The 72089-nt window shown below is 32.5% G+C and overlaps 1 long non-coding RNA gene across 1 annotated transcript; it reads right to left on the reverse strand.

The window, feature by feature from the left end:
- Positions 1-10579: 10579 nt before the first annotated feature.
- On the reverse strand, positions 10580-42541 carry LOC138857847 (uncharacterized). The gene is made up of 3 exons (XR_011397052.1): positions 42457-42541; positions 34648-34849; positions 10580-11111 (listed from the first exon to the last, which is right to left on the reverse strand). It is a non-coding gene; the product is annotated as an uncharacterized lncRNA (long non-coding RNA).
- Positions 42542-72089: the final 29548 nt, after the last annotated feature.

Consider the following 72089-nt stretch of genomic DNA (forward strand, 5'->3'; position numbering starts at 1 on the left):
AATTATTTTTCCAATACATTTTTTTCTCTCATTTATTTCATTATTTCAAATGCCGCAATATCTTCACTGATTTTCGACTATTTCTTCAGTTAAGTTTTCACTTGAACACAGTTTATTCACTTTTCCATCAAATATTTCGAAATTCCGACGCGCTTTGACCGCACGAAATGATTTGCCGCTGGCAAGCCAGCAACGTTAACGCTTTGCCAACGACGAGCCACGGTAGCTAGCGCGAACGCCTTCAAATACTTAGGTAAACGTAGCGCGCACTTGTATTACAAATTTCATAATCCATAACCGCAACGTTTGAACGTTCCACAGCGACTGAGCTGACAAATACTAATGAAAATCCATTCAAGCATGGCCGTAGAGTGGTATAAGCAAGAACACCGGCGCTGCGCTCGTCGACGTCGCGATCGCCGCGTCAGCGCATAGTAACGTAGCGCGCGCGCATAGTATACATACACGTTACGTTGGCGTTGACTGCATGCTAGTGATCATGGCAAAGCGATTTTCGGCCAGTTGAAAGTAGACGCCACTGCTTGTGCTTTTTTACCAATCACTATGATTGTCTAATATTATTGCGATTAATAGCGCCGCTATGCAAATTGGATACATGGAGTGTGTGCCAAAATTTGCCTAAACGTGTTCATACCTTTGAGCGCGTTCAATGCAAAAAGCGTAGATGTTTTATTTTTGTGAAAAACTAACGCGCAGGTCTTCGTGAAATATAACACTCATTAAATCGAAACTAATATTTAACATGCGCGTTTCCAATTTGAACATCTTTCTAAGCTCTTAGCTCACAACTGATATCTAAGGCGGCGCGGCTTACGCCAATAACCCACAGCGTATTAATGTACGCTCTCTGCTAGTGAGCGCGTTCGGCGCCTAGAAGGCGCGCGCATAGTAGCCAAATTCCAATAGAGTGTACCGCTCACCGTTAGTTAAGCGCTGCTGCATTATTGACAAACTGCATGAAAAACGCTTGGCAACAGCTTAAACTAAATAATATATTACTTCGAGAACGCAAACAGCGGTACAAAATGCAGCGCGTTACGGTTAGATCCGTTTACTTAAGATACAAATTTCCAATTTTTCGCATCAACTGGAGTCTACTGAGTAGCGAAGAGTTTCAAACTTATATTTTTTAATACTACTTGACTTAGCTGTAACAAAGCGCGTCCGCGCGCTCGGCACATAAAAGTGCGCTCATCGCACAAATATAGCGAACTATCAGTGATTGACTCACAGTAATTGTAAAAATGAATATGTATGCATTTGATGCTGCACAAGAGACTTACGCTCAAGCAAGAACACAAGCGCGCGCACTCTTCTCCCCCCTGCACAAATGTCAGTGGCGCGCGTACAATGCACATTCTAACGGGTAGCAGGATTTGATGCAGCAAGTGCATTTCACTTCCAGTAGCACACAAAACCAGAAACCGTAATTTCCATGCAACAAAAACAATGCATACGCTAGCGCCGCGCGAAATGCTACGTTGTGTGGTAGCGCGCTTCAGCGCGAACTCCACTGCACTCTGTTGGAGCAGTCACGATGCCTGGAAGCTGGCGACCAAACAACGCACATTCGGATCTTTCCATTTACCACAAAACCACACAACACCCAACTAAGATCACACTAACACAATAAGAACAGGTCTAGCTGCTGCTGCTCGGTTGAGCGATATCAGCGCAACACTACGTCAACTATGAGCCGATACGAAACTATGAGTACGGCGTTTGCCACGCGTCGTCTATGCTAAGGCGAAGTCAAAGTGTCGAACGATTGGCTAGCTGATCGAGCGCCTTGCTTAGCTTAGGCGCTTTTTAAGTCGCGTCTGAAATAGGTGGTAACTTGACGAACTACCGTTGCGAGCGCTAAAACTTAGAACCTACTATACTCGTACGAGTACCTAGTCGCGCACGTCAGCGCCAACAAAAATTTCTTAGTTGAAATGGAAAACCAGACCGGAATAACGCCACCACGACCACGTTAGAAGCGCACACAACGCGCGTCGTTCACAACTCGATTGTCGCAAGAAGACTGGCCGAAGTTGTGAGTTTCGAGCGAACATTAGCCTACAAATGACGAGACGGCCCACTTGGCGGCTGAGCAGCCAGCAAATGCTGCAGCGCTATACAGCAACGCGCACACACGATAGTGGTAGTGACGGCTGGTGCTGGTGGTTGAACCAACGATGTTGCTGTGCTGCTCGCAGTGTTGGTGGTGGGGGTAGTGGTGGTGACTCGGTCTCGTGTTAAGTGCGCCGCTCACTTGCAATTCATTCGTCAGCGGCATATATGTGTGCGCGTGTGTGTGTGTATGTGCGCGCCGTGTAGATGTAGCCACATACGTGGCGTTGGCCACATATTCGCATACTCAAAGTATAAAGAACAGAACTCAACTGGCTGAGTGGGTTCGCTAGTTCGCTATCTGGTTGGATTACTATTGCCACGAGTAAACAACTTACACACATGTATATACAATACGACAGTGACGTAGACATCACACACAGTGCGCTTGCTTTGCGCAGAGAGCAGTATGAAAGCGCGGCAGCGCGAGAGCGAGAGCGCCACATATTGTACTTTGCGTGCAGCGGTTGAGAATGGCAGCGCTGCGTGCGGCGCGCTGAGTGGCAAGGAGTGCATGCTTGTATATATATATGTATAATATATAGTGGAATAGCTGTGGTAGTACATGTGTGCGCGTGTGTGCGCTTATCGCTGACGCATGCAGAGTGAAATGGTTAGCATTGCGCCGTAACGCCACATTGTAGTACGCTCATATGTGTTAATATAAATATATGTTCATATCTGCATGTGCGCGCCGCGTATGAGTAACTGCGAGTCGACTGTGTTGCTGTTGTATCTCACTTTTATTTCGTGTTTTTTCAACGTTTATATACATATATATATTTTTTTTTTGATTTTTTCTATTTCTTCTGCCTTGCTTTGCATTATATCTTCGGATTTACTACACACATACATACATACATAGGTTAATGTATATATATATATATATGTGTGTGTGTTTGGTTCGGTTCGCTCGAATCGCCTTCAGCATTTGCTGCTTGGTGTGCGCTTAGCGGCGCTGCACTGCGCCACGTTCATGTGGATGCAACAGGGCAAAAGTCTGCCGAGCAACGGAATCGCAACGCGAAACAATGTCCAGTGGACAAGTGTTTTCCGTTGTTGGCAACTGGCCACTATAGCAGGTGATTGTCGCAGGCAAGTCAATACGGGCAATCACATATCCACCAATACACATACCCATACATGCATGCATATACATATATTTATAGTGAATGCTTGATTATATGTGTGTATGTGTGTGCACTTGCACTTGTGTGTTAGCGCTTGTGCATATGGGATACATACAGTCATGTAAATACTTGATCGATAGTAAGTTTATATATATATATATATATATATGTATATGTATGTATGTTTGTGTATTTATTGTAGGTAGCGCATTTATTGAGCTATCAATAAGCTTGTGGTTATCGCGCGCCTTCTTGCTAAAAATATATTACCTATGTATACACTTGTATGTAAGCATATATACATATATCAAGGTATATGAGAGTATATTCTAATAAACATATATAAATCATCTAAAAATATATGTATATATTTATCTGCCTCTATGTAGAAATATGGCTTTAGATTAAATCTTAATCGATTACAAAACGCGATAATACCTTTCCTTAATTGATGAAAAAGTTATTTTAACTTCAATTATGTATAATAGTTTTTCTTATATAATTCGATAGAATCGTTAATTCAGCAGAAGACTTACCGGAGTGGCAAGAGAGTATGCAAAATTGGCACATTGTTATACAATATTAATCATTTTGAGCTATAATTTATCGTAGGATTTAATAATATATACCATGTGATAAAAATTAACCCGGACTGGTCCATTTAAAATGTGCGCGCAAACCGCTTCCTCTATCCACTTCTGTTAATGACGATAACAATGAAAGCGTTAAAATAACTGCGCTGGAAAAACGTCGTGTTGGCATTCGGGAGCTGGCAGAGGATCTCAATATCTCTAATGAATTGATTCGACATATTTTGGTTAGTGTTTCGGGTATAAAGCGTGCTAGATTCGTAACAAAAGATCTGAATTTTTTGCAAACACGACGTCGAGTGGAGGTCGCAAAAGAGATGCTTGACAACGTAGCTGACGATTATAATTTCATCAAACACATCATTACTGCTGGCGAGGCGTGAGTTTATAAATATATAATGTCGAAACTGTTTCACAATCTCGCGAATGACGCTCCAAAAATGAGCCAAAATTTGCTGAAGGTACTGAGAGCCATCGCAGCCGAGACTTGTGTGGAAAAGTGGCTTAAGCTTTGGCATGCTTGTACTGGTTCAGGAATGCGATAATAAAGATTTGTTTTGAATTAGAGAATTTTTTTTTCTCCAATCATCCGGGTAATATTTGATCAGATGGTATATACAATCTTCCGTAAAAATATTAAAAACTCATAAGATCTGGGAATAAGTAATAAAATACTTTCCAAAATAGTTAAGTATAAAGCTCCGCTTCTAGATGCTAAAACTAGGTGCCTATAGGCTCTCTATAAAAATATGCTATCTTCTCTCTACGGCCCTGTGTCCAGTGAAATAACATATATTCCCATTTCTTACTTTACCTCCACTCATTTGAGTGACCAAATATTTTTATATGTACTTACGGGTCCTGTTTTAAATTATGCGTTTGCGCATTCGCTTATATATGCTTTGGAAAGTTAGTTAGTAGTTTATACTCTCGTTTTTTTTGTTTTGCTTTTTTTGAATTTCAACCAAAATATTTGAAGAAGCATAATTTTGGTGTTGAAAATTAGAGTCTTGTGGAATGTTTTTATGCGAGTTTACGGTATTAGCTCGACTTCTATTGTATAAAGAGCTTAAAGCACAAAAGTTCCACGGTGAATAGACTTAAGGTTTTGATGAAGTATGAGCATGTACTTTTTAGCGCTTAGAACTTCCAGTACAAATTTTATAGCGTTTATGCGATTTATAAAATCAAAATATATAAACAAGGAATAAGTATCGACGCTAATTGGGGTTTCTGTTGGAAATCCAAAAATAACATTCTAATTTGAATTCTTTACAATTAGTTTTTATGTAACAGTGTTTCTCAGATAATTTTGTTCTGGGTTCAGGTTTAGACTTTCATAATTTTTATTGTTCGTTTTTTCGTTAATCTGAAAGTAAAATCATAATACTACTTTTCTTTTGAACTTTTTTTTTACAAAAATAATACACACGCTTTTGGAAAATGGCCTTAGAATAACAGAGATAGCAGCTGTTTACGATCCGCCTCTTCGCTACACGCCTTCCTTCTGCCTTACCTTCTTCTTTTAAAAAAATTTGCAAGTGAAAGCAGCAAAAAAGTTATTAGGTTGAGTACGAGTTCTCGATATCTCCCTAAAGTGGTATAAATGCTAACTTTTCTAGCTATATTGTATTATACCAGTTTATACTACTTATGCCCGTCGTTTGTTTGATTCTCCCTTAAATGGTATAAACGCTTACTTTTGTACCTATATGTCATTATACCAGTTTTTACCACTTATGCCAGTTGTTTGTTTGATTCGCCGCTTAAGATTACAGCAAATTGAAGATATCTTTGAACATTTTGTACTTAGTATTATATTTACCGACCAACTTTTTCGATATCGAAAGCATTAACCGTTATTTTAGGAATCTGTTTCTACTAAAATATATTCTGCTGATAAGTTGTCAGCACTTAAACAGCCGTTTTAAGATATGTCATTGAATAAACGCTTGCTTTTCTAGCTATATTTTATTATACCAGTTTATACCACTTATGCCAGTTGTTTGTTCGATTCCCCGCATACAAAATTATGGCAGATTAAAGCCAGCTATGAACATTTATTACCTAGCACAATATCCACCGACCAACTTTTTCGATATCGGAAGCAATAAAAGTTAACTTGGGACACTGCTTTTATTAAAAGATATTCTCCTGATAAGTTGTCAGCGCTTAAACAACTTTTTGGGGGACGATAGTAAACTGCGCTCGAGTAAACAGTGTAATCAATGAATCTACATATTACACATACACATACAAGCACGTATATACAATATGTATGTAAAAAAGTATGAATGTCTGGCAAACCGCATCGAATTGAATCGGCTGCGCGGCATGAAGCGAACTGCGCTTATCTACCAGCCGATATGACATTTATTAAAAATAAGACAAAAAACGCGCCGTGGCCGAACATTTCGCTGATAGCGACATCAGCAGCAACAATTGCAACAATAGCAACAATGGCAATAAAAGTAGCGAAACACAAGAACAAAGAAGGGAAAATGGAAAGCAATTGAAAAGCCAGTGGGAAAGATGTTTATGGCGGCAACGCCAAACGCAGAGCTTTTCCAGGCGGCAAGGCGCATTGCGCGCGGCTTAAGCGCAAAACAATAAAACAATAACAACAATGTAGCTGCACATAACAATATGGGCATTTCATTTCAACTCTTTTTGGTTATTTTATTTTTGGTTTTTGCTGGCATCAACTTGATTCTACTCTACGCGGAGTCTCGCGCCAAGTGTCATACACACACACATACATATAGAAGTTTGTGTGTTTGTGGAAAGTAAACATGCTGGCGAGCGTGTGTGTGTGTGTGGAGATATGCCGCATACGCGTAATAAACGAAAGCGTACAAAGTGAGCAAGTGAACAACAACAAAAAGCAACAACAAAACAAAATACATGTATGTGTGTGTGTGTGTGTGTGTGTAAACGCGAAACGCCACATTTCGAGTTCGATGATCTGTTTACGATTTTATTCGCTTTTCGTTATTATTTTCTTTTTTGAATTTTTTTTTTTTTTGTAATTCACTCTCAACCATTTCTTCCCTTTTCCTTTGTTGTTGTGCTTATCGCGCAGGCTTGTGTGTTTATACGTCAATATTTAAGTGCATGTGTGTGCGTGTGTTTGTGTTTGTGTGCTCGTAGGCTGTTGTCTCTTGATATGCTCGTTTCTTGCGCTTTTAATATTGCTGACTTTTTTGTTATTTTTGTAGTTTTTTTTTTTTGTTTTTGTTGATGTTGTTCGCTGACTGCTGGAGGAGTTGGCGAGATGGCGATCCAGCGCAGGCAGGCAGCTGGCAGCAGACGCGCTAGACAAACAAACCAACAAACACATAACCGAGCGTGGCAAAGGCTGGGCGGGAGGGAGGCAGGCAGTCAACAAGCCCAATGGCTGGTAGGCGAAGCAGCAGCAGCAATCAAATAGGCATGCTGGCGGCCAGACGCCAAACCAGCGATGCCACATCACTAGCGGCGCGCTTGAGATGGAGCTGGGCAGGGCGGTGGTAACGCGTCGCGCCAGCATATCAGCAACGCTGCACTAGGCGAAACGCCCGCAGCGTCGCGTTCGGCGCGATTTTTGTTATTACTACAAATATACATATGTAGGTATATATGTATGTATATACGAGTGTATATATATGTATATCCACATATATGTACATATGTATGTTTGTATGTGTATATTTGCTTGTAGCCTAGCGTTCTCTGCATCTTTTGCCGTTTTCAGCGTTTCATTTATGTACCAAAAACAACAGTGCACATATCAGCATGGTAGCATGCCACAAATACATGCATACATACAAAAACAACAATCTACAGCCTTGATTGCAAGTTGTGCCTCATTGCTTGCATTTTTTCCGTTCTGAAACTGCATTTCACCGCACTGCTGCTTGTTGTATGCCACATATTTGTTGTTGTTGTTATTTTAAATGTTGTTTTTTTTTTTCAACCATTCGTGCCGCGTATCTACAGTAGCCGCAGCAGCAAAAGCAGCAAGCAGCAACCAAAGCACTTAGTGGCAGTAATAATAACAACAGCAGCAACAGCAAGAAACAAAAACAAACTTACTTTCTCATTTCGTTTATTTGCGCTGCTGTTGTTGTTGTTTTGTTGTTTTTTAACTTTTGATGATTTTTCTCGTATTTGAACATCATGCGATATGGTTTTTCTGCCTTTGTTTTTGCTACTATTTGCTTGCTCATGCATATATTTTTTGCTGTTGTTGCTGTTATTGTTGTTTTCGGTTAACAGTAGCGCTGAGAAAAGCAAACAGTAAACAGTAATTTACACTTTGTACGGCACAGTATATTTTAATGATAATGCAAGGCGGCACACATGCGGGAAGTGGAGTGGCTTTGAGTTGATACAAGCGCGCGGGGAGTTGAAATGAGCACAATAACAAGAAAAACGTAAACTTCGGCTGCACCGAAGCTAAAATAATCAGGTGTACTTCTTAAAGCACTTGGTGGATATTGTCGGAGAGCTGAGTATATTTTTGTGATGGAAAAATTTCTGAAACTGCCCACCAGATCTTCGAAAATTCCTTCATATACTTGATACTGCCAAGAGGTTTGGCTAAGTAGTAGCAAATCGAAATTCTGTAGAAAGTTTTAACAGGAATTTTAAATTTGAACCACTAAAAAGCGCCAGCATAACGTGTCTACGAGATATCCCACACTTTTTCGAGCCTGTTAATCGCAACTTTTTTCGAACACGAGTATAGACATCATAAGTCAAGTAATTGCTACGCTAAGTACTGTAGTGAAGAACAATTCGATATAGTGTCTAACCAAGCTAAATGAATTTGAAAGCGGTTGCTTAGAAGTGTTGAGTTTGAGGTTTACATTAAAATTTTAGCCAGTTTTTGAAATTCATTTATTTGCTTTCTAACGATTATAATGCCAAATAACTCCAATACCTTGATAGATTGGCCTATATTAGAAAGCAATAATAAATCTAAGACAAATTAATTTGATACTTCTGAAAATATCCCACCTTTTCTATATTTTATCTAATTTCCCAAAATTACACCCTTATGTAAGTTTATGCTTATATTTGGACCCAATTTTGATTTACATATACAAACTAATCACCCATGCAGCAGATTAGCGCTCAGCATTAGTCAAATTAATTTAAATGTAATTGCTTGTTTACTAGCATTAACGAGTACCATTACCTCAGTATTTAGTAGCTTGAACTGCATTTAGTCGAAACAAGGTATGTCGGCAATAAATTTTGTACCTGAATATTGGGTCCATTTAACATAGCCTAGCTTAAATTTCAAGTAGAAATACTTGTTGGTAGCTAGTACACAGCCAAAGATCTTCACAATGGACAAGGTGAAATACATAGATATGTATGTATGCAATCGTAACATATACATATGTATGCATTTACATCGATACATATGGATTTTTGTGCTATATAAGTATCTATATAAGAGTCACTTGTATGTATGTCTATATCTTTTTATGTAAGTATGTATGTATGTAGGTCTATGACTATTTGGTCGTGCTTGATCAAGCAGAACTGTTGCTATGAAAGTTTAGAAAGAATGCCATGTATGTATGTATATATATACATATGTATATTTCATTGTATTTTACTTGTACGTATGTATGTATATAAACGATTTGCCTGAATTTCAAACAATTGCGGTCATTAACATTGAGATCAGTACGCAAATTGTTGCTTAACACACTAAAAGCAAAAAAAATAAAAATTGTTATAATTAAAAAAAAAATTTTAAATATAGAAAAAAAATTAAAAATTTTTTTTTATTATTTTATTTTTGATTTAAATAGTGTAAAAAAATATTAACAAATTTAATAACATAAAAATTAAAAAAAAATATACAAAACATAATTTTTTTTTTTATTTACAAATTTTTAAAGTTATTTGGAAAAGTTTTTACCTTTTGCAAGTATTGCAATAAGCTTTGTTAAAGCAAATCAAAATTACTTCTTTTTAAATAAGCTTATTAACGTTTTAAGTTTCTTTATAAATATATTTAATTTTATTATATTGTATTTTTTAAATGAAAATATTTAATATTTTTTAAAGTAAAAAAAAATTAAATTTAAATTTTGAAACTATAAAAAAATATATAAAAAAATTTTAAATAAAGTTGAAAACTTAAAATGAAATATAAAAAAATTTAAATTGTGCAAAAACATTAAAAAAAATGATTTTAAAAAGTTTTAACTTGTAGCATGTATTGCAACTATTTTTAAAGATTTTTTTTTAAATGAGTTTATTAACATTGAGCGTCTCTACATATGTATATATGGTTGACTTTTTTTTAATTAAACATTTTATGTCTTGTAATTGGTATTAAATTTTTTTATTAAAAAATTATTTATAAAAAAAATTAAAATGAACTTTGAAATAGTAAAAAACATAAAAACAATTTAAATAAAATTTAAAAAATTAAAACACAATAAAACAAATAAAAAATATTTAAAAAATTTAAATAGTGTACAAAAACTTACAAACATTATATGAAATTGAAAATTATTTTGAAAAGTGCCTGTTTGTAGCATGTATTGCATTAACTTTTGATTAAAATTTGTTTTTATTAAAAAAATATTTTATAAAAAAAAGTTAAAGCTAAATATAAAAAAAAATAAAAAAATTTAAATAACGTTAGTTTTTTTTTTCAAAATGAAATAAAATAAACCATAAAAAACTTAAATAAATTATTTTCACTAAGCTCATTACAATTAAAAGCGCATATTTAAATTATGTATAGATATATGTTATCTCATTTTTGCCCTTGAAATTAAGTCTTTCAACATCCTAGAGTGATTTTTACAAAAATTTTGTTATAAATATACAAACTAGTTTCATAGTTTTCAGCAAACCCCAGAAATATTCCAATAAGAATCCCTCCTACAGCCGGCTAAAGCATTCGCACTCGCAGCTGAGCGTACATGTAATTGCATATACATAAATACTGAATACATAACACTTATTATGTACATATGTAAATACATATGTATGCGCAAGATATTATATTTGCTTGGCTAAAATTATCCGCTCACCTGCTATCGATATGTTTGCAATATAATCGTTACTTTGTTACTTTGTTGCTTTGCATCCATCAATTTCGCTTGTTGTCATCAGCACTCACACTCGTTGCTGCTCGCATCTCACTCGTAATCAGTTGTTAGTCATGCCAAAACCATCTTAGAACAACATTTAATGAACAGAACTCCAACATCATTAATCAACAACAGTGTTTTAGCGGCTGCAAAAAATAAAAATAAAAAATAGCGGTTAATTAAATTATTTCAATATTTTATTTAAGTATTAGTGAAATAAAGTGAGGTTAGAGGTCTCAAGTTGTTTGAAAGTGAGCGCGTGCTGGAGAATATACATTTTTACAAACATACATATGTATTTATATACAAGAAATAATAAGCACAATAAAACATATTTTTGTTATAACTCAGTTTAAAAAATGTTTTTTTTTAACAAGAATATTCACATGAGTGTTGGAGTGGTTAAAAAGTAATCGATTATTTTTTCTATTTATACTCTGAAAAATTCTTTGCTAAAATAAAATTTAAAAACTTAAAATATAATATAAAAAAAAATAAAATTGTGCAAAAAAATATAAAAAAATTAGAAAAATGATTTTAAAAAGTTTTTACTTGTAGCACGTATTGCAATTATTTTAAAAGATTTTTTTTTTTAAATGAGTTTATTAACATTGAGCGTTTCTACATATATATGGTTGACTTTGTTTTAATTAAACATTTTATGTATTGTATTTGTAATTAAATTTTTTTTATTAAAAAATTATTTATAACAAAAAAAAAAGATAAAATTTGAAATAGTAAAATATATAAAAACAATTTAGATAAAATTTAAAAAATTAAAACAGAAATAATAATATAAATTTTTTTTTTAAAAATTTAAAACGCCTCAAAAATATTATTCTAATATTAATAAAAAGTTCCTTCGCTTTTCAGTTTCAAATTTTTTCTTTATTATTGAAAAGAAAAATTCATATCTCAGCTCATAGCTCGAGCATTAGGTTGGTTAAATAAAATTTTATTATAACTTTTTGCTTTATATTCTGAATGATTGCTTGGTAGACATTTTAAAAAGTATCTATTTTAATATTAATAGGAAGTCACTCCGTTTCGGTTTCGCTTATTGGAAAGAAAAATTCATATCTCAGTATCTACTTGCGGGAAAAAAAATATCTTACCTCGTAAAATTGCATACAATTTAATTCTTTACAAAAATAGTCTCCTATAATTTTTTCGTAAACCTCACCGTTGAAAAATGTTTTTTTTTTGTGAGCGAGTTATGAAATTCATGAACAATACTAAAATATGCCTTAAATTAATTAAACTTTAACCACCCTAAGTAGTAAGTGTGTACATACATTTATAGTATTAGCACACCCTATTCATTAAATATGAAATATAAATGTAAAATTTTTTTTTTTGTTTTTCAAATAAACGATGACAAATCTAACAGTGAATTGACTCAGTGAAAAATGATTTATAGTCAATGCTCTTTTTGTGTCACACAAGTGCAAGCATATATACCGTAAATACAAATATGTTGTATTAGCAAACTCATTGCATACACTGTTCAATATAAATATAATACATATGTAAGTAAGTAAGTAGACAGAAAAATATATAAAAATATCTATCTCCTGCGGTCAACTCACCAGAAATATAAATTTCGCACTTATTACTGCAACTGCTGCTAAAAATAGCACAGCATTATTTGTTATAACCTCACTTTTATGTGTTATTAAATAAAATATAATTACTGTTAAATTTGCTTTAATTTTATTTATAATATTTTTATGTCACTTCTTACTTAATATTCATAAATTATATTTAATTTAGCCGTAACGCTTACTTTTCGAGCTATATTTTGATGCTTTGACACTTGCCTATATATTTGCATAAGTATATACATATGTATGTACATATATGAATGTACACATATCTATGTACATATGTATGTACTACAGACGAGTGGCAACAGCGAGCTACATTGAAGCAAAAAGTTTATATGCTTAGCAGCAGTTTGAAGGTATCGGAAACAAAGCAAATCAACTTACTTGGTACGAAGCTGAGTGGAAGTAGCCCTGCTGGAAATGCTAGCACATTAGAACCAGTTTCATAATAAGCAAAAAAAAAAAAACAGCTTTAACAGCTTTAGAAATTTTTCGTGCTTCACTTGAAGATAATAGCAAACACAATGGTAAAAAAAGTTAGTACTAAATTTTAGTACAGAGTCAAACAGTACTAAATTGGATTACGTAAAAAAATGATTGAGGGAAATAGTAAGTAGCATAAATGGTAAATCAATTTAGTGCTAAATTTGAGCATACAGTCTAGTAGTACTAAATTAAAGCAATGTACTTATTTAATTTTTGCAAGAGCTATAACGCACTTAGAAATTTTTTTAAAATAAAATTTAGTATATAGTATGACTTCAATAATATTAATAAGAAATTGTAGTAGACATGAATTTAGTACTAAATTTTGTTTAGTAATTTACATTTATTTTGTATAAAATTGAATTATTAATTTGCATTGAGCATTTTTGGAACACTTAGTACCTTACTTAGTACTTAGTTGGGGACCATCTTTGACGCGTACTCAAACAATATTGAGTCAACAGAACTGAGAAGTACTAAATCTCATTTCTCTAACATAATATAGCGTATCCCGATCGCACTTATAAAATGCGAGTTACAGATACTAAGGGCATATACGGTACAAATAATGGATTAGTTTTACTAGACCTTAGATATACCTACATTCTTAGTGGTTTAGTACTAATTTTTTCACATTTTTGGAATACAAAACTTAAATATATGTAGCCCTTACATATGTATATATATGCTATATAAATGTATATATAATAAAACAAAAGAAATAGCACTAAATTATATTCAGAATTTGGAAAACTAGTACTAAATGAAAAATTCCATTGGAATAAACTAGCTTAACTAAATTGTTTTCACATAATCTTTACTTATGCAATCGAAATTCTAAACATTATAAATGCTATTATTTTGTACTAAAACTGACTACATTAAGGACAACACTACTCATAAGTTTTGAAAATATTTAAAACTACTACTAATTTTAACGATTTATTTTAAAAATAGACAATTTAAAACTTTTAGTACTTGCTATACATTTGAAATCCTTACTTTCATAACTAGTACTAAATAGGGCGGTTTACATTTAAAAACCACTAACTTGCTTTATAGACAACAACTCACATAAGCTATTTGTTTAATTATTTTAAATAAATTTTTAGTACTAAATTTCAGAAATTTTTCATACAATTTTCATCATTCAGTTTAGTACTAAATATAGCTTTAACGCTTTCAAGTAGAGTATGCTATGTTTTAATATCCTAAGCTATGTTTAGTATTTGTGGTAGAAATATTTGTGAGGAAAATCTGAAATGCTTTATACTTAATTTCTCAATTATAAATACAGACATGCTCTAAAATAATTACTACTAACTTTGTTGTACTAAAAATTTCAATAGCTTCCAGCTAGTTCTAAAAGTTACCATAACTTCGTGATATAAACCGATAATGTATCGCAGCATTTTTTTCCTACAGGCCCTTTCACCATAATGCAACATTCATCAAGCCAGTGACAGCCAACAAATAAGGAAGGATAGTAAAAAATTGCTTCGAGCCAAATTCATAGTTTTTGTCCGATGAATGATGGCGCAAAGGAAACAGGAAGCATATGATGACTCTTAATTCTTATATAGGTAGCTCTCTAATGGCCGGTACGCTGTTGGTTTTCTGCACACGACTGCAGTAGCGATTACAGAACGATTGCAAGGCTTTGTTCGCTTAAGTTCACTGCTTGTTGTTTTTATTGCTTCGTTGCTTCTTCTTCATGTTGTTTTTTTTTTTTTTAATTTTGCTACGATAAGCATGAGCAATCGGTGGGAAGTACATAATAAGAGTAATAAAAGAATAAAAAAGAAGTATTGGCAAAACAAGTGCTTGCGATATGAACAAACGGCAATAAGACGATAATGCAAAAAAGAAGAAGTGATATGTGTATGTTTGTGTATACATACATATATAATACTTATGTATGTATTATAAATATATGCATGGTCATTTGCGAGAAAGAATTGAACCACAGATGATAGCCGAAGTTAAGATATTCTTATAAATGTTTTTATGCACTTGTATATATATGTATATATGTATATTCCAGCATATAGTAATGTGCATATGTATATGTGTATATGCATATCAATCATAATCTGGCAACTACTGACAGCGCTTAAAACCAAATAAGCATTCATAGCGATTTAGTGACTTGTATGAATGATTAGCTGACGTTTGCCGCCAATCGCTCACATACCTCACATGTACTCCCAGGGTGGTCCAAAAAATAAATATAATTTTTTCCTTTTTGTTTGGATATTTAATGCTTTCGAACAAATTATTGTATAGTGAAAATGAAAACTTGTTATTGTAGGGAAATTAACGATTAACAAAAAAGGCTCGCAATGATTTTTTGCTAAGTCGACGCGTTCAAAGTCCAACCTCAATTTTTAAATTTTTTAAAATTTTATACAATATATCGCCTCAAAATCATAAAATGTCGCGTTTTTATACCCTACAAAGGGTATATTAAGTTTGCCACGAAGTTTGTAAAACTCAGATGGAAACATCGAATATATTTCAAGTTATAGAAAAAAATAATCAGCGTGACGAGCTGAGTTGATTTAGTCATATGTGTCTGTCCGTCTGTGAATACGCCAACTAATTCTTCAGTTTTTGAGCTATCGCTCTGAAATTTTGCACACATCCTTTTCTATCCGAGCAGCTGCTCATTTGTGAGAACTGCCGGTATAGGATCACTATAGCATATAGCTGTCATACAAACTAAACGATCAAAATCAAGTTTTTGTATGGAAATTTTTTTTATATGTCAAGATATCTTCACGAAATTTGGCATAGAGTATTGCTCAAGTCAACGCTACAATATCCGAAAAAATGTTTTAGATCGAATCACTATAGCATATAGTTGCTCTACAAACTTATCGATCAAAATCAAAGATCAAAGAGATTAGACATTTTTCTATGTTATAAAATTAATGACTTCACCGCATTAATTATTTCAGATGGTATTTTTGCAGTATGTTAACATTATGTATGAAAAATAAATTAAACTTGTTTTTCGATCCGTCCTAATGTACCGCTCTTCTAAGTGATTAGCTGTGTACTTATTAATATCCCCCCACATATGTATGTATATGAGTATATGATGTGCAATAGCAACAAGTAAAAGCTAAAAATTCTATTATTATTATAAATGGCAATAATATCAGAAAACCCAAATCACCAGCACGGCAACAACAACAACCTGTTTCATCTAGCAGTTCAAGCTGCTTGATGGCTAATATGAACCGGCGCATAAGTTGCTGTCGATTGGCTATTCGCCTTCTTGGTTTCTGCTGGCGTAAATATGCATAAGTATATATATACACACAAACATATATACCTATAGCTGTCATATACATACATACATACATAAATATATATACATATGTAACTAGGTATATATGCAAAGCTTGGCATGAATAACCATTTTAAAGTTTCACTGCCACGTTTCTTGTGCTTAAAACTCTATCGGATTTTGTTTTTGTTCTTATTGTTGTTGCCCTATAAAGTTTATAATAATGTATGCACATTATTGTTATGCTACTTTGAAGGTCAGCACAGTTTTCGCACCAACCAAAACTTCTTCTTCTTTTTAGTTGGCTTGGCGTGTGTCTTTAGCGAACTGTTTGTGTTTTTCAAAAGTTTATTTCAGCGACTATAAAATTAAGTAACGGTACTTTATGTTTATAAAATTGGCGGTGTGACAAGATGGATGAGTGCTGGATTGATATATTAATTTCAATTTTAGTTTATGTAAGATTTTTTTGTTGTTGTTATTTTTGCTGTTGTTATTGTTATGTCACTATACTACTAATTTTTAAAGAATTCTGTTGAGCTGATTGTTTCAGCAAGAAATAAATTTGGGTTCTACTTGGTTATGTGTGTGTTAATGTCCTCTGGGTGCTTATTATATGGCTAACTGATATTTTCAAGGGTTATCCTCAACAAATTAGATCCTTATTGTGAGGTTTATTAGAAACTCAATTTGAAGTTGTTAACTCTCAACTACCAAAACATAACTAGAATTTGTTCTCTATATGGTAGGTATAGGTTAGTGAAGTGTTCGAAAACTTATAACTTGAAGTTGTAGCTTGAGGTTAAGACTGATCTTAAACTCATTAAACCAACAAATAAAAGTTAGTGTTTATTGGAAGCCTGAAAACCTTAAATAATGAAAAATTCAGCTTTACTTGGTTCTAATAAAACTATTATCTGTTTACTGCAGGTCTCTAGTTAGTTATCAAATATCTTTACGGAAGTCATAAGATTTAGTCCAACGTTAGATGATGCTCCCTTCAGTGTATAATGTATAATCGGTTCCGAAAATCCTCAAGAGTAGCAAAATCAGATGTTTCCGTCGTCTATTTCTAAAGAGTGGTCTTCAAACTTGCCTATATATCTATCTTTTAATATCAGTTGTAAGGAATCCTTTATAAAAAAAAGCTTATATGGTCTTATGATGCCCGGAATGTGGATATCAAACATCTTCAGAGGGGATATTCTAAGTATTCGAAACGCTTTCTTCACAAAATGAGGTTAGGATGGAAGCTCAAACAACTTTAAGCTTTTCAGTCCCCTAACGTTCGGTTTGGTTGAAGTCCTCTCTAGAGTAAAATATTCGTATAGAGTTGAAAATTGTTTCAAAATACCCTCAAACGCAGCCAAATCAAATGCTTTCGTCGCCTCTTTCTAACGGGTAGGCTTTAAGCGTATCTTTGCTGGTCTCTGCATAATGTTTTGAATCTTTGTTAAAAAATATACATACACGGTCTTATGATGCCCGGAACATGGATAGTAAACAACCCCTAACTCATTATTTGAGATTTTGGGGTTAAAGCCCCAAAAGCTTAAAACAGAAAAGCTTCCAAAGCCACTTTGCACCAAAGACAGTTTTTCAAGTATGCGAAATTTCTTCATTTCAAGTATTCGAGATACTTTCCGCGCAAAGTGAGGCTAGGGGGAAAAGCTCCAAAAGCTTAAAGCTGAAAAAAAATCTAAAATTTCAAAATTATTCGAAATTATGAGCTTCTGAAGCGTAATTTGTACTACAGAAACAATTCGGCAGTATTTTATGGAAATCTTTTCAATAATTATTGCTATTTGAACTCATTTGGTCCAAAAAAAGTTTACAAGTATGCGGTCTACTCCAATCTTCCGATATATTTCTTTCAATAACATGAAAAAATGGCAAATATTTCAAGCTCAAGACATCAAAGACACACACTCAGAAATATAGGCATACACATACATAGGTATAAACGCTGCTCGCCCGCCCGCCAGCCCAGCATAAATTTTATGGATGCGTAATTTTTTTACACGGCATTTTATTGGCATTTCACTTCTTAACCGTGCGTTGTTTCACCACGTTTTACTGCTGTGTCGCAAATTTGCGCGCCATTTCGCTGCCATTTATGTTAATGTGCCATCTCATTGTGGATAAAAGGCTAAAAATTGCTAAATGACAGGCGGCCGCCACCGCATTCCATGTCGGGTATGTATCTATATATGTTATATATATACATACATGTACGCCTACATATAAGTGTGTTTGTTTGTATGTTGATAGACACAGAGTTCGTAGACATAAAAACAAAAGCGAGAACATGAATAATAATAACAAAAAAAAATTAGAATTTATAATATTAATATCACAACACTTGCTTGAACGCATGTGTAGCTATGAAAATATGCTTTTAGGTGTAGGTTATGTACAGAAATTTGTATAAATTTGTATGTATTTAAATTTTTTGTGCGAAGTTGTCTATGAATTTAATTTTTTCCACGGCATAATTTCATATTGATCACTTTTTAAAAATATATATTATTTTGAAATTTTCACGGCAGAATTAGAGATTAATTACTACTCAAAAATACATATTTATTTAATTAAATTAATTAATTTAAAAAAAAATTTGCCGACTTACGTGCAAAGCTGTGAAAATATCTACTAATTTTCTATAAGCGGCCGACTTAACATTTCAAAACTACATCCAAACTGCTCATAGCGGCATGGGTAGTAATAAAATTTTCAAAAATTTAGGGACTCAGCTGCGAAAATATACAGCAAATTTTTACTAAACGGCACACTTCACGATCAAAAACTATGTCTAAGCCACACATATAGCCATAAGAAGTTAAAATATAACAAAGTATTTATACTAAATCGGACCAGTACCCAACCTAAATGGAGCAGTTATGTGATAAACCCACTTCAATTGACTGCTGGGTTTGCAAAAACTTTTTTTTTATATAACAAGCAAAATAGAATTACAAATTAAACACTTCTCAAAAATCGCTTACACACAAATTTGGGAACGCCATTTTAAAGCTGCCAAAATATGCTCTAATTATTACTAAGTACTTCTTTTATGAATTCAAAATTGAGCAGCTTAGATCATAGAGGCATGAGTAGTGATAAAATAACAAACAAATATGGAAAAAATTCAAACTCGCTACACTAGCCATCCGAAATGGATCAGTCATATGTCAAAAACTCTGCAATTGACTGTTGGGTTTGCAAAAACTTTTTCTATATAAAAAACACCGCACATATGTATGTACAAATGTATATATACAATTAATGTACTTATATGTATGTATTATATCTGTTAACTTCTTGCTCGCAACATCAGTGCCAGCAACAGGCTGCCAATCACTCAACACATTTCCACTGACCATTGCACAATTAAAGTGGCATGTATGTATGTACATATGTACAGCATATACTATATATGTTTAAAAAAAGATAAACGAAACGTAGCTAAATTCCAGCGCATTTAATTAACAAATTTCTGCAATTCAGCGATACCCCTCCGCTGCGCCGTGCGACCGACCACAGCGCGCTTGGCACATTGCTGCTGACATGCCTCCCTCGCAATCGCACTCGCACTCTTCAATTAATCAAAATTAGCTGTGTCAATAAAGTTGTACGCGTACCCCGTTCAACAGGACTACACATACACCAGAACATACATATATGTATACTATATAACAAACATACTGCCCCCTGGGGTCTTGCGCTGCGCAGTTTTAAAAATAGCCGGCGATTGTGAGCTAGTTGTCAATAAACGCTCTCGACTTCTTTTATATTATATTTTATTTTTACAATTTCCAATTCCAGACATAACCGATTTGCATTCAGTTTAGCGCACACTACACCAGAAAAGTATATGTAAGTAAGCGCGCCAAAATGTTCGACCAGTCAATAAACCAAAGAGTTTCTAACTCAGTTTGCCAATTTTGTGCTGCCATTTAGAATTAACACGGAAAAGCTATAAAACTGCCTTGATTTATTGCTCTTCAATGTTAGATTTCGGCGCATAAGTGGTCGCTCAGCCGCCTGTGTGGCCCCGGTTGCCGTTTCAGATGGACTTCGGCGCTGTCCAGCTGGGCACAGCGCCTCATTTGCCTGCCTCCAAGCAACATCGAAACAGTTTGTTTTGGTGGCGTTTCAACGCTGTGAAAATGGGTGCAGCTCCAGCGCAGTAATTTGTCACAAATAATTGCAGTGTTAAAATGTGAAATTGACTCAATTTTATTGTTGCTAGTTTTATGCATTGTCAACGGCGAAAATTACTTGAAATAACCGGAGCTCGCATTTTTGGGCGCCACCAGCGATGACTCACGGAAACGTTAGAATAGCAAAAAAAAAAAATCGAATAAAATTAATTAACTAAATGAAATAAATCGACTGCAACGAAAATGTGTAGCGCAACAAAATTTTGTCACGCTCGTATTATATTGATATCTAACTTAGTGAAAGCTGAACGAGTTTGTATATGTTTATTAGATGGCTCATGCTTATATTTTAAACAAAAAATGTTGCCACCTGTTGGAAATTTGCAAATAAAAAAATCTCGAAACAAGCGAATGCTATAGTGTCAATATCAAACTAATAAGGTTGAAGAAACCGTAAACTTAAAAGTATGTTGCGAGCGTTGCCACCAGTTTGAACTGGCTAATTCAATAAAATTGTTCAAATGAGCGATGCAGCCACGTTAACGTCTTGCCTAGTTAAGTTTGCATGAGTCATCATAGTTTTAAACAAAAGGGATTGCCACCTGATGAAAATTTCAAGTAAAATAAAATTATAAGATAAAGCAATACTAAAATGTGTGTATCAAGCTAAAAAAAGTTTAAGAATACTTATATTTAAAAATATTTGGGAAAGGTTGCCACCGGCAGAAAAATAATTAATTCAATAAAATAGATTAAGTGAGCCATTGCTTACAAAGCAGGCTTCAAAACATGGGGTTTAAGAAGCTTAGCTTAATATTTTTATGGGTTGCCACGTTTTTAAATTTTTTATTTAGTTATAAACCGATTTAGAAGGTGTCGAGAAGACTATCAGTTGCTCAAGTAGGAAGCCCTTAGAGTTTGATATGAGATCTATATACCTATTCAATCTGGAAAGTTAAGTTAAGTTTTTTGTACTATTACCAAAGTCGTTTAGCGAAAATATCGTTAGTATAATGGAAAGCATCAAGTACGATCATTATTTTAGCACTGTTTCGATCTCAGGAGCTTTGAGCTGCTCTCCTACAGTCAAAACCTTGATTCGAACCTGTACTGGCAACAATTGGGCCATCTAAAAAAAGCAATCGCCTCAAAGCGGACAGCTTTGACCAAAAGAATTGTGTCTCATCATTGTCCAGACCACAACATATGACAGCTACGCGCCAGAAGCTCCGGGCGCTTGATTATCTTCTCATAGTTCGGATCTGCCACAAAGTGATTATTATCTGTTTCTGTCTATGCACAATAATTTTTCTGGTAAAAAATTCACATCAAGAGAAGCATGTGAAGATTGACAGTCCCTGATTTTTGCTTAGAGGAACGACGGTTTCTATGAAAGCGAATATTTTTTTTTGTCCAAAAATTTGCTTTTTTTATAATCTACAAATTTTACGCTCAGGCTAAGCAAAAAAATTTTTTTTTTTCGCTCCACCCTAATATGTATTATATTGTATTCTAAGGCTCTACTGTATCTGTGTTACTAAAGGCATAATCGATTGATTGCTACTCAAAAGCTTGAATATTGGTTGTGCAGTACCACCAAAAAGGTATAAACATGGTATGTATGTGAATGCGGTTGTAATTGTAGTGGATAATAACATTTAAGAGCATTTAATTTTCCTCCACACTTTCTGTTAGAAGGCTTTATCGGCGAAATTAATTAGCTTGGTAATTCAGTTAAAAGCAAAGCAATAATCACTGCTCACAACAAGTACCTTTAATTGCACAAAATAACAGAAAAATGTTTCTGCCCAAGCGTTTACAAAAAAAATTGGCTCCCTTAAAGACCCAAATATCGATTTTCTTTAACGATTTACGCACTTCGAAGAGAGAAAAACACCAAAAACAAAAAAAAAAGAAAACAAAAAAAAAAACTACGTGGCAACTAAAAACAAATACCCGCTGAACTATATATGTTAAATAGCAGTTGGAAAACTTTGGGAAATTCAACAAGCTCTCTAATTCGACTAATTTGTGGAAGGTTACTCGCTTCTACGTCGATGTTGTTGGCCGTTGGCTGATGGCTGCTAAGCATAAATCATTTTTATTAGACATTTCCCTTGGAAATGAAGCCAAACATGGCAGTGTCACGTAAATGATGAAGACGCACGCAACACGCAACACGCGCTACGCACTTCAAATTGCCTGCAAAAACAACAACAGCAGCAGTAAATACTGCATAGCAACAACAACAACTCAAAAAGTCAGTGGAGGGTTTAAAGGCAAACAAAGGACGTTGGATAAAACAAGTGAACACGCACAAAAGTAACGAAGTCAGCAGATATTACAACAACAACAACAATAAAAAGTAAATATGGCAAGCATGCTACAAATATAACTGTAGTGTAAGGATAACGCGACAGCAAGCATGTGCGCAGTAAAGCTGCCGTTAGTAGCGGCAGTAACGCTCGCTCCAGTAGCCAACAACACAAATGCGTTGCAACGACATTTTTTTCAGCTCACGGGTGCTGTCACATACGCATACATACGCACATAACAAACAATCATTGAGCCAGTGTTTACTTTAATATATAGTTATGTAGAAAAAATGTGTGCAGGATCAATGTAGCGAAGTCAGCAGGAGCTTGGAAATGTGGCATGCAATCGGGAGTGGTCATAGTCGCATAAATACACACGTACATATAACGCATTGTGTCTACAAAACGCACACACATGCTCACATACGTGTGGATTTAGATATTTTTTTATGCGCATATAAATCCACCCATGTGAGTATACGTATTACAAAAACAAAACAAAAATTGGTATATGGCAAAAAAATAGCAAAACTACCCTTAGCCGATTTTTTTGTTGTTGTTTTTTTTTATTTTGTGTTGTAGGTACACATGTGTTTAGGGTAGAGGTATGCCTTACGTGCATATGGTGGCACAGAGTGAGAGCAGTATATGTGTAACGGTAGAAGATAACATTTTTTCTCATCGCTCATTTCTTTCTATTTCATTCATATGTGACTTTTGTTTTGTTTTTGTGGTTGGCAGGATAAAAGCGGCAGGCAAGGATACATACATATATGTATGTTACACACACATATGTATAGAGTTTATGGCTGCTTCGCTCATGCCGCTGTTGTTGACTCCAGCCGCTGTGTGGTCGGCTGTCGCATACATACAAACGTGTGTGTGCTAGAGTGGGGGCGTCGCCGACACACAAAACCAGCAACGATGAATATGCTACAGCCAATATGTGTACACATGTGTTGTTGCTGTATTTTTTTTCTCCAATTTCTTTTTTTTTTTTGTTTTTTCTGCGCAGAAAAATGTCCGTAGTCATATTGGCAGCGCTATGGTCGCATGTAATGCCTCATTCACTGTACTCATTCACTGTTATGAGATACCTCGAAATTCCTGCATGCCAGGATATTTAAGACTCTCTGCGCACAGACAATATTAACCAAAAAAAAACAAAAAAATTCAATGTATGTGCGTACCTGTGTGTATTCGTTACACATGTCGTGCTCACTAAATGAGTTCATTCAACTGTGTGTCGACAGTTTGTGACAATTCTTTTTGTGCGAGCATGACAAAGTAGCCATTTTAGAAAATACACATGTATTCTTAAAGCTGCATAAACTACTAGTTTCAATATTGTTTTTTAAGATTAACATAATGTTTGCGTTAAATTGTTTTAAATTATTTTAAGACAAATAAAAATGACCTGCACATTTTTAATAATTTTTTAACACAAAATCCACAATTCGTAAACTAAAGCGCCGTAAAATCAACAGAAAACTTGAAATAACAACAAATATTTTACGCTTGGGCGAATCGCTATATGTATACAAAGAAAATGGATTATCTGTTTACTATAAACGATAAATTTTGTTACGATACATTGTCAAATGCAAGAGTGTTCCATACTAGAACTAGATTTAGAGCATTCGGTTTCAATGGCAACTATATGTTATAGTGGTCCTAAGCAAACAATATATCAATAGTTATCGGCGATTTTGAGAAATAAGCTGCTTCTTGAAGAGTAAAGGCTGTTTGTGAAAAAGACTAGTTCGCCTAGATACAGACATACGGATATGATTAAATCGTCTCAGCTCATCTCGCTGATGATTTATATATATTTTTTTCAGGGTGTCCAACGCTTCATTCTGAGTGTTACAAACTTCGTGACAAACTTAATATACCCTGTACAGAGTGTAAATATTACTTTTATCCTACCATAAGTTTCAAATGTCAAGTACTAATGTTAGAAAATTAACTTTTTGTAAGTACAAAGATATTTTTTTTAATAATTCATATGAATATCATAGACTACTTAAGAGACTATGCAAAGATGTTGTGAGATCTTGCTTCTGCGGAACTCCAATAAGATCTGTTACTTGTGAGATCTAACTCAACTGCCTATTCAGTTTGTTTTTTTCGCTAAGGCAAGGGGCGGATCAGGGTAAAATGCAAAACTTTAGCAGCAAGCAGGATCGTCAAGATCCTGTGCAAGGAAGCAAAAGGAAATCATGCAAGCTTTCTACTCACACGGTTTCGAAAAGGTTCGGTTGTTGGCCTAGTCACAGGTCACAGTTTACTGGCATCACATAAAAGCCGTAGGGGCATTATTAACGATGACACATGTAGAAAGTGCAGGGAAGTAGGCATGAGAGAGACGCTGGAACACATCGTTTGCTTATATCCAGCCTTATCTAGAACATAGCTTAGATATTCATGAGCTTCGCAGTTCAGCTTTCGACGGGTCCATGGCTGGCAGAGTAGCTGGAATTATCTGCTCAACTTGCCAAGGAGAAGGTCAACTCCGGTTTTTTTTTTGATCTATACCAAATATGTCCATTCATCATCAGTATATCAAAGTCGTTTCGGTTTTTAACCAATCGCGCCAAATCTTAAGTTAACAGCCTGATACTTTATGGCAATTTAGAGTTAAATATTGACTCGGAAAATTTATAAAGAACGCCAGAGCATTTCCTAGATTATGAATTACAACAATCTAGTGTCTTGAGCTTGATCTAAATAATTGATTAAGCACTTTTTATTCATAACCGCGCAGCATACTAATGAACCAAATACAGATATGTCAAAATTAACTTAGGTACGAGGTACCAGTATATGTATATATGTAAGTGTAACGAATATCCACAAAATGGCTGCTCTAAATGTTCCGAAAGCAAAAATATACTCACTACTCATCTATTACCCTTTTACACATTACTTTTCATCGAATATCTTGAACAAATGCTTGAGCTAGTTTAACAAAATCCGAAAGAAAGCTAAGCTTTAATATTGAGTATACATATTATCTTGCAGAGAAATCATTGACAATAACGCTCAACATTGGTTAAGAATTTAAGTCCAAAGTCGCAACAGTAGAAGTCCAGGTCAAATCGACAAATAGTTGGACGCGACCCCCACCGAATCGAATGAGTTTTGGTGAAAAGGTTTGTCTTATCATAAAACGAATTTCTGCCAAAGAAAAAAATTTGGAAAAAATTTTCCGAAGAGCTATACGAAATTGAAAATTTCACTATTTTCCCGATTTTATGAGTTTTTTTATTTAATATTTCAGAAACTGAACAGAGTTTTTTTTTCGTTTCAAAGATTTGAATTTTGCCAAAATAGTTTTTATTTTCTACAAGAAAGTTGAAAAAATAGAAAAAGCATATTATCAGAATAAATTCTGCGCTCATTAATCACACAATCATTCCACGCCCAACTATTAAAGCGGAAAAATATCAGTTATTTAATTAAATCTATGTACATACGTTTTATGCATACATATTTACATAGCAAATATTTCTGACACTACACTCAACATTTATCTGTCTTCTCTTCTCTTTTGTTTTTGTTTTTTGTTTTGGTTTTTAATTTTTACTGTTTCCTCCAACAACAATGCAATTAAAGCTGCAAAAATTAAATCATCTTTACGCCATTTATTTTCGACTACGCCGTTCCAGCTGCATGATAATATTAATTTATTTTTAAACGCTGAGCGCATAATTCGTCATTACTTATTACCAGTTTGTTGATTTATTAGTGAAGCACTTGAATTTTCACATTTCATTTCATTTCATCGCAATCGCTAGCCATTATGGCCGCTGGCCGGTGATATCATCTACAGCGTTGTCCCTTTAAATAAGTACATAACTACAAACATACCTACAGATGTGATTATTTATAAATATAAATACATGTATATATTATATATATATATATTAATTTATATATATGCATGTATATACTCCATTATATGTGTATGCTTGTACATATATATGTACATATGTATATCGGCCGTTAGTTGATGTTCAGCGTCTTATCAGCGCCTGTCTGTTACACCGCGCGGGTCTTAAATTACAATTACAACAACAATTATAACACAAAATTGATTAACGTAAAGCACAGCTGCATGCTAGAAAGCACATGGCATTAATTTCCATTTGATAGACCCAAGTCACTCTAATCGAATCGAACAAAGTTCACTAAGCCACGTTGTTACAAAGTGGATTAACTAATCAACTTAAATTAAAAAAAAAAAATAATAAAAATTGTTTTGATTATAATAATAGTATTAAGAAAAGCCGCACATTTTAACTAAATAATTGTTATTATTGCTTTTCTCTACAGAAAATTTATATTTACGTAGTTAATTTGTATTGAAATGATTTTCACTAGCGTGTTGTATCGTGAAAGTCAAAGCGGAGAAAGCAAACAAATATGGTCTCAATTTCAAAGAGATACTTTATTTTACTGAAGATGCTTTGAAGATTAAGTTTGAAGTCAAATTATTTATGAAATAAATAAAAAAAATTTAGTTTAACTATTTTCTTTCTTTAACTTGATTTTTATCGGTCAGTTTGTATGGCAGTTATATGCTATAGTGATCCAAACTGAACAATGTGTTCGGAGCTTCCAGCGTTGCTTCGAACAATAATCTGTGACAAATTTCGTGAAGATTTTTTTTAAATCAAAATTTTTCCTTACAAGAGCTTGCATTTCCAGTCTGTATGCCAGCTAACTGCTATATCAGTTCGATCTGAACAATATATTCGGAGATTATAGCACTGTCTTGGATAATAAAACATGCCAATTTTCGTGCAGATACCTTGTCAAATAAAAAAGTTTTCCATATAAGCACTTCATTTGAATCGGTTAGGTTGTATGGCAGCTATATGCTACAGTGATCCGATATCGGTGGTTCCGACAAATAAGCAGCTGCTTGGTGAGAAAAGAACGTGTGCAAAATTTGAGTTCGATATCTCAAAACCTAAAAGACTGGTTGGCATTATTATACAGACAAATGTGACTAAATCGAGTCAGCTCATTAAGCTCATCATTATGTATGTATGTATGTACTTTATAAGAACGCAAACTTGATCTACCCAGCTCAGAATATAAATAGTTATTTTTTACACTGCTGGAAATAGACTAATCGCGGTGAATATACATAAATATTTAAGTAAACTCCAACGCCTGCTTCGACATAAGCCGCGCCCTCGAGATGTTTGCTGCATTACTAACATATTTTGGACGGAAATTGTGACAATTAAAGCAAGTAAGCTGTTGCTTATATTCTTCGGAAAATTCACCCACTAACTAATCCACTAACCCAACCAACTAACTCATGGCAATGGGTAGAGGTTGAGTTGAAGAACGGAAAGTGAGTAATTAGATGTCTGAATTTTTGATTGAGATGCTGAGAGAGAGAATTCGATCTTTGAATCTTACAATCGACAATCCTGCCATTTGTCCATACAACCTGTAGTATAATACTCTGTGTAAAAGAAGACAGTTAACAGGTGCCATACAAAATCACTCCCTTCTCGAATATAAGCGGCGAGCCGTAATAGTTAGGAGGTGGAAGCTTTTACTGCACACTCCATTTAAGTCTTTGTAAAGCGGAAAACCGTCAACGATGCTAAACAAATAATATTAAAATTTTTATTATAGTTTCTTAATCAGCACCACCGACTCTTCCTACACCAAATGCAGCTGCCATCACTTTCGCTCGAGACAAGAAACTCACCACTTGGGACGGCACAGCTGGTCTCCCGCCTCGCTTGACTAAAATGTGGGTCACTTTTTGACATTCGCTGCAACTAAACTGTGTGACAGCTACAAATTTCTAATACATTTTGGGCTTAAATTTCAACAAACACACATACACATACACAAACTCATTTGGCATGTGTGAGCAAGTGGCATATAAGAGTGTTGGTGTATAGTTTTGTTATGACATTGTGATATTATTTCGTAATTATATGCGTTTTTATAATGAACTGTTGGAGGATTTACGGAATGACCCGTACTGTTGCTTGGCTGGCTTTTGGTTGGTGCATGCAAAGGCGGGATGCTACACAGCACAAATACAACAACAATTGGGACTTGCATGTTGCATGTGAAACAATACAGTCGCCAAGCTATGCCATGCCCTTTTCTTCGCATGAGCTGTCATGTATTTTACACTTGTTTGCATGTGTGTATGCCAAATACATATGAGTGTGTGTGTCTTATACATTTTGTCTTTTAGCCATAATTTCTAAAATGGGTTTTTGTTGTTGTTTTTTAACTTCCAATCTATTTTCGGCCGTTTTGTGGCTGTCGCTGGTATATGGTATATTCATATTTTATAGTGTTTTACAATATTTTTGAATTCTAATGTGCCTGTTCATATTATAATATATATATATATATATATATGTAGGTAGGTATTTATACCCTGAACAGAGCATATAAAGTTCATCAAGAAATTCGTAACACCCAGACTAAAACAAAGTTTTTTTTTTTTTATGTTTTTATTGCTTTTCAAAATTTTTCGGTTTTTATTTTATGAGATGAGAAGAGCTTTTTTTTATAAGTTTGTTTGAAGCAGGTCAATAAATCTTGTGCCTGTCAAATTGTTGAGTTGTTTTTATTATAAGGACAGCAGACAATGCATAAAGAAGAGCTGGAAGAGTAAGTCATAAGCGTATTATGATAATATGTATGTATGTATGTATAACTACTTATATGTATGTATGTATAAGCACTGCATTTATGTAGAAGAGTATGTGTATAGGTGTGCTGGGCTTATAGCCAAGCGTTAAAAAAAAAAAGTTATAAAGACACACTACCATACACACCCATATAATAAATATTTTTAAAATATTGAAAAGAATTATATATGTATGTATGTATATATATTTGAGTATATGCGCACATCTGGCGCTGTCGCCTAACCAGCTAAGGTGTGTTCCAGTATGACCATAAATTATGTTGGGCCAAATCACCGCGCAATGCATTCAAAAAAATCAGCGTATTAACATTTATGGATTTTTGACAAGCGCTTCTTAAGACACAACAGCGTTTTTACGCGCTTTTCTCTATATAATTTTATAAATAACAAGCGATAAAATTATTGAAATGTTCACAATTTATTGATTTATATTATGTGTGTGTATGTATGTGTGTGTGTGTGGGTCATCGTAAAATTTTCTTATTATTATGCAAAAAATTTAATGCGCTTGAATTTTAATATGAATGAATTAAGAAACCCATTTATACATATATACACAGTTGCATATGTAAACACACGTATATACATACTTATTGTACATATTTGTAATAGAATACAAAGATGTAGCGAAGAAAGCGCTTGAACACCTGTGGAACATTAAGCTGACTATAAATGCATGTTCACGCACACATACATATGCATATATATGTAAGTAATTTCAAATTCATATATATGTATAAATACATATATAGCTACATATTTACATATCTAAGCCTAAGCTGCATGATTATCGCTTACTTAGCATGCACGTGCGCCAAACAGGTAGTGCCTGTAAGGTCTAGCAAATGTTGTTGCTTAAGAAAACAATTACACAAGCGATCTATTTGTTGTTGTTGTTTTTGTAAATACTACTTTTCTTTCATTATCTATGTAAATCAATCAAATTCATTTGTGGCAGACAAATGGTTTACGACCGCCCACATGGTTAGGTGCGTGATTTATTCTTGAACAAAAAAATAAAAAATAAAAAATAAAATGAAAAAAAAAAATAATACACGTGTAAGCTGCGAAGGAACTGGACGCCATCGCAACACAGCTGCATGTGTCTGTGAAAATATCTAAATTTCTTTAATGAAGTAAAAAAAAAAGAAATAGTAATAATGATTCTGACTGTGGATTGTATGGGAGCTATATATACATATATATATATACAAGTATATTAAAAGTACGCCGATATTTATGTTTTTCATGGTTTACACTCTACTCCTGATAGATAAAAAACATTACCAAATTAAGTGTTCGTAGCTCTTTAAATAAATGCGTTATAGTAGATTATCTCATATCTGAACGATCGACTTTATGTGAGCTATATTTTACTATTATGCGTTCTCAATATTTTTCACTGTCCACATTTCGTTCCTGATAGGTAAAAATTTGCCCAATTATTGTGTTCCTAACTCTTTAAATATAAGAGTTTTAGTACAAAATCTCACATCTGAACTGATCAGTTGTATGGCAACTATATGTCAGCTTGCTCCGACCTTTAAGATTTTTACTGTCTACACTCTACTACTGGCAGCTAAAAGTTTTAGCCAATTTAGAGTACGTAGCACTCTAATTGCAGCAGTTAAGCCAAAAAGTCGCATATCTGAACGATCGGTTGTATAGTAGATATATGTGAAAGTCATATCATCATAATATTATTCACTGTCTACATTTAGTTTCTAATAGGTAGAAATCGCCTAAAAATTTCTTTTCTAACTCTTTAAAGAAAGGAGTTAAGTTACAAAGTCTCATATCGGTTAGTAATTGGTTATATGGAAACTTTATGTTAACGTCATACGATCCTGCTGATATTCATTATCTGTTTTCTGTTTCTAATTAGTAAAAATATGATTAACTTTGGTGCTTCTAGCTCTTTAACTGAGTGAGCTATAATATGAGGAATCTTATTTGAATAATCGGTTTTCTGAGTGCTTAAAAATATAAAGCGCTTATACATAATAATGAATATATTTCACTATTAATTATTATATTATATAATATTTTCCATATATATAATTTTTAAATTATGTGTTCTTAGTTCTTTAAATAGAGCAGCTATGCTACAAAGTCTCGTATCTGAACGATCGGTTGTACGGACGTCAGATATCTGATCTTAAAATTTTTTTGGTCAAATTTTCTTTCAATATGCATTTATTTTGTAAAATTTGGTTTTTTTTCGTTAAATAACTAATGGAGATATAAAGCTAAATTTCAATACTGAACTAGTGAACATAAAAGGTCTTTAAATAAATAGTCATATAGTCTAAATAAGAGAGACAATTTTGTGTTCAAAAAATATTACACAAAAATTTCGTTTAAGCTCATTTTTCTGATCACTCGGTTATATATAATATTAAATGGGTCTATATGTTATATCTCTGTTATTTCAAAACATCGAATCAAAAAATTCACTTTAGATATCTTAAAGTAAAAATCACGTACTCCTTTTCGTAATGATGGACATGCGGAGCTCCAAAAACTTTTTAAACTTACAGTTTAGAAACTAATTATTTTAATTTATATTTATTTTTTTATTTTTTTCTAGGGTAAGAATATTAATATACGGATTATACATTTCCCTGCCGCTGATGTCTAAAAAATAACAGGTTTATATGCATTTTAACACGAATTATATAATAGCTAATAATATGTGGAAACCATATTGTTTTGTAAGCGAGTGCCAAACGAACGCTCAACTCGTATACTTCAACTTTCTTTTTGGATATTTTACAACACTGATAAGAACTCAAATATTGAAAAAAGTTGGGTGTAGTTGCTGATTTTGAGATTCTAACTTTCATAGGTGAGGTTAGGTTAGGTTAAAATGTCGATCCTAAGTGAGATCTCACTTGGACAGCTTACAACGCCGTTCCGTTGTGGTACCAACAACTCCTGTATATTGTTCATTCAGACGCTCATAAATCGACAAAGCGTTTAGAATAAACAAATTTGTCAGCTAACATCAGTTTCGTCTATGTATGTCTCCTGGTTTGCCAAAGTTATGACTGGTGAGATTTTTCAATGGAAAAATATGCTTGGATGTCTCCACTTCACCGTCTTCCAAATAACTTTGACAATTTGCGACCAACGAGATTTTTCGCCTTACAGCAATGTCTGTTGGAAATATCCGATAAGAACTTTTACGATTGCGACAAGAATAACTTCACTTTCTGACTCGCTTATACTCGCTTATTATACCCCAAAACTATACTAAGTTTGCCATGATGTTGGTAACGCCTAAATGGAAACATCGAAGACTCTATAAAATATCTATATAAATGATCAGCATGGCGAGCTGATTGGATTTAACCATGACCGTCTGTCCGTCTGTATATACGCGAAGTAGTCCTTCAGTTTTTGAGATATGGATCTGAAATTTTGCAAACCTCCTTTCCTGCCAAAGAAGCTGCTCATTTGTTGGAAGCGCCGATAGCCGACTACTATAACATATAGCTGCCATACGAACTGAACGACCGGAATCAAGTGCTTGTATGAAAAGCTTTTTCATTTGACGAAGTATCTTCACGAAATTTGACATGGATTATTGTCTATGGAAATTTTGTACACAAAAAAAAGCAAAATTCAGAAAAATCAATTTAGTAAAGTTATATGTGTATGTACAACTATTTTGATACTTGTCGTGGAAACCAGAAACTTATACCGAAAATGCGTTTATTTGAAATTAAACAGCTACTAGCAAACACTTGTCGCTGTTGCACTTGCAACAGCAAATAATATTTAATTTAAGCAATATCTTCTATATTCGAAAGCCTCTGACATCAACACGCTATTACTTACGTTGTAGAAAAGCATTATGCAAACAGTACTACACAAAAATATACGTACTACATGAATTTATATATGTACGTATGTATATACATATGTACGTATAACTCCCCTCCTTTATCATAATGTTATTTATTTTTTTTTATTTTTAATGATATTTTGATGGGGTCTGCAAAGCGATTTGTCAGCGCCTGCACGTGTTGTATGTTGTCGTATGCAAATTGAGTGTCGATTTTTCCGTTGCTCCTACGAGATTGCTTGGAAGATCGTGGTAATCGCCCAGAGCCTATCGACACATTATACCTGTACTTTATATATATAGACACACTACAACAACATATTATTGGCAGGAGTGTTATGTACCGTATGCTGATATGCATTAGACTATGCTTACGAGAGTTGGTCGGATAGTTGCAAAATTTTGCATTATTGCATTTTAGACGTCTAAAACCATTTTTTTTACATTTTTTATTAAGTCTCACATATTAGAATAGACAATTTAAGACTTTTAAATATTGAACTAACTTTTACAAAATAAAAATAATTTTGTAACTAACTTTTAGAAAAAAAAGGTTTTTAAATTTTTTTGTTTCGATTATTTTTTTTTTAGAAAATTTAATATATTAAATTTCTTTTAGGTTTTGCGCCTCTTTCGTCTCCTTTTTAGTTTGGAAAAACTTCAAATAGTTTTTTTAATTTTTTGGTTCGAAAATTTAAATTTTTTTTGTTTCAATTTTTTTTTTTAGTATAAATTTTACTTTTAACTTTTTATAGACAATTAAAATAAAATTTTTATTGAAAATTAAAATACAATTTTTATAGAATATTAAAACATTTTAAAATCTTTTTATGTTTTGCACCTGTTTTGTCTCCTTTTTATTTCTGAAAAAACTTCAAATAGTTTTTATTAATTTTTAATTTTTTTGTTAGAAAATTAAATTTTTTTTTTTGAAATTCAAAGAATTTAGATTAATAAAAAAAATTAAAATTTCAAAATTTTTTTTTACAGGGTTTTTAAATTTTAAATTTGAAGTATTTTAAAAAATTGTTTTAATGCTTTTCGAACATTTTATTTTCTCATCGGTTTGGTTATAGTTTTTTTTTTTTTTAAATACTCAACATTTTGAAACACCCTTGTAGTATCTGTATATCTTTCACACACACATACGTACAAATATCTAATATGTTAACCCACATCATCAAACAACTTGAGAAAGAGTTCGCCGTGATTAAATTAACTGGAAAATTTGTAAATTCAAATTGGGCTTAGTGCTCTTACCATGTTTCCGTGTCTTCCAGGCGCCGTCTCCGCCATCGGCTTTGCCACCGTATGTTGCAGCCTCATGTAACTACTTGCCACACAGCTCGATAAGGCCAATGGCTGTCTGTGTTCTGCTCATGCATGGCAACCCATTGAATCTGAGTTCTTCCATGTTCTCCTCAGGCGCTTTCATCCGTAGCATTTCGGTCGTGTATTTTCTCTGGAAGGAAAACGTTGGATTATTTATTAGCTTTTAATAGATTTTAATGAAATTGAGGTAGAAAATGTGTGCCTTAATTGCATTTTCAATTAAATCTTATTGGGTAAATGGCTAAACTTAAATCGCATTACAATCTTGTACTGGTCTAGTCATATGTGTGTACATATGTAACTCATACTTTATGGGCTATTTTTTCAACAGAAAGCTGTGGTCAGGGATAGTGGTTATAAAAATTAAGTTTTTCACATTCCGCATTTCAAAATATTTTGATTTTTAATTAACCTCTAGTGACTGCTCTTAGGCTAGACAATTGTTCGCCATTCAGCAACATGGTTTATAGGTATAACTTAATTTTATACGCTGGCTATTCAATTTCTTACTGATTGACGCTTTAGAGCCTTGAAAGATATTTCTCTTCAACCGGCTGATGGCAGAGCTATCGAAAATATGACTTTCCCAGCGCATGTCCTGCATTTTGCCGATCTCAGGAGTAAATGCCTCAGGAGTAAATACCTTGTGCTGAACATGATGATGAGTTCCTGCTTGGTGGAAATTTTTCAGATTGCCTACTACTCACAAAACTATCTCAACATAATTTCAGTAATTTGCCCTACATTTATCTATGGCCTGAAGTTCTTTCTCTAGCATCCAATACCTTAAGCAACTATCAAATGAGCTAAACGGTCTTTTCGAGTTCTAGTTGACTGCGTCCCCAGCAATGCCCAAGCGTGTCATATTGCTTAATTGACTGATGATCCAACAAATGTTTACAGCATTCAGGAATCGTTTTCTTGTTTCTTCGCCCGATTTGCTAAATTTTGCGAAAAGCAAATCGAACAAACAATTGGTATAATCGAAGCGGGTAGGTATAACAAATTGTTATACCATTTCAAAGAGGTGGAGCGTATGTCGCCACTGTTGACCTTAACTGGTTCTTTATATGTATTCCTTGTAAATTTTTCCACGAGACTGCAGAACTAAAACTTAACGATTAGAAAATTGTTGAATCGAAAAGGTTAATATTACTTTTTATTCATATTTCTTCGTTTTTTGGAAATATACGACTTTTAACGAAGTAAAGTTATATACATATAATCTGAACAGGGTATGAGGAGTCTGCCACGAAATTTGTAACAGCCAAAAAGAAACGTCGGATATAATATAAAATATGTAGCTATATATATATACTTGTATATATTATAAATCAAGTACTTGTATGAAATAAATATTTATTCGACAAAATATTTTCACGAAATTCGGCATGGATTATTAACAGAGGTAACGCTATAAGCTCCTAGCAAATTGTACAGATCGGACCACTATAACATATAGCTGTCATACAAACTGAACGATCAAAATCAAGTTTTTGTATGTAAAACTTTTTTACTTATGAAGGGTATTCTTCGCTGCAGCCAAAGTTAACTTTTTTTTGTTTTTATTTACAAAAACATACCGTTATAAATTGAGTGAGCAGCTACTGTACCACAATAACAAATTAACCATTGTAGGACACAACGAAGCGGCATAAATGCACATTATTAGTGGTAATTAAATGATACCTTTTAACTAATGGAGTTGCCATATTAATAGTAATAATTAAGTGCGCCCATTATAGCAGCGATTGGAGGACAACGATAAAATTGCATAATGTAATTACAAATATGTACATAGTAGTTAGATATGTGTCCTTAAATCAGCGACGGCTCCATGCGATTAGAAGGAGCGATAGTAATCTAAATGCTATCATCTACAGGCCTCATTACTGCGCCGCAGTGGCGATATGGTTGAACAAAAATAATATAATTTTTGTTTTTTTAGGTATTTGTATTAATATGCTTAACGTGTTAACTGCGTACAATTCCGTTTTTATTATGAAACACGCACTGCCGTTGCAATCACATATGCCACAAGCTTGCCACAGACGCACACGCAATGCACTGCAGCATTGAATAGGAAAGTATATTAATATTGTAGAACAACAAGTACAAACGTTAGCTAAATATCGAAAGCCATAAATAAGCTGCATAAAATGTTAATGAAACTGTTGTCCCATGATGTTGCAACAACAAAAGCTATTAACAACTACTATATGCCAACACAAAGTCGAACAAATAGCAGCGAGTGCATAATAATAAAACAATACAACAATAACAACAATACAATATTTTGTCCATTTTGAGCATTTTGAACATTTGATTTAAATGCACAACGCCACCACGCAAATGCAACGTGCAACATCCGCAAGTAAATAGAGGCGAAATTTACATTTCAACAAAAGGTTGGGAATCTACACGCGCAACTAGGAATAAATAGGAAGCAGTGCTATAGAATAAGGTAATTTAAAAGCTGCAAATGCTTTAAAAAAAATTATAAACAACAACAACTATGTTTAACTGTAGTACATGACATTCATAGCAATTGTTTGATAGACGCGCCCATAATGTTGTAATAAGCACATATGTACATAAATAGCAGTTATATTTGATTATATGCATCTATGTATAATGTTAGACACGTACATACATACACACATACATATTTGTGCGCATATGCATACGGTATTGGTTTTATAGACTTAACTGTTATAAGCTGCGCTTTTCTAGTAATTAAAATCATTCCTAGATTGGTGACATATATTATACATCTGATCAAATTTGACCCGGACTAACAAAATAATATATATATTCGCGATTTTAATAAAAATCTTTATTATCGCTTTCAAAATAGGCTGCTGAGTCCTTACAAGCATACCAACCCCTAATCCAATCCGCCTAATTTTTATACACTTTTTTATAAACCTCGGCTGCGATCAGCAATGGTGATGAATAAAGAGTGCTCTGCTACGTTGTCAAGCAACTCTTTTGCGACCTCTATTCAAAGCCGTTTTGGCAAGAGATTCAGTTCGTTTGTTACGAATCTAGCATTGACAGGCTACATAGGCATAGACCAAGGTAGATAATTTTTGAAAAAAAAATTAAAAATTATAGTTGTATGAAACCCTTCGGAAACCAAAGATAAAATAACACATATGAGGAGAAAAATAATTTACGGGCGAACTGAGTACGCGAAAAGTAAGAGGAGGGCCGTGGTTGCATTTTTAGAGGTTAAAAACAGTTTAACTCGATTTTCGGCAAAACTACGAGTTCTATAGAAAAAAGTTATATGGCAATGTGGTAAGTAATAAAAGCATCTATAACTTTTGTTCATAAACTTATTTCACATAACCTATAAATTTATGTGGGTGGATGAACGACTCGCATGTGGCAAGTTCATCGTTGACTTCACAATCTTCGCAAAAAAGTTCTACGACATTTGTTACGACTCTGAAGCCTTGATTCCATTAAAAATACAAAATTTCAGGCAAACTTGTGTTTAAAATTTTTTTGTTTATGGTTATAATTGCCACATAATCCTTACGTGTCGTAAACAAACAGCTGCCAAGCACACACTAATTGACTTATAGAGATCAAATTTCACACTTTTCGGTCTTGCGGCATTATGCGAAAATATAAAAAATAAGCATAGTCTATATAGAATAAAATTTTGGCAAGATTTGGCACTATTTGAGTAGGGAAAATGACGGTGAACAAATTTTTAACTTTCATTACTAAAATTGGCATACATACATACATATGTATATGGTATTTCACGACTTCTCAAGCGATCTACTAATATACATACATATACAAGTAGTATGTACATATGTAAGTATGTTTAGTAAAAAATTTAGTGGCATATACACATGTTGCTCTTGGCTTGTTGGATAAGTGCTGAATGTTTCGTTGCCACAATTCCAGCCACACAACCATATACTTGTACATTAGAGTGGAGCGAAAAAATTGTTTTTTCTTTTGCTTAGCTTGAGTGTAAAATTTGTAGATTATAAAAAAAGAAAATTTTTGGAAAGCATAAAAAAAATTTTTTAACATCTAGAGGTTCACTCACTTTTAAAATAAATCTCGTGTTAAATTTTTTTTGGACAAAAAACATTTTTTTCTGGTTTAAACTCTTGACATTTATATAAAAATTACCGAATTTGACGGTTTTTGGCTCAAAATTTATTTTTATTTATTTAAGGAAAGCATGTTGTTTTTTTAAGATTTTTTTTTTTAAACTCCAATAATGACCACAAAAAATTTTTTTAAGTTCAAAAATTTTAATTGACCAGAAAGAGGACCTACCACAGCTTCTAAACACTAATTATAAATTTTTTACGAAATAAAATTTTAACTCGAAAATTTACTTTAAAAGTGAGCTTCTAGATGTTGAAAAAAACTTTTTTTTCCATAAAATTTTCTTTTTTATAATCTACAAATTTGACCCTCAGGCTAAGCATTTAAATGAATTTTTTTTTTCGCTCCACACTAATATACATATATGTATATACATATCTATATACCATATATATACTCGTATGTAGTATATATATGTATGTATATACATACCTACAGATGTAGTACTCACTTACTTCTGCTTATCTTGTCAGTTGAATCTTATTTATTTTTGTGTTATTTAATTAGTATTCTGTGCCAAGAAATCCGATATTGTTTATGGCTTAGCTTCACACTGACAGTGATTGACAGCGAAAAAGCGCTGCAAACGCTTAACTACCAGCCCAAATATACATACATACTTGCATATATACATATATACACACTTGCTTGGTCGCAATACATGCGAGTGTGGTGGTATACATTTACTATGTATGTATGTGCGATTGTGTGTGTATGTGTGTAAAAGTTGCATGCAATTGCGACTTTTTTACTTTCAACTTTGCTGCTTGTGAATGGCAGCATTTTGAAGTCGTGAATTTGCAGCTTGCAGATACTTAGAAACGCTCGGATATTCATGCATGCAAACGATGCGTTGCGGTTAGGCGGACTTTTCGTGGTGATTTGAGAAGCTGAAGATGGAAATGTTGAAGGAAATATCTATGGAAATGCATGCGTGTGTGCTTATATGTGTGTATATATGTATGTTTTATGTCTGTATACCTATATGTATTAGTATGTAATGGCATGCCTTTACTATATGTACATGCATATACATATGCTCACCCACACACGCGCCTGCCAATAAGCGCGCCGACTTCGACTCAGTTGTCGGTCAAAGCAATCATGAATGGGGCTCAGGCAGAATGGCGCGAAAGTGCAGTACATATACACACACACACTTACATATATGTATACAAATACATAATTTATTTGTGCATGTGCGCAGAAATCTTCGGCGTGGCCCACGTGTGCACGTCCACAATTTTATTTGCCTACAATGAAATCAACGCATGTGAATGCCTTCACTAATCTATATATATTATATATGTATGTATATGTGTATGTATGTGCTCTCTTGCGCCAACTTGCATTGGCTGCCTTTCGTTCGTGCATTTGTGTTGTTTAGGTTTTGTTGTTTGTTTTGCAATTATGCAATTTTTGTTGAAATTAATTTAATGGCATGTGCTGAAATGTTTGCGTTCACTTTACGACACACGCACTCAAACATATAACGGCACTCAAAGTTGGCTCACGTTTGGCACATTCAGCATTTTTAGCGGTGCTTTACGCGCTTACTAATGACTAAGTGACTGATTGACGGCATGTCTAATGGTCAGTTGGTGTTATCAACTTCCTTCATCGCTTATCGCTTTCATCATTTTGGCAAACGCGGGTGCATACACACATACATGTTTTTGTTTTTTTTGCTTAGCCTGAGCGTAAAATTTGTAGATTATAAAAATAGAAAATTTTTGAAAAAAAAATTTTTTTTAACATCTCACTTTTAAAGTAAATTTCGAATAAAACTTTTTTTGGACAAAAAAATTTTTTTTTTTGTAGATAATATTGGTTCATGAAACTACCTGTGACCTAGTACTTTCAATTTACGCATTTCAGTAGTGTGCACGATTACTCGCTTTCAGTCTAAGTTAATTTTTAGCGATCTTAAAGCAATGACGAATCTTGAAGCTTAAGATATTATGCTTCTGGCACAGTGCATTTCGTTTTACTGTATGTCTGTTCTACAATTTCATAATCACCGAAGACAATATTTTTGTATAGTTCTTGAAATAGCGTTTTAGAGTCTGAAAGATCAGAAAATTTTTGAGTATATAAAAATAGCTTGAACAGATTTGTACTGAACTCAAGGCGCTTTATCATATATATTATCAATTTATAATATTATATATATTTTATGGCTTCACAAAGGACAACATAAAGTAATTCCAATGCGATTCCAGGATCAGCCATCGCACCCAACCTAACTTGGTCTAGTTCCAAGTCTTTTGCAAGTTCTCCCACATTTAATATACAAGTTTGCACAAGCTTTTATACATTTTTTTTTCATTGAAGTTTCCCAGCCAAAATAGTAAATATTTACCTAAAATTCAACTTTCAAACCCTCAACAGTGATCAATTAGGCTTAAGTAAACGACTTATTAAGAATTTATTGAATAGACTGCGAGTACATCTCTTCTATACTCCGCGTTATATGAAAATAATAGAAAATTGTTTCAATCCACTAGAAGAACTACTGTAAGCGACGCTGCCTACTCCGCCGCATGTCCAAAATAAATGCTCTAACATATTAAATGTCCCACGGAACACCACATTGAAACGAACAAAAACCAGCCAAAAAGGGGACGGTTTGCGAACATAATGGATTGGAAAGCTAGTCATTTGGTTGATTGAAACCGCTTACATTGAATAAATGAGCATGGACAATAAGCGCGTCTCCAGCACATTACAAGTAGTACATACAGGCCTATTGTACATACAGTGTTGTATTTTGCTTATTAATAAACTCATAAGAATCGTTGAATAATATATGAGTTGGGGTACAAGTTCGCATATGTGTGTACAAATATTTACATACCATGTAATTAGTAGTCATATTTGACCAGTTACGTTTATTTTAGTTTGTATGAGTGTGTTTGTTTGGTGGCGATGTAGTTGCTTAAATTGAGTACCAATCCATTACTAGAACACTACACAGTTCGTCCACCAATAAGTTCGTACATAATGAATGATTGCTCTGGGGACTACATAATTCAGACCCAGAACAAGGTATATTTAGTTTGCCAGGAAGTTTGTAATACACAGTAGAAAACATCGGAGATCATACAAAGTATAATATATATATAAATGATCAGCATGATGAGCTGAAACATGTTTTTTTTTAAGTTGATAACTTTTAATTGGCCAGAAAGAGGACTCTCCACAGCTTCTAGAACACTTATCAACAAATTTTTACTAAATAAACATTTTAACTAGAAATTTACTTTAAAATTGATGTTAAGAAAAAAATTTGTTTTACCAAAAATTTTCTTTTTTTATAATCTACAAATTTTACCCTCACACTTTGAAGATATATTGGAATATGTATCCATAACACAGGCATGTGGAGGCCTGGAGTAACCTTGCAGTTATGAAATTGCTGTGTTTTTTATATCCTTATATATTTGGATTAAAATGTTCCACAAATTTTAATATCAGCTGTATATCTCTCAAAAAATCAGAACTGACTTCTCTGTCATATTTAAAAGAGCTTACTTTACGAAAATAAGTAAAAAAATAAGTAACATAAAATGGACCAAACTATATTTTGCTTACCCGGTGATCCTTTAACCTTTGCATCGATATAATAAAAGCTCTAAGACTGTTAAAGGTTGATACAGGGATTGCAAGTCAAGTTTGTAAGTGTGCTGCAATGAAAATAAAATAAATAACTATAAATACATATTTAGTTTAAATGAATATAAGTTTTAGAAGCTGTCATATAGTATTAGTGGCTTCAAGTTATATAATAGTATTGATATATGTATGTACTATACCTACTTTTGCCTACACTGTTTCTAGGTGTTCTACCAATTTTCTGAACTTCAGAGCTTTCAATTGCATATGTCAGACTGATATTATTCGTTAAATATAGGATCTCAGTGTTTCAGGTAAGCATTTTACCACATTCAGATGCAATCTCAGTTAGGATCGCAATCTGTAAACACACTCTCGACTACAATCTTCACTAAGAGAGCTCCAAAATGTTTGGTATTCTCAAAGCAAGACTCGCTTTTGCAGAGTGCCAGGTAAAAGCTTTCTTTGAAAAAGTTTGTCCATGAAAAAAAACTTAGTCTGCTCAAATTAGCGTTTTTTTTTCTATACAAAACAGTCTTTAAATAATCTTTATAAGCATTTTAGAATCATATAATAATATACATATGTAAATAGTTAATAGCATACATTTTTAGATTAGACCCATAGCTATTGTTTAGAAGCTAATTAAACTGCTTTAAGATGTTTATTTAAAAAGCTTAAGAGAACGAAATAAATATTATCAAAGCTCCACAAGGCATTTAAGGAGAGCTTAAGAGAGAAACAAAAAGCTATTTAAAGCTTTTTAAGGCAAATTTTGGAAAAGTGAAAGTTTTACCTGTGTTTCACTAAAATTTTACTGACTTAGAACATATTAAAGCTTTTTAAGGTTGCTAAGCTTTTTAAGCTTTTAAGCATTTTATTACAATTGAGCGGGATTTTCAACATTTACAGGTTTTTAAAGCTACTAATATATTTTTTTAAATGTTTACTTTAAACATTGTTCCTTAAGAGCTTTTTGATTGCTTACCCTGTATATGGAAACATGAGTCTGTGCACCTACATACTTATGTTGTCTCAATGTAAGCGCTTGAAGAGCTTTCACTGCGCTAAAATCTAATCTCATACGAACGAATTGCTACGCTTCACAGGCATATTACAACAAATTTGTTTGGAAAAGTGCAACAGGCAGAAGTTCAATTCAGCGGCAATGTTTAAAATGCGTTCACTTATTTCTTGAAATGGTCAAAACGCACGCAATCGCATGCGTTTGAGTGCATAAAATTATTTATTCATTTTTTAATAAATAAGCATATTAACTATGTCTATATATACCATATATATGTACTTATATACATATATAAAAATGTACATATATATAGTATGTATGTATGTTCATACATTTCCATTTTATTTGCTATTAATATATTTGAATTTATGCTGATGAGCGGCCAAGTCGACGGCGCTATGTGATGGAAGCTGAGAGTGCTATTCGCATTACTAACCACCAACTGGCAACTAGCAACAACAAGCAGCTAGCCAGCAGCCAAGAGCTAGCCAACCAACTGCCAACTCAAAGCGATTGCGCGTATGAATTAAGATCGCAGCTTGTCAGATGAAAGATATGCAGGTATTTTCGTATTTTTATATGGCCAACAAAGCGCTGGTGGACGCTACCACATACACACACATGCATACATATTTATATTTTATGCACACTCGTGCAGCCTTCAGCTATTGCTGGTGTGTAGGTTGCATTGTATGCCAACACACACACACCTATGCATATACATATGTACATATGTAAGAATACCTGTAAACATGAAAATAAATTCAAATCAAATATGCACCGACACACACACACACGCACACATGCACGTATGCATTGTGGTGTATACATGTCATTTGCTGCGGCTGAAAAGACTCATATGAAATTGAGTTGCAAATGTGGGCAGTGTTGTGCAACAAAATAATGAGCTCCACTGATTTGTATCTGAATTAAATTCAAAAGCATCAACAAACATACAGACATACGTCCGTATCTGTCACTTAGATCTATGTATGTAGCTGTGCATATCTACCGTATCTACAAAGCTGCTGATAGCTGTATAAAGCGTAAAAAATGCTTTTGTTTGGAATTTCCTGCGAAAACATGCAAAAAAGAAACAATCTGTTTGCCTTTTCTGCTCTCGCTTTTTCAGTCGCGCATTGTTATTGTTCTAAGGCTGCTGTGCGCTTGAGTGGAATACTACCATATAATTTTGAAGGTTGGTAATTCTATATCATTTAGTAGGCTGAACATAGAAATATGTTACAACAACAAAATGGTTGTTTTTGTTATTATTTAAAAATTTAAAAAAATATATAATTTAAAAAATTTCGAAATAAAAATTATATTTTTCCCTACTTTAAAAATTTAAACAAATTTAAAATTAAGTGGATTGAACACAGAAATATCTTACAACAAGCAATAAATCGGCTGTTGTGGTAAAAACTATTGTATGTAGCCACTGTTCTTATATTAAACTGCAATAAAGAAATGTTTAAAATATTGTAAAGTAATCTGAAATTAAAAAAAAAAAAAAAAAATTTTATTTAAATTAAAGAAATTTAATTATCAATATTAAAAAATATTTAAGTTTAAGAATTAAAATTCAAAAAGTTTTCAGAAATTTTAAAATTAATAAACAATTTAAGTTTAAGAATTAAAATTCAAAAAGTTTTCAGAAATTTTAAAATTAATAAACAATTTAAGTTTAAAAAATTCAAAAAAATTATTACCAAAAATTCCAAAAAATTTATTTTTCAAAATTAAAAAATATTAAAGTTTAAAAATTAAAATTCAAAAAGTTTTCAGAAAATTTAAAATTAATAAACAATTTAAGTTTACAAAATTCAAACAAATTACTACCAAAAATTCGAAAAATATTATTTTTCAAAATTAAAAAATATTTAAATTTAAAAATTTGAATTAAAAAAAGTTTTGAAAAATTCCAAAATTAATAAAAATTTTAAGTTTTCAAAATTCACAAAAAATTGTATTTTTTTATGTCAAAACTTCGAAAACTAGGTTTTAAAATTTAGATATGAAATTCGAAATCATAAAAAATTTTAGAAAAATTTTTTACAAAATATAAGATTTTATATTCACTAAAGTTTATTTTTTTAAACTTTTAGAGATAAAATAGAAATCTTACAAAAACTTTTTGTAATTAATTAACTTAACTTTCTGCTATATTTTACTAGAAATTAATACATTTCTTGTACTTTTGAATTTTTTATTATTTGATAATTTTTTATTACTTGAAAATGCATTTTAGTTTTATTTTTGTTAATATTTTCACAAAAAGCTTTCATTTGATAACGCATTACTTTCAGTTTTAGTTAAATGCCCATATAAATATTTACAAGAGGTGGCAACTCCGTTACAACATTTACTGAAACTCAAGCACTAGAATATTTTTTTTTGTTCCTAATTTCTAACTTTATAATATTCAATTTACAACAAAACTTCTTAATAACTTTTATTTAAAATAAGTTGGCAACCCTAAAATAATTTTTTTTTTAAACCAGTTTGTTAAAATTTTTCTCATTGACACCTATTGAGTATTTTACCGTATATTTATATATTTAACCATTTTAAATATAGTACATGTGGCAACCCTTTTACTCTTTATAAATCCCAATTCTGGCAAAGTAAATCTAAATGAACACAATCATGTCAAAACTAGTGAAATAAGTTCTTTTAACGCTTCATTTATGATCCAGAACCAGTGGGATAGCACAAATTAAGGTCTTAGAAAGCTTTTCAAGTTAGTGGTACATTATACTATGTTAGTCGAGTGTTAGCAAGGATATGAGCATTGGTTGTATAAACTCTAAATTGCCGTTACTTCAGTTGACTTAACGGATTTCTCCTGAGGAATATTTTTTTCCGTGTTAAATAAAGAAATGTATATGGCTAACCTCTGATGTCATATCTGTCAACATTACATGTTTTTTTAACAACCATTTAATTTAATCTTTTTTCTTTGGATGTCGAACATTTAGGTTTCAGTTAAAAGTATCTACCTTAAGTAAGAACCCTTGAAGACACTTGAAGACTAAAAATCAAATGTTGTTCGGTACAGCTCTCATAGAGATAATTTAAAAAAAAATCATTATAATTTTAAGAAATTTAATTTAATCCTTTTATATCCTGACTAACCTGACTTTAAATAAACCATATATGTATGTATATTTATATGTACTTCTAATTATCGCGACACCGTTAGCCTGCGTGCCACTTCTACACAGCATATTCTACATACATTGTTGCAACATTTCACATGCGTGCTTTTCCACAAAATTTTCACACATTCTGGCAGTATCTACCGCTTTTAGCGTGCGCCTGCGTAGTAACAACAGCTCACATTTTTTTTGATGCAATAAGATTTATTCTTCTACACAGTTTGCTGTTGTGCCCTCATGTTGCTGTTGCATGACTTTCGTTATGCTCCACTACCGTTCTACACTTTCTGCTAATAATATTCAGTTATTTTTGCGTGTTAATGTGGTGCTGTTGTTGTTTTTTCTTACCCTTTTTCGCCATTCTGTCACACATTGTTTGCTAATGTTGTTCTTGTTTCGACTTTTATTATTATAGTTTGTGTTGCATGCACTTTGTTTGTTGAGGTAATTATATGCAGCATATGCCGTTAATTAGCATCAGACGCAGACGACGTGTAGATATGCCGCTAGATGCTGCTCGTTCACCGATATACACATGTATCTATTTAATATATATTTTTACATATTCAGGTGTTGGAAACTAATTTCAGGTGTGTTCTGTTGTTGTATTGCTATAACCCTGTATGAGTTTCGGCGATAGATAAGGAGTGTTGTCGTCTTCTTTTTCAGATGTTTATACACTGCATTAGGGTGGAGCGAAAAAAAAATTGTTTTTGCTTAGCCTGGGGAAACATTTTTAATTTAAAAAAAAACGAAAATTTTTGTAAACAAAAATTTTTTTTAACATCAATAGGCGGCCCTTTTAAAGTAAATTTCGAGATAAAATTTTTTTTGGTCAAAAAAAAATTTTTTTGGCTTAAACTCTTCACATTTATATAAAAATTACCGAATTTGACGGCTATTGACTCGATATTTATTTTAACGCTTAAGGAAAGCATGTTGCCGCTAAGACTTTTTTTTAACTCCAATAATGACCACAAAAATTTTTTTTAAGTTGATAACTTTTAATTGGTCAGAAAGAGTACTTTCCACAGCTTCTAGAACACTTATCAAATATTTTTTACGAAATAAAAAATTTTACTCGAAATTTACTTTAAAAGTGAGTGAGCCGCCTCTAGTTGTTCAAAAAAAATTTTGTTTCCAAAAATTTTCTGATTTTATAATCGACAAATTTTATCCTGAGGCTAAGCAAAAAAAAAAAATTTTTTTTGCTCCACCCTAATATACATATATATTTTTTTACAGGATATATGAGATCAGTCGCGGTCAGTACTGAAATTTTGGATGAGAGTAAAATTTCCAAATATATCCCTCTAACAAGTATGCTTGACGCTAAAATACTCAATAGTAGAATTGTCTTCAAGGTCAAAATGTCAAATCTTTCAGAATTAATAGAATTATCAAATTTTCGATACGTGTTTCCAAACAGTTGTTCCCCAAGAAGCATGATCTCGTCCTAGTAAAACCATATAAACATATAACCGTTACTTTTTGCACAGCTAGCTGCAACCCACTACTAGATTTTCGTTAACTTCGAAAAATAAAATAAAATTTTTGTTTAAAATAATCTAAAATTAAAATCGCTGATTTGTTGCGCTATCTGTCTATAACTTCAATTCAGTTGTGGCATGCCACATGCGGCTCACAATCGCGCATTTTTGCTGCCGTTCGCCACTTAGCCCTTGTTGCTGCGCTACGTGTGTTTAGCTGCCGCGCGCTTTGATTCTTCCCACATTTGTGGTAGATTGCTGCTTGCCACAAATTCTAAGTTTAGTTCACGCGCGCACACACATACATACATACATATACATATGAATACTCTATATATTTGTTGTTTTTGCTTGCATTTTTCGTTTGCATTTGGCAATTGCGCGCAGTGAACGCACCCATGGCGCTTGCCACTTCGTTGCATAATCGCACAACAACAAGTGCTTGCCTTTGCCTCGTCCCAGCCCGCGCCGTCAGCTGCCTCAATGAAGAGTTGCCACCTTCAACTCAAACACAAGTTGGCGCAATAATATTTGCAGAGTTTATTTATTTTTTTCTAAATTTTTTTGTAAATTTATTTTATTTTTATTTTTTTTTTTGGCCTCACTTCGGCTTTGGCCTTTCAATTGAAATTTTTAATCAGATTGTGGCCGCGTTGCGCTCACTTCTAACCGTGCGTTGGCTTGCTGTTGTTTCCATTGTTGTTCTTGTTGGCATTACTACTATTGTGGCAAGTGAATGGCAAGCGCGTTGCTTGCCCCAAGTTGCAAGTGCCGCATCCACTTCACATTCATAATAAGCCGCCCGTCTTTCGTTGCAATAAATGCCAAGCATTTTGGTTAAAGCTGTTTTGACTCTTCTTCGCAGCAAGCGTTTTTAGCTGGCATTTTTAATTATTTTTATTTTTTATATTTGTAATGCCATTGTTGTTGCCTTCATTTTGCATTTAACTAAATGCTATATTTACATTAATCGGCCTGGTGTGCATTCACTTTTTGTTAGCTCAGAACACAACGACAAGTTACATGATCGGACTAGTGACAACAACAACAAGCAACAAAAGCAAAAATAAGAAATTAATTGTTGCTCGCAGGCGGGCAGATGTTGTGGGCGCTTAGTGGCGGCTATGTTGCACACATTTGCCAGCTGCCACAATGCATGTTGCCACATCACAGCGCACGTCCGCGTTAATTTTTATTATAAATGCATATACTATATATCAAATATATAAGTATATATTTATATATTTTATAACATATATGCTTTCCAAATGGAAGCACTCAATTTAATGTCATTGCTGGTGCAATTCCATGTCACTTCTCACCATACTTTTCTTTTCAACGTATTTTAGTTAAAAACATGTGCAAAATCTAACAAAAAAAAAAATTATTTTAGTAAAAAAAATTTAATTTTAATAAAAAAAAATATTTAATTCATTTTAGTGTTGCCAGCTGAGTTTATGAATTATAAATTTCGCTTCCAATTTTTATTAATTTTTGCTTTGATTTTTTATTTATTATTTAAACCCGAAGCCTTTGCAAAGAATGAAACCCATTGGCAAAGGAAGAGAATTTAAAAAAATGTAAAGAAAAAATAACACTGCACTACAGTGGTTTTGTTGCGCTAAATATGAGATTGAGTTTGAATAAATTTTAGCTCACAGTCTATGATCAAAGGTTTTGTAAGATTTGCTGTTATTTATTTTTAAATCTTTATTTCCATTTTACACTACAAAAATCAGAAAACATGAAAGAAAATCACGGTTATATTCAAAATGCCAGTTTTGTTTTGAAAAAAAAGTATACATTTAAGAGAACAGAGTGATACATTTTCTTGTTGCTTTTACATGTAACTCTTTTGACAAGAGAGCAGCAGCGCGCAGAGAAAATGCCGAATCGAAGACAGCTTAAATTAATGGTCCATTAGCGTTTCCAAGATATAAGTAAACAGCTTACGAGCTTGACGATGAATTTCATGTCATCTCTTGCTTTCAAATGGACACAGGAAATGTCGCTCTCACCGAATTTAACTTACGCTGTCGGTACTCCTTTTGAATAGGTGAGTCAGTTTGGTTGTATTTTTGAGTTAAATAGCATCGGAATGGGCTATTCTGACTATACTTTCTTCAGAAACCATTTTCATTCCAAAAACTCTCCATCTTCTTCTAATGTTTTTTTCTCTTTTCCCTGTGAACGCCGTTATATTGTCTGCGACAATTAGTTTCTTTCAAAATTTTACTTTTCGGGATTTCATTAAATTTTTTATGTAAATAATAGCAAGCAGAAAGTGCCAGCTGTCTGAATTGCCGTCATTACCCACTCATAAATTATTGTTGCCCCCCCCCTAGAGTTGTGTTATAGGCATGAGAAGGGAATAAGACTTGTCAAATGCTTTCATATTGTACATGATAAAACTAAATATGTAATATATATAGAAATGTAATTGTATATATGTATGTATGTATATGTTTGTAACTGCGGCATGTAGTTGCATGTTGCGATAAGGCATAATTTTCAATGTCACTACGTAAATGCATATATTTTCTTAATTCCTCACTCGATAATAGTTTTTTTCCTCCCGTATACATTTATTTATTACAATTTTTTTCCTTTCATAATTTTTGGGTATTTTTCTAATTATACAACATTTATCATCAATTATCGCTACACGCAAACCTGTCCGCTCTATTTCAAATTTAATAATAAGCAAATGACGTGCTGAATTCTTTTTCTGTTTTTTTTTGTATATTTTTTTTTTTTGCTTTTGCTTTCTCAAATTATATATATGAATTGCTATGCATACAAACACACACACATACACATAGATATGTATGTATATATGTATATAATGCATGTATGTCGAGTTTGCTCTGCCACCCTGGCGCTTTCTTGGCATTCCATTTTGGCTTCTAACGTTTTTGTTGAAATTTTGTGTGGCATTTTTGTTGCACCTTTGCATGTTTGCCACATATTTAAATTTAATAAATATTTTACATACAAACAAATATATATTTTTTTAATTTTTATATTTTGGCCTTCAATTTTCCGAAATTTTTTTTCCAGCCGTAGAAATTTGTAACCGCAAAAAGGTTTCCCTGCTTAAATAGTTAGCATAATGTTGCATGTGAGAAGAAAAACATTAAAAAGGAAAACACTCATCAAATGACACATGCATGACAACTCACGTGACACGCTTTGACATGAATCTGGTTGGGGCTTGGCTGACAATTTGGCGTTGTGGCTTAACTGCATTTGAAATTCTTCTGCTTTTTTTAGTTGGTTTAACATGGCGAAGTGAAGGTCGGGTCATATTGACCCCAAAAATTATATTATATGTTTAAATTGTTATATTTTGAAAAGCAGTAATAAGCTAGTTTCAATAATGTTCTAGGTGCTAGATCTAGAGTGCCAAATGTTTTTTAAATAATAAAAATGCATAAAAATTAGCAAATATTTATTAGTGGTAAGGTGGTAGCGGCAGGTGAGAGGTAGCCAAGGTTTGATGACGTGAAAATTATTGGTTATGTTAGTTGTAAAAATCCAGACAGAGCTAAATATTGTTATCTAAACTACGTTCGATAGGTTCAAAGATATATGCCACTAACTGCCCGAGATCGAGTAAATATTTCTATGGATATGCTATATGTATCAAAACTGTTGATTTTATAAGCAGTTTACAACACTGAGATTATTTTAAATATTTTTATTTTATTTTAAATTATCAAACAGGTGGTAACCCATCTCAACAACTTCTTTAACAGCAACTATTTCTCAACCTACTGCTATGGAACTATTTATTTCGCTATAAAATTTATTTACTTAAAAACTTAGTCAGGTGGCAACTCTTCTCGAGAATAATTTCTCTTCCAAACCTTGTAATCTATTTTTAGTCTGATATACATATCGTAAATGTACTTATATTGAACATTTTACTCTACTAAACAGTTAAACAGGTGGCAACCTTTCTGCAAAATACCTCTAACAGCAATTATTCCTTCATTTGCTCATATTGAAATATTTAAATTGTTATTATATAAATTTATTAATTTAAAAATTGTAGTCAGGTGGCAACCTTTCTCGAGCATATTTTCAACTGCATACTTTTTCATCTATTTTTAGCCGTTGTCGATATTGTGGCCTGCTTACATATATAAATCATATTATTGTACTAAAAATTTAAACAGGTGGCAACACTCCTCAAAAAATATTTTTTATATTGTTTTTAATTTTTGTCAATGATTTCAAAATTTTCATAACAACTGCACTTTCTGTGCGTAATGTTCACATAATATCGGCATGAATATCCACAATCGCAAATTTTGCACCCAATTTCATTTATGTACTTAACAACTACCCTAATATATATAATATATACTCTAGTACATTTTCACCGAAAGTTGATAAAATTTTCGCATGACAAACCGCACAACCGCACACTAAACGAATGTTGACAAACAATTATTGCTTTGTTATTTGACAGTGAAACCATTGGATTACCATGCCGTGCCAACTGCCAACATACAAACCGGCAGGCAGACAGACAATTGATAACATATAGGCGGACATATTTAGCGAAAATTCCCAACTATTTGTGCCCTTAAAACGAATTTCATAATTTTAGAAATTATATGTATGTGTGTATATATAATTATCCAGCTGCTTATGTGCGCATGTATGTGTGAGCATAACAATAATCATGTCTCTGACTTAGTGCCTGCAGCCATTGCTGATCTGCGTCTGGTTGTCTGCCTGCCAGTCTGTCGATTTAACAGCCATTACATGCACTTGTTGCCATTTGCTTTTGGGGCTTGATAGAGAGTACTTACATTTGTTGAATGACAAACGAATACTTAAATATTTAGATAATACCCAATAAACATCTAAAAAAAAACATTTCGAAAATGTTTGAGCAATTTACAGTAGTCGATAAAATAAGCTAAAGAACATTTCGTGAATATTCTCAAGCCTACCAAGCATCACATTTGAGTACAATTTGAGAGTTATACTTTTTTCAAGTGGCGAACTATAGTTTTTCCCAGTTGAAAACTATATTTTTTGTTTGAAGTTGAGATTAATGATTTTCTGAAGTTAAGCAAGATTTGTTTTCTTAAATGGAAAGTTATATAACATATGTATACTTAAAATTTAGAGTAATGATTTTCTTAAGTTAAGGTTAATATTTGTCTTAATTTGAGAATAATAGTTTTCTCCAGTTAAGATTTATATTTTTCTCAAAAAGAAAAAAAAATTTAGAATACTAATTTTCTCAAGTTGAGAATTACAGTTTTATCAAGTTGAGAATTACATTTTTCTCAAGTTGAGAATAAAAGTTTTCTCCAGTTAAGACTAATATTTTTTTTTATCAAAAAAACAAATTTTGAAAATACTAATTTTTTTAAGTTGAGAACTACACATATTTTTCTCAAGTTGAGGTTAATAGCTTTCTCAAGTGAAGATCTATATTTTTCTAAAACAAAAAAATTAGGAATACTTGCTTTCTGAAGTCGAAAATTACAGTTTTTTCAAGTTGAGAATTAGATTTTCCTCACGTTGAGAAATACACATATTTTTCTTAAATTGAGAGTAATAGTTTGCTCCAGTTAAGAGTATATTTTTCTCAAAAAAAAAAAATTTTGGAAATACTAATTTTCTCAAGTTGAGAATTACAGTTTTCTCAAGTTGAGTATTATATTTTCCTCCAGTGGTAAGGTGGTTGAGAATTATGGTTTTTTCCAGTTTTTCTGAAAAAAAATTTTGAATATACTAATTTTCTCAAGCTGAGAATAACAGTTTTCTCAAGTTGAGAATTATATTTTTCTCAAGTTGAGAATGACAGTTTTCTCAAGTTGAGAATTGTATTTTGCTCAAGTTGAGAAAATTTATTATCTCCACACAAAAAAAAATATTTTTACTGAAAACGTTTTCATTTTTCAGTCGAGTTTCTGTTGAGAAACATCATTTGAGGCTTGAGAAGTCTGTTATTTTGCAACTCGCGATTTTATTTGACTCAAGCTTAAATGTTAATTGGGTTTCGTCGGCTTGCTATTTGATAATTTGACTTGCAGTTGCAATTTGTCATTGTATTTACATCAATACATAAATATATATTTATGTTTGTGTGCATGTTTATATAAATATATATATATTAAAGTACATTTATGCACATATATACAAACGTATAGACATTGAATATATAATTTAACTTTCAAACTCATCTATTACACATCTGTTTGAGTTGGTGAATGTCAGCTTGTACATCTGCTACACATATATACAATATATATTCATACAAACATATTTATATACACATATGAATTTACGAAGCATACATATTAGTTTGGAAGTCGAAATGTTGATTGCTTACCAATATACTATATATATGGTAAATTGATGGTAAAAAGAATGTTATGCTTGTACATATATATATATAACTCTATATGTGCATATATATTCATGGCACATACATATGCATACTTCCACCAGTGCCACAACTGTCAATAGTAACACAAATCACTGGTTCACCGCCAGCCACATTACTTATGTATGTGAAGTTATATTGTTGTTGTTGTTATTTGCTGAATTATTTTCCTAGCTGTTATTCGTTATAGTTATTATAATGCCATGACATATGTTTGTATGTATGTAGATAACTGTCTATTTATCTATAAAATGCAGCTATGCACAACTGGGAATGACAATTCCGCGAGCAACAACGGATAATTGCCGGGAAATTGACTGCCAATTGAAATTAACTCTCTGCGAATTGGCGCACTAATGTGATTGGCCCAACTATGAGCTATTTGAGTCATTTTGCCAAAGTCGATTTCAGATTTCACATAAACCACATAAAGATATGCAACACAAACAGACATATTTGAGTATATGTGTATATATGAGTATGCCTATACTCGTATGTATACTTATGTTCTATAATTTATATCAATTTTTCCAAATTATTCCCGCTTTCCATTCTAATGACAGGGAAATGTGCAAATTGACAGTTGTCATGCAATAAAATGTCACAAAAAGTCAACAAAACGCAATATTTTATAGACTCAATTCTTGCTTCCTAATTTCTATGCTAACAAGCCGTTCATGTGTGAATTTTAATAATAGAAAACAAAAAAAAAACGTTAACTCCGGCAACTCCACAGCTGTAATACTCTTCACAGGTGCATTTATTTTAGCATAAAAAGGTTATAAAAGATATTTAACTTGATTTTTAACGGTCAGTTTGTATGGCAGCTATATCCTATAGTTATTCGATCGAAACAAATTATTCGGAGATTGAAGCGCTGCCTTGGATAATAATCCATCCCAAAAAGAGCACTTTCTTTGGAGGAAAAAGACGTGTGCAAAATTTCAGTTCGATATGTTCTAAGCTGAGGGAATAATTTGTATATATATATCCTGTCCAGCGTTTAAAGTTCCAAGATATGTGGGGAGCTTGAATAAAACAGCATTACCAATACAAGATGCAGATATATCTTATATATTTTTAGAACAGATTAAGTCCGGAATTTCTAATAATTTATGCTACTGCCTTCGGGAAGCATTTCTTTCATAGGAGCTCACCTAGTAGACCTTTACCTGCCTACTTATTGTTGAAGTCATTCACAAATGATTTCGAGGCTGAAGTGTTTAACTTTGGCACTGATTTTTATGGTTCACAGATCAGTTTAGAAATACTCAAGTTTCCAAACTGTACTAGAGATGGTATTCTGTGGCACATATGCATAAGTATGTTATGTCTTCTAATGAAAAGGTAGAACAAGAATTTGCTACTGTTCTGAAAGCGGTAGTATATCAAGTATATTTCCAATAAAGTAATTAGTTTTGTTTCTAGTTTTTCTACAGCTAAAAATAAAGCTGAGCCAAAATTGTTTTATGAATCGTCAATTTCGAAGAGGCAAAATTTTGACTCAAACAGAAGAATATGAAGTGTTTCAGCTTTGAATTCATTTTAAGCTCTATTTGAGTTTTGAAGTAATATTTGGATGTGAAAATCTATGAATTTCGAATTCGTCAAGCAGAAAAAACTTGAAATCCATCCAGTCTTATGTGTTACTTTAAAATTCTGTACCTTGTTCAGAAGACTCCACCGAAATACACCAACGATCACGAACAGATGGAATATCTCGGTCTGACTGTACTCCAAATCAGTCTGGCTGTGGGAATCATTATTACCATATACCCACACATATTTACATCAAAATCGTGTTTATCTACGAACTCACTAAAAAAAAATTTTTTTTGGAACGAGGAAAGATAGAATCGCTGGAATAAAAACGTGCTTCGAAGCTACAAATATTTTTTTCAGTAAAATCTTAATGTATTCTAGACTAAGTTTTAAAAAAGCTCTGTGAATATTGAAAATTGAACCATTTCCGAAACATTTTACAATTTCGAATACTTAGCCTGTTCTAAAATACGTTTACATTCTTTATAACGCTTTGTGTATTTCATTATTTTATATGTGTTAATATATGTAATACAATTTTACACACTTTTCACATGTTTTGGGTTCTCCAGTTGCTTTCACTTGAAATCTGTGTAACCTGAGTGGATCGTCTGAATGAATGAAGCCACACAAAAGCCTAACGACAACATGCGGGAGTTGCTGTAGAGCTGTAGCCGAAGTGCTGAGACATTCATCCGCTCTTTGCAATTTTTCGCTGTTCGGTGCAACCGCAAGTTCGCCTTCAGTTTTCGGGTTTGTCACTCAAATTTTATTGCACTGCATCGATGCACTCGTGACAAGCGCTAATAAAGGATGACAAAAGGAAGGAAGAACACCGAAAAAAGTGCCGAAATAACCGCAGCGCAATTAATTGTGCTCGTATCTGTGCGGCAACTGCTGCGTCTTGAGAACCTGATATCAGTAAATGATTAAATTTAACACAATTCATGCAACAAAATTGTTATGTGAATGAACGTTTTTTCGTTATTCCAAGTATTGAGTACTGGTCTGCACGAAATTCAAGTGAAAACCGCAAGTAAGCGATGGTGGGCTATTAAGTTTCTGTGAATATGTTTGAGAATCGTTGGGTTCTTATTCGTGTTCTGTTACAATAAACGGGTGGGTATAAGGTTGCATTCGAAAAATAGATGAAATTTACTTTGGCTATGAAATATTGGACTTTTTGTAAAATAACTTTTTTTTTATCGAAAGCGGCTAAAATTTTAAAAAATTTAGATTTTCATGCTATTGTATTTTCTACAGCTTCCAATGTTAGAAAGTCAAGAGTTGTATAAAAAACTAACGGCCTTCGTTATTCCCAAAGAGAAATCACTCTTTAGTGTAATCTCTTCTTTGCCCTTTCAAATTTTATACTTTGATCTACAAACTCGATATGCACTGAGCATAGTATTACATTCGATTAATACTGAGAAAACACTTATCTGCCTTCAATCACAACTTTCTTGATTACGATTTACAGTTTTTGTATTACTAACGACGAATATGTTTTAGATTTGAGAGGTGTCATATATCCACATTCTGCTAACAGAAGCTTCAAAGTGATGTGAAGTTTTCTTGTTATATTTCGAACGATATGCAAAAAATACTGATTAGGTTAACATACATAGGTGATATATAGCATATCGTTAAACTTATTTAAAAATATAAAATACTAAATTTGGATAATTTTGTTTGGAACAAGTTAATGTTCTCAGGTATGTAGGTTAAGTTATCAGCGCAGGTCAGAGCACTCAGGAGAAAGATAAAACTTAAGCTTGTCTTTATTTTGGCTATTGCTGCAAGAAGACCTCATATTAACAGCTTTATCGAAGAAGTTTTAAGTAATTGCATTAATATAATAGTTTTAGGATTGTGCATGGCGCTGAGACCCGCCACCATTTGTCGGAAAAAATTCACTCAGTGAAAAATGAACTTGTTGTGCGATATTTGCTTATCTAAAGTGTTTATATGCCTATAAATACATACATATAGATATAGATATAGGTATATATACTCGTACATATATATATATATATATATATATATGTCTGCCACAAATACACATGTTCACACATTGCTTCTGTCATATATTTACAATAGTTGAACTCAAAAAATATAAAATCGTGTTTGTGCGCACAGAACTCATCTACAAGTATATGCCAAATATTGTATTTGTATGTACTCAAATCTGTATGAACAAGAATAAATCTAAATTGGAGAATCACAAAAAATTATGTGTATATGATATGGCTGAACTAATTTAAATTTCCTATTTTTAAGACTCAATTATTTTTAGATTGAAAAACTGAAAATTTAAATAAATTTTCGAACGAGTACCATTAACAGCAGCAACGCTAGGAGGTGCTGTTGGTGGCAACAAACTCAGCTAAGAGCAACCAATACAACAACAACAACAACCACAACAACAAATTCAGTGTAGTGACTGACGAACGCTTGTGGCCGACCATATGGATATACAAATAAGTACATTCGTGGCATTTTGGCAGGTGGAACGCGTTCGAACCGCCACTGCAGGCGTCCGCGCAATGCGTTGGTTGCATGCACTTTGCCGCTACGCTGACTTCTTGAGACTTTATTCCAATAATAAATTCGGTATTTTCCGCTTATGACTATAAGTACCACCACATCAATACACATATACATACACACATACATATATATATATATATATATATAAACTGCTATGTATGTGATGTGTGTAAGTGGCATGCAGCGGTGACGTGCGGCTGAAGAATCAAGTGGCCGCGCCACTTACGGCGGGTGTGAAATGCACATTTGCGCCTAAATGAAATCGTGAAGCAAAACCAACAACAACAACAACAGCATGAAGAAAATTTTAATTTATTTCTAGATTATTTCAATGATGCCATTATTCATTGGCATGTTGTGTGCGCGCCGCATCCGCAAGCGTCATACTCGTTTGCGAACAAATAAGTGCACATTAATGTTCAAAAATATTTTCTTTTCAATAAAATTTTGCTTTTAATTAAATTGTACAGTTAACGTAGCGTATAAATTGTAAAATATAATTTAATAATTGAAATTCATGAAAATCAAATTTTTGAGACATTGTTGTTGTTGGTAATCAATATTTCTGTTGTAAAAATTTGTTCACAAAACAATAGAAATTTCAATAATTTCAAAACTTTAAAATTTTTTTTAAAAATAAATATATTATATACATATATTATTTATAATATTATATAAGCTAAACACATTGTTTTACAATTTTATTTTACTTTGTAAATATTTTTAATAGATATTTTTTGTTAAACTATTTTGTTTAGTCATAAGAGAAATGTATTCCTTTCCTGGATTTCCTTCCAGACAATTTTTTCATAAAATTAAATAAGAATTTAAAAAAATATTTACATTAAAAAGGAATGTAAAAAATAGTTGTCATAAAATTAAAAATATATTTAAGTAAAAAAAATGAAAAGCAAATAGTTATTTAAATAAAGTTAATACAAAATGGATTTTATTCTGATGTATTACAAAAACAGTTTTGAAAAATTTTGCTTTGCTGTGAATATATTTTTAGAATAAATATTTTATAAAATATTTTTTGAAATATTTTTAGAAATATTTTTAGAATAAATATTTTATAAAATATTTTAGAAATTTTTAGAAATATTTTTTGAAATATTTTTAGAATAAATATTTTATAAAATATTTTAGAATATATTTCATAGAAAATATTTTTAGATTATATTTTTTAGAAAATATTTTTAAGTTATATTTTTTAGAAAATATTTTTACTAAGAAATATTTTTTTGTTAACGAGAACTAAGCCAAAATTACAACAAACAAGACAGCTTACAAGGTCTTTGTTTTAAGAAAAAATATTTAATTTTGATTATGAAATTTTTTGATAAAAATTAAAAAAAAAATGTCATATATTTTTTGTTGTAAAAGTTCGCTTACAAAATAATTCACGTAATTTTAATTATTTGTTACCATTTGTTTGGTAAAAAAAAATCAAAAGAAAAGAATTCAAAAGTATACAAGTTGGGAATAATTCAAATAAAAACAAAAACAAAAATTCTAACACTGTTGTTGTCTTAAAAGTTCTTTTATAAAAATTAATTGAAATTAAAAATAAAAAAGTGTTAAAGTTGTTAATAATTGAAACGAAAAAAAACGAACTAAAACAGATTTTTGAAGTTTATTGTTGTTGTAAAAAGACATTTTTAAGAATAGAATTTGTTGTAACGTATATACTTAGGTACTTTTTTTAAACGATTTTTTGGAAAACAAAAAATATAAGTATTCCAATTTAATAAAAATATTTTCAGCACTTCAAATTTAAAATAACTGCTTTTAGAAAAACATGTTTGCGAGAGTAATTGTAATTTTAGATTTAAAATCTTTTTGAGAAATAAAAAAAAATTAAGACAAAATATGTTTTAAGAAATCTATTTATCTGAAAGGCAGTAATATTTCCAAAATAAGTAAGATATTTTAAGTAAGTATTGTTGTTGCAAAAATATTTTCATAAAATTTATATAAATTGAAAATTTGTTTTTTATAACTTTTTTGAGTTATAAAAAGTAGAAACGTCTTGAAAAGAAATTCTGTTTTGAAAATAAATAATTTTGAAAACGATTGTTGTTGTAAAAATGGGTTTCAAAATCTTTTCTTAAAAAAAAAACGATGACTAGAAGGTTTTTGAAAGAAATTAATAAGTAATTTAGTTAAATAATTTTCAATAATTCACTTATATGAATGAAATGTTGCGCAACAATTGCTGCAGTAAAATACTTTTATAATTTTTTTTTTATTTTTAACCTTTTTTTACGAAAAAATTACTTTATTTTACGAAATAATTTTTGTACAAAATTTTTTTTTATAAAATGTTCTATTCTTTGATAAATAAATTTTCTATACAGATTTTAAAAATTAAAAAATGGTTTTATGGTGTAATTAAATAAAAACTAGTTATTTTAATTTATTTAAATGAAAGTAATTAAAAAAATGGTTAAATATTTTTTACTTTTTTGTATAAATATTTCTAAAAATATTTTTTTATAGAATTTTTTCAACTATAAAAATTTAAAATAGATGGTTTGTAGTGAAGAACGAAAAATTGAAATTTTATAGCAAAGTCGGCAACTTAGCAATGGACATCAAAAGTCATTTTATTGACTTTGATATATATTTATAATTATGTTATATATATATATTATATATATTTGCAGATGTATATTTTTGTTTTATTCTACTTGCTTTTTATACATTTTGTTGGTTTGACATTTGTACGCAGCTCCAAAACTTTCATTGGCAATTTTCCTCTGCAGCTTAATTTGCCATATCGCCTTCACACTGTCACTGAGACTAAGTGCAACAAGTTTCATAAGAGTTTTATTTTCTATCTTTTTCAAATAAATATGACAGAAAGAAATTTAGAAGGCCGCGTGATATTTTGGCAGTCACTTTCGCCCCGAACACACTGCAAGCACACTCACATCCAGTTGCACTCGTTTTCTGCGTAGAAATTTACGTAGGTACACATACTTATAAGCCGCACTGTTACTTGATATTCGCCATCATTGCATAGCATATGTAAACCACACTGACGGCATTGCCATTGGCAACGACGGGAAATTATTATTATTTTTTTTTTGCAAAGTTTTCTCTTCGCCTGCGCTCTTAAATAAATAATATTAATTTCGATTATTTTTAAAGCGTGAAAAACGTGCCACAAAGTGTACACCATTTATTTTTGTAATGAAACAAAATGAAATTACGCTAAAAATATATGTCAATGTGCATATGTACATGTGTATGTGTGTATATTTTGCTGAATGCTGTTTATATATATATTTATTTGTGCAAAAAAATGTTTGAAAAAATAATATAAAATTGGCAAGTGGAGGTCATTGATGCTTCAAGGCGAGTGTGTATTTAGCGAAAATGCATATAAACACGCAGTATATAAATAAATACGTTTGTTTACTTGTCCTTAATAATATTATTTTTTTGCATAATATTTTTTTTATATATTTTCTAATTCTATTTATAAATCAATGCGCGTTAAAAACGATTTTTCATTACTTTCTAACCAAAAAACCATCGACGAATGGCAGCTATCCTTAATAATTATATATGTTTACTTTATGAAATATATACAATATTATATTATAATTGGCAACAAATAATATTTGAGAATCCACATACTTCTTTGCTATGCTTTAGCAATCTTAGAAGATCCTCTTCTCTCAAGAGCCTTAAACAAATAATTTACAGAACCCTGTTTCCTATCTACCAAACAGTTTCTTCTCTACTGGTTATTACTACCTATAAATTTCATACTACTAATATAGGTATAATAGAAAAGTCCTCTATACCACAAAATTTCTACAGAACATCGTTCAAATAAATACAGACTCTACTACACTGAAAAAAACTGGCATGAATAGCAAACTGCCTGCGTTTGATGTTTCGAAACCATCGACGAGATGTTAAGCCTGCGCTTTCAGCAAAAATCATTTAGGCTGTTAGACAGTTAAGAAAAATTTAATTAACGGAAGGTCTTAAAAAATGCTAACTACTATTATTTATTAAAAATAATTTATCGTTGTTGCTAAAAAGCTAACTTACCGGTGCTAGAAGACAAATTTTGAAAACGATCGTTTCCAGAAGTAAACGAAATATAATTATTATATTTTGCAACAAAGTCGCTGCCATCTTTTGCGATCTTAGAGATTCAGAAATGATACTAAAGATACATTCCGGTGGTAAAAGTGCAGCTTTCTCTTTATTAAGTAATATTTAGGTATACTCTTCAATGAACTTAATTAGTTGGATAACCGGTTTTCTTACTTTTTGTTAATATGACTTACCCATAATGCTCAGTTTTTTGTGTTGGAGCCTGAAATAAAACAAAGAATAGTATTAAGTTATATAGTTTTTAAATTTTTATTTAAAATTAATATTTTGATATATAATATATAAAGATTATAAATTGTAAGAGGATTTTAGGCACAATATGGATTTAGTATGATTCACATTTATCTTGTAAGGTGACTTTGAAGATGACTCTAAAATATAACTTGATATGTGTCAACCTAAAGAGTGTTTTTTTAGGCATTTGGTTTTCAAGAAGAAATAAAACGCAGATAATTTAATACCAACAATTTAGCTTTACTATAAAGATAAGGATTTGCCATTATGCTTTCAAAATTATTTCGTGCAAGTGACAGGCACAGCTGTTTCGAATGGCATGGATTCTTATATAGGACATCAATGTAATGAACGATCCGTATGAATTGCTTGTATGGAAAACTCTTACATTTGACGAGATATCTTCACGAAATTTGGCATGTATGTATTATTATTTAAGGCAATAGTGCAATATCCAAAGAAATTGTATAGATCGGATAACTATTGCATATAGTTGCCATACAATGTGAACTATCGGAAGCAATTGATTAAAAAACAACTGTTACTACTTTAGTATATTTTTCAGAATGCGACATATACAATATATGCGGTCTCAAATATCAAATAGGATATACATATCATACTTTAATCTCTAAAAATAATACATTATTAACTTTCAAAATACTACGATAATTAGTACCTTCGCACACCTGCTCGCAAAGCTCTAGCGAATAGAACTCGCATTGCAGTCTATAAAATTGCTGACTAAACAGAAAATTGTAAAACCATTGCTAACTGAAATCACTTTATATTCACTAATTTCATGCAAATACACAACTTTATTGGCTGCTTTGTGTGTTATCCTTACAATAACGAATCAATAACATCAATTAGCATGTCATTATCACGTTTCAAAGCATTAAATATAAATAAATAAAGTCGCAAACAAAACCACCCCAACAAACAAAAACAAACAACAACAAAAACAACACAAGCAAAATGCAATGCATGCAGCGCTCTGACAGTGAGACGTCACAAAGTCGCTTTAGCGCTTACTACGAGCCGAGACAACTGTGTGTGACCTAAGTGGGAACCCTCGCATAGAAAGGGTCGTATGCGGTCGACGAACGGCAATAAATGGCAATGATATGCGAAAATTCTATTGCAAAAATATGCACCGCTGTACAATTGTATCGAAAGGATAATAATCACGCACGCACACAAACACATATCAGTTTATAACTGCCGGTGCTTGTGTGTTCTCGCTTTATGTCAATTAAAGCGCTCAGCAAGGTTTGGGTTGGAATCCGTGCAACTTCGAAAACTCTGCCGTTGTGTGGAAAGTGAATAACGGTTTAGTGTACATGATCAGGCATTTTGTTCAACAAGTACATACATACACAGAAATTGGTGATGCACACATACATTTACAAGTACAATAATTATTGGCTTTTGTTGTTGTTGCTGCTGCATTTAATCGTTTATTTATTGATGAGGCTATGTATAGATTTTGTAAGGGATTTACCGCTATTATATCTAGCTACATCCCTAGACATGTATGCCGTTAACCATATAGATGTATGTATGTATGCATGTGCGTGTGTGTTTATATTTCACTTAATTGACATTGACAATATTGAGGGGATTGCTTATTTATCATATGTATGTTTGTATGTATGTAGGTCCCAAATTGACGCAGTGCAATAAATTTACTTTGTGCTTGCAAGCTGGTGTGTTTGATTGTTGTATTTGGCAATCATAAATAATTATGCAAATTAAGTACATTTCAATAGCTCAATTTAATATGGAGAAGCAGTGAAAGGAATCACTGACTTTTGTTGTTTTCAGAAAATTCGGTTAAGCGCTACAGGGGGCCTCAACAAATAGAGAAGACCTAAGCGTGCATAGAAATTTGCAAATGCAGCCGATTAAAAATAATTCGGTTCTAGTGCGGCAAACAGTCGAAGAGTTCAATATTACTATACACAATAATGCCAGTAGTGAAGTAAACAGAGTAGATTAAACCATATGCATGGATACTCCTAATTGCGCAATTAAGCAAATTTTCGCAAATTAAGCCTCAATTACTTAGCCTATGATACAATCTGGCTTTTAAACATTAGTATTTAATTTGCAATGTATGAATGTAGCAGTCCCAATGAAACCCTGTGTAGTGAGAATTTTTACAAAACAAAACGACGACTCAATTAATACCTTAATTACCTCAGCTAATTGTCTACTAAAGTTGGTATTTACATGAAATTAGTGCATATCAAGTATTTTCAGTTAGCAGTGAGTTTATAGTTTTCTGTTTAGTCTGCTTTATTCTTGAAGTAGCTCTAAGGATGGGTAAGAATTTGTGATATTGAGAGATACCCAGACTGTTGTAGGTGTAAAACATTACTTCCAGGTATAGTCACGGAGTCTAGGAGCTCCTAAGAACGTCGCACCCGAGTGTGTGTGTTTATAAAATTGGACATACTGTAAAGAATCGAGCGCTGGACATGATATGCTGAAAGAAATATAAGATGCTTTTAGTAAATATGTAAATACAAAAACTTCTACGAAAAGAGGCAAAAAGAGTATACCAATTCCTGGTAGCGGACGTATATGATAAATCAACAACAGAATATAAAAAATGCTTGATTAATTTGAACAATAAACACCAGAATCGGGTCTACGTAATCGGAACGGACCCAGAGTTTGATCCCGCCAAGGATTGTCAGCTCGGCAGTGTTGCTTCAAATTACCTCAGGAATGTTTTATACCGCTACAACAACATAAACAGCAATCGAAGAATTGAATATAAATTAGATAAGCTCAAAATCCAGGCTGAGATTATACAAAACAAGACATTAACTAGTAAACGACGGCTTGTCAAGTGTGGCAATACAGCAGAATATTACTCTGAATATATTTTTCTTCAAAAGTTGACATAAAGTTTCCTAAACCGGTCGCTGTATACTTCATTATTGCGTGTGTCACAAATACGCACATTTGACAACCTCTGACAAGTGAAGGTGATATCAGCTCAGCTTATCTCAAAGTGGTATCAAATCCATCTTCGGTTACGACTTCGAAAGGATAGACCGGATAACTTCAGCGTGGAAAAACTTGTCCGATCAAAGCGATCTCCAGCAATAAGTTGGAGCTCACGAGAGGTACAGTCAATAAAAACCGATTCTAGTGACGATTTCAGAAGAATCTGTTAAGGCTGTGCTAAAACCGGGTCTACGTAATTGGATAGGTCCCGGAATATTTCTGGAATGTTTTCTGACGCTACAACAACATCATAAAAGTAGGCGATAAAATCCGGTTCATATTTATTTTAAAATATCTCTCAAGGGCACAAAATTACGAGCAATGGCAACGCGGTAAAGTTCGGCTACGCTAAGCAGTCACTGATGACAATGACCGGCGTGTAGATCAACAGATATTTAGCATATAAGAAAATTGTTTCATAGAAGAAAATACATTCAGACTGATTCCAAATATTTCGGAATTTCAAAAGGACTGAAATTGTATTAAAAAAAATTCGAAAAAAAATTCCCAAAAAAATCTCGAAAAAAAATTCCAAAAAAAATTCCAAAAAAAGTTCAAAAATAAAATTAAGAAAAAAATTTTTTTTTTTTGGTTTCAAAATAATTTGAATCTCGCTTTCGGCAGCAATATGTTATTTCATATTATGATTCATATGATGATATATCATTTTTAAAATCAAATAATTTTCTCTTACAATAAATTTAATTAACCACAAATAGAAAAAGTCTTCATTCCACATTGAGTAGAAATTAAAAAGCGAAATATTTTTTTCCAACTCGCTAATTTGCAGCGCTTAAGTCTGCAGCGATATTAAATCGATATCAAATTTGCCACAAAAGGTTAAAATACCGTTAAGAAGAAACGCCAGCAAAAAAGCGCTAAGAACTAAATAAGCCACTAGTGGCCGGAGGCGCAAAACCCGCGTCTAACAGTAGCCAAAAACGTTTAATTTAACAAGCTGTCGGCAGAAAGATACAATTAGTAAACCGGCTACAATAAATAAAACAACAACAAGAACAAAAACCTAAGACCGAAATTCTAAAAAAAAAGTGAATACTGCAATCGATAAACCGGCTATATAATTGTTTTTCAACACGAAAGATATATATATGTACATATGTGAGCTCACATAAACATATGTATGTATGTGTGTGTGTATGTGTTTACAGTTGCCTGCATTGTTCTACGTGGCTTTGGCTACAGTCAGTGAGCGCTATACGAGCAGATCTTAATTAAAGCGCGAAATCATAAAAAAGAAAAGCTGAAAATTAAAACCGAAAACGAGCGAAGAGCATTTGGAAAGTAATAACACAAACACACACAAATGTACAAGTATATGTTTAGATACATATGTGTGTATTTTTATACTTTTAAGAACAAGTAACATGAATATTTCGACTTGCTTGAACAAGTCGCCAAACGCTTGACAACAAGTGCTATATATTTTTTGTTGTTGTTGCTGCTGTTGTTGGATTTATTAACATTTTGTTGTTAGATTTTTTAAAATTCTTTTGTTTTTTTTTTAATTTTTGTTGTTGAGGCCTTTTTCCATTTTTGTTGTTGTTGTTTTTGGCTTTTAGTTGTTGTTGGATTATTTAAAAATTTGTTGTTAAATTTTTTTCAAATTATGTTGTTGTTGTTGTTGCCTTTTAGAATTTGTTGTTGTTGTTGCTTCGTATTGGTTGTTGTTGTTGTTGTTGTTACTCTTCGACATCGTTGTTGTGTTCTTCTTGCCGCTTGAAAGTTTCTAATTTTTATGGCTTTCAATTTAATAGTACATCCACACATCTTCTATACACACACACTTAAACACCGCTGCCACATCCACGTTGGAGAAATCAAAATTTTATGATCGAATATGAAAATTGTATTAATAAATATGGACGATAAACTCGTAAAAATTTAAAGTGAAATGAAACAAGATGCGATTCGAGTTGGATTGCTTTGCGCGCCGAACAAATCGAACGGCAGGAAATTATGTGCATATATGTATGTACTTGTATGTGCGTGTGTGCGTGCATTTGACAAGCTACAAGGCGTTAGGACGGTTAACATAGGAAAAGACTTGAACCAAATTAATGACAAACAAGTGTGGCCGAGCAATTCTTTAGCATCTGACATGACACACACACACTCATACATACATACATATGTTTGTATGCATGTAGTAACTTGCTTAGCAGCGCGCATTATGGCATCTAAAATCTATTTTGGTTTATTGAATTTTTTCACTTGTGATCATTGCTACAAGTATCTTGTTCGCTTTGACGTGCCAATATCTTTGCGGTTTATTGCGCTTTTCAATGTTTTTGGCATCGATTGATACATACGCACTTACCCACACATACATATGTACTAATGTACTCGCGTATGCGCGAACAATTATTTAATTCGAATTTTTATGATCTCTGCATTTTTCGTTAATCGCGCTTGACGCACGCAAATTCGCTAATAAATTTTGCTCAATTTTTCAAAATTGCTAATGACAAGTGGAATTCGAAAAGTGTGAATATATTTCGAAGTGTGTGCGTAAATGAAGGCGGATTTATAGAGTGTAGATATCGCTTCAGAATATTTCGAGTTTACTCCTCCATAAATATATTTAAATGATAGGATGAGAAATGAATTGACTATATAATATTATGTAATTTGTAGAAAAACTTTTTTTATTTTTCGTTGAGATTTTATTTCACCGTTAACTTCTGGAGGCCATTAATACTTGAGTTACTCGAATGGTTATCAAAAATAAACTATCGAACTGGCAAATTAATATTTCCAATCATTATTTTATGTAAGCTCTGCTTTTAGTGTGATACATTTTTCACTACTTCAAATTTCAGCGAAAAATATTTGGTATTTCGCACCCTTTTTTTCAAGAACGTAGAAATCTCATGCAGAAAGTCGCAACATCATAAACACGAAAGTCACAAAACTGACTAATTTCATCGTTGAAATAATAATTCAAACTGCAGAACCAAAAAGTCAATGAGCTTACTGAAGATATTAATCAAACAGTTGCCTAAATACAGATAAATCTTTAAAATTCACAGAAAAGTTATTCAGGCTTCAAATATCGGTATCTAAGATTAGGCAACGCTACTATAATCATCAGATATTCAAAGACTACTAAATGTAGGAAATCTAATGCATGACTTTGACCTTATGACACATACAAAATAGAGAAGATTTTGAAGATACTTTAGAGATTACGAAATTTTAGAAACAGCAATTATAATATAAAGTACAGCGTAAAGAACTCAGATAACTTAGTAATAACAGAAATAATTTCTTATACTTTACGCACTTAATTATGTTGATAGCCAAGCGGCAATTAAGGCAATAATGCCACATCGTATTACGACAGAGAATGTTTCTAGAAGTGGGCAAGTAGCAGATGTAGTAGCTGTCGGAATACGACTGCATATATATATATATGGAAGTAGGCATTTGAGATACGCTAGCACACTTTCTCTGCTTGTGTCCAGCTTTATCAAGAACTTGTCATAGATATTTGTAAAATTGGCAGTTCAAAAGCGGTCTATATATGGCATGACAGCAGGCCAGTATAGCCTAACCGAACATAAACTTTCTCACTCAGTAATATTGCCCTATCTGGGGCTGAGTGTTTTTTTTTTTTTGTGTTGCGAATAAATATTTTATTGATTTTGCATTCAAAAATATGGCTAAGAGACATGGTCTCTCGAAATTAAAGTTATGTAGAACGTTAAGAAAATGTTTTAAATAAATTTCGGCATTGTCTTTTAAGTATTTTCGGAACAAGCATAATGTACTTTGACATACAAGTATAATTATATTATATTCTATTATATAATTTCAACCACAGCCGTATTTGTAGTGGATCACGAAAGTAATCGAATTTTTTCGGGAGTTGTTTTTAATTTTGCAAAATAATCTGGTTATGTGGTTCCATGTCTATGGCTAGTCAGTTTTCGTATATCTAAAGTTTTCAAAAATGGTGTGTTGGATCTGCATACATTTAGGTCCATGCTGAACTTAATTGAAACAACAATGGAACTAACTTTTAGTAAGGGATTCTCTAAATCCAGAACTAAAACCAACATTATTATGTCAGTGTTTCCAACGTTAATATGATGTGATAATAGTAGTTAAAATCTAATTTGTAAGTAGTAAGGAAACCAGAAATATAATCAAGTCGCTAATTTAGAAAAAATATTAAACCGTTTAATAACTTCAATTAAACTGATAATTTTTCAATATTAATAATTATAATTATTAAGCCCGAAGAGTTTACACCAAGTATGTATGTTGGTATTAGTAGAAAAAATTCTATTTTGGATACATAATTTGGCATTTTCTATCAGACCGTAGATTTTACGATAATGGACTGCCTATTTTTTGTCATAAATCAACAAAATTCAGACTTGACTCTAGTTAGTGAAACACAAGCTGTATGAGTACAAGAAAATTGTCTAATACTTGTGTACCCGTACAACCACTAATCCACGTAATATTTAGTACATTAACAATTATATACATTTTAGCACACCTCTACTTTGTCTACAATCTTTAAAAAACGAGGTGGAACCAAGATAAAAATTTTACAGGCGTCAACTTTGAAATTTGCATGAAAAAGGTCGTGTACACTGTCATTCCGAAGCAACTAAAATGCGGCTAATTACGTGCGACCCTTGCGATGTGTTCACGCGATTATAAAAACAACAAACACAAGAAAACATAACAACATTATATAGAGATATATACTTACAAGTATTGTATATACATAGCTAGCTTTAGAAAGTGACCCTCAACATATTAAGAAGAAGGATCCCAAGCGGTCACATGCGGCAACGGCACAAAGGTCAGCTGCTGGCCGCTCATTAAGAGCGCAATTAAATGTAAGAGAATTTTCTCGGTAAGTGAAAATACAAAAATGTGTAAATTAAAATGCTATGCGCTTACATAACCTATAGCTCCGTTAGTGTGGCAGGGAAAAGGTTCACTTAATAGAGTGCAATGAAAAAAAGAAGAAACCGAGAAGCGAGTTAGAATTAAGGACGCAGGACATCAGCTGGCTGCACATACACTAGCACAACGTAGTGAATTATAAAATGATTACCAGCCGAAGTCGAAGCAACTAACCGACTAAAGCACTTAGCACACCGCTCGGCTGCAAATAATTTTAATTAAAGAGCTGAAGCGAACGCGTTCGGACATTTGAGCTATGGCGCGCTATTAATCACACGCCGTAAAGTCGTACGTGCTCGCTGTTATAAAATTAATGTATGTATGTATGTGTGTGTGTGTATGTGTGCATGGGTAAATGAAAAATGTTATTTGAACAACCCGTTTAATAGCGGGCAAACAGAAAATTGATGCTCTTGGTGTTGAACAACTTTTTATACTATTTTGTAATATTTACCTTTTAGCTTAAAGACTCTAACGAGTGTCTGCTGGCGAGCGACGAGTGTTTGTGGGCTTATATAATACTTCTTCTCATACTAACAGTATTTGTAGGTACTTACGAACTGCCACAGTGGTATATATGAATGCTTCTAGTTAACGTAGACAACAATGAGCGCAAATCATCGGCATTGCCGCATATAATGCAACGGTAAACAAAATACCAAATGACATTTGTAAATAGCGCGAATGATGATACAAATCTCGAAGAGCATCACACACTATTTTATTTTATATACATATATATTTATATATATATATAGGTATAGTATGATCTAAGCTGTAATGCTCAGAAAGATATTGCATATATTTAAATCTGTCTATAAAGGGTGTGCAATTTTGGTGCGCTTATTTATAGCGACTTTACAAGCGAGTTTTGAAATTCATGTGCAACTTTTCAACTTTGCAACTTTTAATTTTTTTTTGTTTTTTTTCGGGAAAATAAATAAATATTTTGTAGCTAATGCAAGCGTGTTAATACAAGTAAAATTAATTTGGTTCTCCAGTTCTCAAACTACTTAGTCCGTTTCAATCTCCTATATAATTATTCACATTTCCAATAAGTATTGCTACCTTCGGACCTCTAACGC

This window comes from Bactrocera oleae, chromosome 6, assembly GCF_042242935.1.
Source record: "Bactrocera oleae isolate idBacOlea1 chromosome 6, idBacOlea1, whole genome shotgun sequence".
Classification (NCBI taxonomy): domain Eukaryota; kingdom Metazoa; phylum Arthropoda; class Insecta; order Diptera; family Tephritidae; genus Bactrocera; species Bactrocera oleae.